Source organism: Zychaea mexicana, assembly GCF_025766255.1.
Source record: "Zychaea mexicana strain RSA 1403 chromosome Unknown BDB00scaffold_140, whole genome shotgun sequence".
In the NCBI taxonomy this organism is placed as follows: Eukaryota; Fungi; Mucoromycota; class Mucoromycetes; order Mucorales; family Lichtheimiaceae; genus Zychaea; species Zychaea mexicana.
In genome coordinates this window covers 1-65836 of record NW_026516803.1, presented here as the reverse complement: position 1 = coordinate 65836, position 65836 = coordinate 1, and the positions used below count along the sequence as shown (strand labels likewise).

Sequence of the window (65836 nt, the reverse complement as noted above, 5' to 3'; positions counted from 1 at the left end):
CACATGCATGGGCTGTGTTCAACTTGATTTTGCTGTTTGAGGCACTGATGCTACTGGAAGAGTGGAAGGTTACGAACATTATCCTGGGTGCTGTGGCCATGATAGCTCTGCAACGCTTTGTGCTGCGCGTGCTGACGGTGCTCTTCCTCACCAGAGAATTCAAGCACGATGAATCCAATCGAGGCTGGTGGACCGGCAAGTGGTACGGTCGTGGTGTAAGTAGTCTAATTTACTTATATAATGTGCTTGAAATGATCATCATGACCTTCATATGCAGAAGCAGAAAGACTCATAATTTTCAATGCTGTTTTTAGTTGGGCTGGCATGCCATCTCACAGCCACTGCGTGAGTATCTATGCAAGATCGTTGAAATGAGCGAATTCGCAGCAGACTTTGTTCTGGGCCACTTGATCCTGTTCACGCTGTCTATCTTTTGCCTGATCCCCTATGTCAACACAGCGCACTCATTGATGCTGTTTTGGTTACGACCTAGCAAGCAAATCCGACCGCCTATCTGGACCTCACGACAGCGTAGAAAACGCAGACGGATTGCTATCACCTATGGCATATTATTTACGGGCATGTTTATATTATTCGTAGCATTGATCGCCGGTCCACTGGTTGTCGGCAAGAGCCTAAAGTTCATCAACCCTCGCAAGCTTCCAATATAAAAAAAGTAGTCTTACTAGTGTTTTAATCTATCCTGACATCTTGTCCTTCCCATCAAAAAAAACAAACCTTCTACTGACCATTCTCCCATTCATACACTATTTTCCTTCGCACTCCTCCTCCTTTCCTCTTTGTGATACTCAGTCTTTCGAGAGGTACACACTTAGTTTATTTTTAACGTTATGATTCCTTTTTTCCGCTTTCTTTTCTATTATTCCACACCATCAAACATATTACATTCGAGCAGCTCCACTTGTACAATTTTGATAAAACACACACAAAAAAATCAGAAAATGCTTTTGCTCTTTTGTTTTTGGATGCAACTACCCTCTTACTAGACTGCATTTCATTTCAGGACTTGCTTCTCCACCAATAACAGATTTGGAGGGGAGGTATAAGCTTGATCTCGGCACACCCTATGTAGCATATGTTTGCTGTAGAATCATGATAGGGTATCTCTGTTAATGTATATACCTGCAAGGTATCTTTCCGTTGACAGGCTGCTAAGCGAATCAGCCAACTTTGCTCTATGGATATATAAGTTCTATGAAACAACATGCCCTTTCAAGATATTGAACGATACTTCTTTGCGGTACATACAGTATCTGATCCAAAAAGTTTCAATGTCATTTGGTATGACGTAACACGTTCATTTAAAAACTGTTAGCATTAGGGTGCTTTTTCAAAGGTTATAAAAAATAGTACATCTCTCGATTTTAGAATTTTTTTTTTTAAATAGCAGTATTGCATATGCGCAAAAAGAAAATATATTTACATTAAACAAAAAAAAAACAATAAAGTAGGGAATAATTACAGATACATTGATAGGTTTTAGAAGGATTTAGTATGAGGAATAGAATGACAATAAAAATAGATAGAATGCGTAATTAGGATGATTTCTCAGCAACATTTTCTACGGGAACTGACTCGCGGGATACTGCATCGTCGTCGCGAACAACCGCAGCAGTGGGTGGAATGTAATCTTCTTCAAAGACAGAGAGATCCAGGCCCTTGGATTCGGGAATCCAGAGGAGGGTGACGATCAGACCCAGGAACATGATTCCTGCAAAGATACCAAGGGTTCCAGGCAAAAAAGCATGCTCACCAGGAGCACCTCCGTAGTCGACAAGCACGTTGAAGGCAAATGAAGCCAGAATAGCACCAGCCTTACCAGAGGCGGCGGAAATACCGTGAGCAGATGCACGCACCTTGGTAGGGAAGACTTCACCAGGAATGATAAAGGTGGTGCAGTTGGCGCCAAAGTTTTGGAACAACTGGGCAAGGGTAAAGATAGTGATGAAAGCGGGCATAGCATTGTCACGCAATGGGTAGTATGCCGCAGCAAGGATGGCAAACAGGATGGTACATGCAGTGAAGCCCATAATCTGAATAGGACGACGGCCCCAGCGTTCGATGAAGATGACAGTCAAGTAATAACCAGGAACAGAGCCAAGACAGGTGATGATGATCTGACCGACGGTGTTGGCCCAAAGCGTCTCGAAAGGCGTAGACTTGTTCGAGAAACCAATTGCTTCGAGAATGTACGAGTTGTTTAAGCCCAAACCGTAAAAAGCAATGTCAAGCAAGAACCAAGAGAGCGAGGTACCGAGCAAGGTCTTGAAGTGCCTCCATTGGCCAAAGTAGGCGGCGAATTCGGCCCAGTGGCTGCGCTGCTTGATGTCGACCTTGGTATGCTGGCGAGCGAGTTCATCGGATACTTGTTGACCCTTGGCGGCGGCGGCGGCTTCGAGGTCATGCTCGACATCCATGGCATACCGGGGAGATTCAGGCATGGTGAAACGCAAGTAGATGGTGGCAACAGCAGGAACGGCGCCGAGACCAATACACAAACGCCAGACGTAGTCGAGATTGAACACATCAGCGTTGACTGCGCCCTTGAAGATGGCGAGGATGATCAGGGTGACAATAGCGGCTGCGAGGTTGCCAATGCCTTGCATAGAGAAAATAAGTGCCATCATCATACCACGGCGACCCGTGGAACTCCACTCAGACGTGATAGTAGCACTCATGGGATAATCACCTAGTAGACATAAGTACACATGTGAGTTAGTTTGTAAGTTTTGCACAGAGTGTATCTAGAAATAGAGAGAAAGACAATGCGTTTGAAATAGATGGTTTACCTCCAACACCAAAGCCGAGAACCAAACGCCATAATCCGAGGAATGCAATACCAGAAACACCACGGACGGTAGATGCAGAGGTCGCACAGTTGATGGTACCGAGGATGATGATCAACAACTCGAAACCATAGATCTTGCGACCCAAGATGTCGCCAAGGAAGCCAAAGAAGAGCTGACCAAAAAGAGTGCCGACGGATGTCATGCCCTTAATCACGCCTTCGATATCCGAGGGCATCTTGTTGTTGTTGTGCGGGTAGTAGACATAGCCAAGCATAGGGCTGACCAGATTGATGATGAAGATGTCGTAGGAATCGGTGAAGAAACCAGCACCGGCAGTGAGGATGGTTCTGACGGTGAACCAGTTGAACTCGGTACCGACGCCACCATCATCGAGCTTCTCAAGGCTCTTGAGGTTGGTTTGTGCGGACTCGATGCGCTCTTGTTCCAGCGCGGTGGGTTCAGCGGTCGAGGACGCCATTTGATTTTCCCTTGTTGGGTAAAAAATAGAAAGGGGAGAAGGAAGGGTTTGTTGAGAAGAAAAAAAGAAACAAATAAGGAACAAAGCGAGCGTTGCCCTTTTATATCATAGCCGTTTCATGTTTCCCTTCTTTCTCTTCCATTTTTTTACGCGGACTGGAAAAGGAGTGTCAAGTGGTGTAGAGTGAGGTAGCCTGGGTAACGTTTCATTGGCTCTGCGTGGGTAGCTTGAAAAGCCTTTGATTGAGCGAAGCCAATCACAGTCAAACATGGACCCCGCGTGTGCCAGTTCTTCGCCTTCCTGATCTTCTACGGCGGCTGCCTTGAGATCTTTTGAACTAAATGGGAATATAAAAAAAAAAACTTTTTTCTTGGACTAAACAGAAAACGTGCCTGAGGAAAGCAAGAATTTTTCCTTTTGCTGCAATATTCTAGCGTGGATGTCGTGGAATTCTCCACTGCTTTTTTACTTTAGCAGGCATTATGCTTACTTGTAGCTCCCCACTACAACAATATGCCTCGATATGCGCATTATTAACCCAACACAGTAATATTACAGCGGCCGAGCGTACTGACCAGCGAGCAAACCCAAGGACCCGCGTAGGACAACGTGGCAATCCGATGCTCTGTGATTGGCGCGTTTTCCCTCCGTTGCACATAATCTTTTTGCTTCCTGATTGTATATCATAGCCAGTCTATTATACTCAAAAGAGCGTGGCAAAAAGTTGCTTTTTTAAAGTTTAACTACATGTCGCTCCATTACTGCAAACGCTGATGTCTCTCGTAATATGCTGAACTTGCACACATACTCTTATTCATTGTTCCTATTGTGCAGTACACACCTCCTGCATTTGTTTTTCTTTGTAAAAATTTCTTTTATGGAAAGCGAGGGCGGCGGGACTAATCGCCTTTCTCTCCGGTTGCTGACATTTTTTTTATTTGCGATCATGTAATACACAGCGCCCAGTCTCCCAACCCGGTAAAAAGAGCGGAGTGTGATTACGCAGTCTCGGGAATTGCCTCACAGTGAAATAGTGAAACAGGCATCGGGCTGTACGGGACAGCGGTACAGCTTTTGGTAGTCGGGTGACGCCGAATGTGGTAGCAACAAAAGCCATACATCGACCCGATCAATTCTACACAGGGCCTCGCTTTGTACGCTTGTGGCAGATATCCCAGTACTTTGAGTGCAGAAGGATCACTATCAGTAGATGATGCACGCTCTCCTTAAAAGACCCAAGTATGCTACTGATAATAGTTTCATCCGGCAATATCAAGTGGCAGATAATTCATGACCATGCTTTTTCTTTACTGTACTGGAACTATAACTGGCCATCGCTCGTACCACCAGAATTTACGGCAAATCAATCACAGCATGTGTACAGTTTATAGTGTGTCAATCACACTCAGTATCTAAATTTTCATTTCAACAAGTGTGCCATAACAATGAGTTTTTTCCAAACAGACTTTGGGAGTGTTCAGCATGGATTCTGACTTAGAGGCATTCAGCCATTATCCAGCAGATGGTAGCTTCGTTCTTTTGGGCGTTATCTAATGTTGAATCCGTCCTTGTTTGCCGAAATATGTAGCTTTGATGTAACGAGATACAAGTCATAGTATCAAGGGCGACTCATATAGTTTTGGGAGCCTTTTGTATCCGAGCAAAATGTTGATGGATCTCTTAAATCATCAAAGAACTCGCACGGAAAATATGATCACTGATTTGTTGGTTTACATATAACCAACCCATAATATCATAGAAACACGCTACTGTAGCACCTCACGGCGTATTTGATCCGCAACTTACACAAGCATTTTCAAGATCAACACCTATTTTACATAATGAGTGTCCATGCATGGTCGTGTGGAGTTTCGCATGTTCTACAATTGATGTCTATATTTGGTGTAGTGATAAATAAATGCCGGTTACAGGAGAATTGGCAAAAGTACAAGAAAAGCAGTGTACAACGAGAGAAAGGGAGAAATTGACAGAAGCATACATGGTCTTCAAGCGATTGACTGTACCAATACACGAAATCAACTGTCACACGTCAACAAAGTACACTTGGATTTGGGCAACCATCATGGGGAAACGCCGTCGCCATAGCATAACAGGTATATTCAATCCAGCACTATTTATACAATGTAACACCGTTAAAAAAAGCATTAGTAAAGGGAGAGAACAATTTCCAGATGAGGCAATGAACAACCGTTACCTTCTTCCTGCTGTTGTTGTTGCTGCGATGTACTGCTAGAAACAGAAAATGGTGATGCATTATCGGAGCCTCGGTCTTCTTGGTATTTTTCAGTCAAACGTCGTAATTTGGCAGGAATGTCTTTGACATGCTCGCGACATAGGACCATAATCTGCATAATTTCGCTTGGCGGGATAACAAACTCTGGAATATCCTGTTCCAACTGTGAATAAACATCATCCAATGTACTTGGATCGCCCTCTTCCAAAACCATCCGATACATCCGCCGCATTTGATAATGTGTCGCAAACGTCAAGTCCAAATGTACATCCATACGACCTAAGAAAAAGATCCTCTTTTACATTAGCCTCATCCATTGTTCTCACTAGCACAACACTATAGCAACCTCTGTCTTGTTTAAATACATTACAAATTTCTTACCAGGACGAATAATTGCTGGATCGAGAACTTTGGGATGATTACTGGTCATGATAAAGATGATTCCTTCTTCTAGAGTATGACCATCCAGAATCGATAAAAACGTGCTCAAATTAAATCGATGCTGTCGTTTGTTATTGTTGTTGTTGTCTTGTTTCTCGGACCCGATGGCATGCATAGCGCGTTCCACACCAGTTCGTCTATGCAATGTCTTGACATTTTTCCCACTTTAGGTTAGCCAAATCATCAGATGAACTTGCTGGCTGTTAACTCACCGTAGTCATCGTATCAATATCCTCAAAAACCACAATGCTATTGGCAGGTACGCTAGCAAATGCTTTAGATAATTCTGAGTCCGAGTCAATATAGCTAAGATTCATAAAATACAGGTGGCGCTTCAAGAACGATCTACAGACGCATAGGAAACTGATGTCAGTAAAAAAGAAAGTATCAAGTCGTAATGCACATTGCTTCAACACTCTTACGCAATAGCAAAAATCAGCGAAGTCTTTCCAGTGCCAGGTTTGCCATGGAGGAGATAGCCACGAACATACGGTGCGCCTATTCGTTTGTAAAAGCCCTTGTTTTGTACAAATGTTTCAAGATCTTTGGCGATTAACGCTTCACTTTTGGGACAGAGTGCAACTGTTTGAAGTCCTTGGTTTTCGTACAGCGAACATATTCTCAGCCATTGACCAGAAGCTGAATAATCATAACGCGATCGGGTTTGTTTGCGTAGTGAATCCATGTGGACGAGGTAATCATGTGCAACTTTGTTGAGGAACGTGGCCAAGCTGGATACTGTTGCGCCATGCTTCCTGCAGCCGATCATGGAAATCCGTATGGAAGGCTCGCCGCTATTAGCTGCAGACTGCTTGTCGCTCACAATGCCAGTTATTGGTGGAGGAGTGGGTGTCTGAAAAGTGATATATAAAGTGCACTCTTCGTGCTTTACAGAATAGGCTGTTGTGTTTTTATGCTAATTAGCAATCAAAGCATTATATGCATAGATTTATCATAGAGTACCTTGGCCAGTTTGTGGGACAATGTTAAAGGCAGGAGGTTCCAAGGGAGAATGGTCTACCGCAAGATTGGGTTTCATGGTATAATATCCGTGCCCTTTTGACTGGACCCCTCTTGAAACGAGGTGGGACAAGGCTTGATGGAAGACATTGGGTGCTGTCATGGCGTCGTGAGGAGGAATAGGAGAGTTATAGTGTGCATGGAGCAGGCCGAGAGTGTTATTTAGATGCACAGTGTCGCTGTTGTTGGACTTGTCTTGTTGAGAGGAGGAGGAGGAGGAGGTAGAGGAGAACAGCAACTTACTCGTGTGGTATTCATCTTGTGAAGTCATGGGTTCTATGACAATAGCAATGTCACCCTTGGTTTCTAACTCTGAATCGTGTCGTCGTTGACTTTTTTTTAGCACCGTGTTGGCCAGCAACAAGGCTATTTTGGCAGCCACCAGAATGAATGTCACGGTTGCGGTGACAACGAACGTATCAACTGCATATATCCCGGTTTTCGGTACGTGTCGCTCGATTCGCGATGGCAGAAATGCGTACAAGACGGATTCCAATTGGGGAAGTGAAAAAGTCGAAAAGAGAGGCGCTAATGCTGCATTGATTCCATCGTCGCTATTCTGTTGTTGTTGCTGCTGCTGTAGTTCACTCGTCATTTTGGTGTTCACTGCAAAATAGTCATTATTGGAGTATGTATTGAAGTATAATGATATTGAATGTCATAGTTTTCTGAGAAGAAAAAAGGAGGAAGGTTGTGCGTGGGTTTTTAATGCAATTAACAAAAATGTGTCTGAATATGTATATCGGCGTATGTGGTTTGGTGTAATAGTAAAAATGTACAGTTTACAGCTTTGCTGGTTCCAAAGCAGAAGCAGATGGAGCAATGCTGTTATGTTTTTCGACATTGAAGAATTCATGGACTGCAGAGACGAGAGAGTCGATTTGCTCTATTGTGTTGTGACCATGAAGACAGATTCTGACCCGTTCTTGACCTTTTGGAACAGTAGGTGAACAGATGGGCTTGACGATAAACCCGCGCTTATTCAAGTATCCTGCAAGGGCACGAACAGGTGCGTTTCCTACAACAAGCACAACTGGTCAGCTCGGTAACACAAATAAGACTTTATTCCACTATGGCCATTGAGGTCATACCATTGAGCACAATGCCTTGGATTGGGCTATCTGATGGTAGTAAGGTTCCAGTGGGCAGGCGGATAGCTTCTCTGAATTGGCGTGTAATGGTGTGCAAATGTCGTTGGATCTAAACAGAGAGTATCCGTGTGAGTGACACAGGCTTACTGTTGCCTTTCAATTAAAGAACACTTACTGCTAGTGTCTCGCCACATTCCAGAAAGTCGTACGAGCATTTGATGCTTGCCAAGCTGCTGAAAGGCAGGAAAGTCGAATAAATAAGCGGTCGAGCATAATTAATCAAATAGTCGCGTAGAGTATTCGAACCAAGGACGGCGGCTATACCGGGTACAGAAAAAGAAAGAGAGCCTCGATGCGTCAGATGGCGTCAAAAATGGCGTGGCAATTATGGAAAATGGACCAGCTGATTTACCTCCACTGCTGGCCAATGACTTGCCAAACGTATGCAACCGCGCAAAGATCTCTTTTTCAAGTCCCAGTTGACAAACGACACCACGCCCACTCTCCCCATAGACGCCTGTAGCGTGTGCCTAATTTGTATGACCAAAAAGCCCCCCCCCCCAAGATGTTAAGAAGACAACAACGAAGACCGATACCCTACCCGCTCACCCAGAGTTTTCCATTTCTTTATACCTCATCCACGATAATGTATCCGTTTTCTCGTTCCGGCCAGTATTTCCTCAACAACTGTACAATCTCCACCAGTGGCGCAACGTCGCCATCCATGGAATACACGGTTTCCACAGCAATAAAGACGTTCTTGTCGGTCGAATACCCGATTTCTATTAGCACGCGATCCAGGTCGGCTACATCCGAATGTTTGAAAGGTATCAAGCGGCCTGCGCGTGAAACTCGCATTCCTTCGTGTACACTAGCATGGACGAGTTCATCGTAGATAACAATGTCTCCTTTTTGCGGCAGTGTACTGAATAGGCCCGTGTTGGCGTCGAAACCCGAGTTGAATAGCAATGCTGAGTCGGCCCCGTGAAACTTGGCGATCTGCTGCTCTAAATCGATCGCGTATTGTGAATTACCGTCTAACAATCGCGATCCTGTGGAGCCGAGCACGGTGTCAAGTGAATTCAGCTCGTCAAGGTACCGTTTACGTAAAACACTGTTTTGTGCCAGTCCGAGAAAGTCATTGGACGAGAAATCAATGGCATTTGCAGAATTAACCACGAGTTGGCGTCGTTTCGCGATCTGTTGTCGTTTGTTGAGTACTGACGCGAGCTGATCCTCCAAACGACCCATTTTTAATAAGGAGAGTAAAGCACAAAAATAAAAAGAGATTAAAACGAGAAGACAGGAATAGTGTACTCGCCTTTTTTCGGACATGATTTTGATTATCAAAATTATATGCTCGCTCACAGCAGCAGCGGCAGTAGTGGGTGAATGAGCAGAGACCCAGTGCCCCAGAAATTGTGTGCTCTATTTCTGGATGTCGGGTCCCATACACTTTGGTCTGTATTTAATACGTACACGATCCGTGTATGCGCCAAGTCCAAAACACTTTCTCCCCACCCAAAAATCGACAAGAAGCGATTTTCGTACGCGCACACTAGCATCACATCTAAATCAGACTTCATCTATTACAAATGAACCTTCCCCACACATTCTCATCCTTCTTCAAGTCCCGCACTGTGTCTGCTTGTGAAATTTAACGTGCTGCCAAGTCATACCCAGCTTGCTGTCAAGTACACGCGAATCAAGTTGGAGTCCCTATGTGTGTCATTGTTATTTAGAACACACAGGTCTCCGTGATTAGTAGTTGGTTACACAACACCAGCTGCATTTGAGCATCTGGGAGAAATAGCCATTCATGCTGTAGACCCTTATTGTGTTGCCAGTACTGAGCTGCACTCATGCATTGTTCGACATACAGAAAGATACATATTGGTTACTCGGTATTATATAAAATAATGCAAAACACGTGCATAATTCAGGGCTCTCAGCCAGTTATCGAACATTTGCATCCCAGACCCTTTATGTCTCACTGATGTCGTGATATGGTAATTTTTCGAAAGGCACGTTTCACGTCCTATGATAACAACACTGACAACGTACTCGGACCATCATCACAGTCTTCTTCTTCTTTGCTGCAGCAGCTGTAGCGAGATTCATCCTGTCTGTGCGTCAAACCAACATGATGAAGTTCCGTTTGCTACAGCGACACTAGCTATACAGATTGAACATTGATATCAGACTCCTGCAGGGAAAATAACAATGCTCGAAATCGGCGAGGTTAATAACCGAGTAAACCCTGTTTCAATCAACTCAAAACATAATAAATAATGGAAAATACAAACGGTAGTGATAACAAACAATTCCCTTTTGAACTCCTCCAATCCACTCGCTCAACTTTCCTACGTTATCTCACTCTCTAACTGTTTGAATTATATAGTAGTAGTGATCGAACTACATACTATAACAAATAATTCGCAGCACAATACACACACATAAAACCAAACAATGTGGCCACCGACAATGAATCAATACCAAGATCCCAAAGCTGCATCATGCCCTTCCTTAAAACCACCCGACCCAATGTATACAAGACAAAAAACCCACGATATATTTCCGCCGGAAGCGCCTCCCGAATACTATTACTATATTTACAGCAATGGAACAAACACGCCCGCGGGCTCAAGTAGAACTGTTGTTACCGACGAATCTCTCAGCTCCGTTGGTACCAAGGTCGGAAAAGGAGGGGGCAGTTATTCACGACCTCTAACAGCGGCAACGGAGCAGTCGGCCTGGCTTCAGCGACGACGGCGGTTTAGTGCCAAGAGCAGAATCATTCTCGGTACCGTTGGCATGATTGTCTTTCTGCTTATTATCACTGGATTGGTGGTTTGGATCGGCAACGCGTTTATCCTTCCACAAGTGCAGTATACGACCCACTACTCACAAAACACAAAAGGCATGAATTCAACAACTCTTAGCTAGACTATCTAATATGTAATTCTGCGCTTTGTAATTCGCATCAGACCCATTCACTGTAAATTTCATATTTCCAAAATACTTTATATATAAACTGTTCCGTACACGAAATCTAGATTTATCACAGTTTTACCCACTGATGGCGTTCCTTTTAAAAAACTAGACTGCACTTGTAAGATGGACCATCCCACTACATGCAGATTTGAACAAAATAGCGAAAATAAATTACTTTAGGAAATATGTACACGACTGCAATGCTGCAAAAAAGAGGATGTTATTCTAGGGACAAAAGAGCCAAAGTACTACCAACGCCGCTACTGAAAACAACAAGCGCAACCTTCCGCTGTCAAAGTCATCTAGAACAAGGTTGAGGCAAGAAATGTTTAGATTTTATACCGATAGCAGTGTATGAAAACGGGCGCGAATTGCGGGCTAAACGAGAGAGTAAAAAGGTGGCAAGATTAAGGTATCAATATTATGATACTTAAAATCGCGCTAAGCACGCCATTTCATTTACCTAATCCCATAATGCTGGATACACCATTGGTGATAAATATAAAAATACGTAATATATCTTTCTGAAAAAGTACGAACGCTCTATTAAGCATTCAATTCTGTAGCTAAAACTGGGAACAGAAGTAGAATGCTAGATATGGAAATTCAATGGGACGGTATACGAACGCGTACCAGCCGGTTAAAGAATGACCTACCCGTTCAGTGGCAAGCTTTGCATCTCGTACAGTACTTCCTCGCTCGCTACAAATCACATGTATGTATTTCAAAGCAAAAGGTGACAGTGTCTAAAATATCATGATATCGTGCTCCATCCTGCCCGAATCAGCAAACATTGCAATCAGCATCTAAATTTTCTTCAGCGACTAACTAGAGATACTTCGCGGATACAAGCTTCATCGTTGTGCAAGCGACAAAAGCATATGGTGTCTTGACGAAAGACGCGTAATTTATTAAAGAACAAAGAATCCTGCCCGTACTGCGCTTGGCGCCTCACCCCCATCCTGGTTTATAAGACACCACTGCTTTCATTAAAGCGAGCACCCTTGACAAGTAGAGAGAGGGCAAGGTTTTCGAACGCACTTCTTCAAGATGAATGTAGGTGCTTCATCAGTGGATAGAGACATTTGTCCCGGCGGTAATGTGGTGCGCCGTTATGCTCATAGTACAAGTGATCATCGTACTACCGTCGCTACTGTTCTGTTCGTTGTCGCTGTAAGTTTGTTCGTTGGGATTGTCTCCTTCGCCGTTGTTGATTGGTGTAGTGAACGTAGCAGTATTAGCAACTATATAAGATGATTTTGTAAAACATTATTGCATCCACTGCTTTTTTTATATTAGCTTCTCATTATCCTGATTATGACTGGCAAGATATTTAAGGTTGTACATTACGATGCTGTTGTCAAGAATGATGACTTTATTTAAATCTGGACTGTTGTCCATTTCTTCTCTTAACTATACTCCTAAACACGGCAACTGGGTTATGCGGGTCGCTGCCCGACGAATTCGTACCTAGTTTAATGTTGTTGTTGTCCTCCTCTCCTCTAACGATAATACTCTCGGTCTTTGATAATAAAGAAAGCAGGTAATTTACTACTTTGTTGCATCGTTTAATTGCTACCACGTCTTTGAATACTGCTGGTAGAGCGAGCCCGGATGCATCTAGCGTATCTCCTACGTACGTTAAGCAGTGTACTGTATTGATGATGTACTACACCCTTCTATGTAGCTCTTGAAAAAATTCAAGTTGGGTGGGATTGTCCCCTTCTGTAAGTTAATGCGGTGGGGTACAGACCATAGTAAGTGTCATTGTTGCAGAAAAGACGCTCTGTGCTATGTCGTGATAGTGTCTACTATAAACGGCTGCTATGGAAAGCATGCTGTCATGGAAACAAAATCATGAAAGTTGCGTTGTTAGGTAACACATTCGTTATTGCTGCTGAAGTTTTCCTAATAATTGGCAGGGCAATTTCTTTTTTTTCATTTAGGCGTCGGAGGACCTTTTCAATTGGCAGGAGTGAAAACAGGCAGAAACCGCAAAGCAATGCATTTCGGCAAGTGGAGAATCTGACATCCGACGTTTTTTTGAAGGGCAACCCTGACCTATTTCGGACTTCGGGCACACACTTTTTCTTTTTTTTTAAGCACACTCTTAACTCATAACAATAATAATATGCTCCGGTCAGGTGTCAAGGTGAGATAAAAGTATCTCTTACAAAAGAGTACCACACAGAAAAAAAAGACTTACAAGGAATGTTAAAAGACATTAGCAGCTGCAGCATTGCGACGGCCATTACAACACCGATCTGCAGTAACAACAACACTCCAGCGACGATTCTTGTCCACTGCACGCGACGAACAAAGAGCCCGAAGCCGTGCTGCAATTGGTGTATGTATAGGACACTATGACAATATTTATACACATGTTTCCATTTCGGCATGCTAACGATTAATGGAATATTATGTTTAGGTGTTTAACTGGAAAGCAGCAGCATTGTTTTTGGGTACCGGTGCCGGATTACTGTTATACTTTCGATCGGAAAAAGAACGTGTTGAAAAGCTTCGTAAGTTTATTTTTTGTTTTGGCGAAAGCCAAATGGAATTGGAAGACGCCGAAAAAAACGGTCGAATACATAAAGTGATATTGTTATGAACTAAAAAAAATACTATTTGTGTAGGTGACGAAAAGGCACGCGAAACCGTGAAAGCATATGGTAAACCCAAGATCGGTGGGCCTTTTGAACTGATCAATGCAGAGAACGGCGAGAAATTTAACAGCGTCAAGGAACTCGCTGGACGGTTTTATATGGTCTACTTTGGCTTTACCCATTGTCCTGATATCTGTCCCGAGGAATTGGACAAGATGGCTGAAGTCGTTGACATGGCCAGTAAGTTATATATATATTAGTCACTATTAAGAACAAATAATCACTAAACACGCAAATGTTCTGGGGGTGGGTTTGTTAGAGGAGAAAAAGCTCGACTTGGTGCCAGTGTTTATTACATGCGATCCACGCCGTGACACAGCCGAGATTGTCAAGGAATACGTCAAAGATTTCCACCCCGACATGATTGGTTTGACAGGCGATCAGACCGAAATCCGCAAGGTAGCGAAATCGTTCCGAGTGTATGTGTCATCCCCGCCAAATGTAGCCGAGGGCGAAGATTACTTGGTCGACCATTCCATCTTTTTCTATCTCATGGATCCGGAGGGCAAATTTGTCGATTGTTATGCCAAGGATACGACGGCCCAAGAAGTCGCTTCGAGTTTTGAGAAATATGTACAAGAATACAAAGACGAGCAAACGAAATAAATTATTAATAAATAAAGGGCTTTTTTTTTTTCTTTGTTGGAACAAAATAACGGTAGAGAGAGAGAGAGATATTTGGGAAGGGTATGCTGTTGTTGTCGATGGTATTGCACGATGAAGAGGAGAGAGTGTGTTCAGAGAGGAGAAGAAGGGGGTGGGGAAAGTGTACTAGGTAACATAACTAAGATTAGAAAGAAAAAAGAGGAGGGGAGACATTACTAATGATGAAAGTAATGAGTACTTAGAGACAGTAACCAGACTGCTCTTTTCCCTCGCCTTGCCATGACTTTTTCTTTATGGGGGTGCTGTAAACTGTGTGCTGATCCATTGGGAATGCATAAGGACAGGTAGTAGTAGTAGTAGAATCAGTAGTCAGAGTTGATCGAATTAGGTGAAGGTGGGAAAAAGACCAAAGAGGGACGATACAACTTGCTGTTGTAGCCTGCAAAGACTGCAGAAGAAGCCTTGACATAACGGGCATTCTTCTTCTCCTTTTGTTGGTCGATCGTCGTCGTAGTCTGTTGTTGGAGGCCACTGCTGTTATTATCCTCCTCCTCCTCCTCCTTGGCGTCTGGCTGTGCACGCAAATACTGTGTATAGGGTCGTCGGTGCATCGTACCCGCAACTACGGCGTCATAGTGTGCCTTGTCCCTGACTATGTCCATAGACTTTGACCCAGTCGGCTCTAGTGCTGCAAAATGGCCTTCTAGTGCTTCCATTGCCTTTTGTCGACTCAGGTCTCGTGCTGTGATTGTCGATCGACTCACAAAGGGCTTAGGTGGACCGTTATTGCTGTTGCTGTCATAGAAATAGTAGTAGCTATTGTTGTTTTCTTGAGTAGTATCCAATGGGTGCTTGCTAACCTCCTTGCTAGCCTCCCTATTCTTCTGTACCTCAACAACAGTAGCAGGAACAGCCACTGTACTGCTGTTATCATCACTATCATCATCATCCTTATCGTTGCTACTACTGCTGCTGATGCTCTGTTGTTTTTTCTCTTGTTGTTGCTGTTGTTTGTTAGGAAGCTTCTCAGAGGGAAGTCGAAACTCGTTAATCAAATCACCATAATCACTGCTTTCATCCTCTTCTTCTTGTTGCTGTCGATCTTTCAGTGTATCTATTTCCGGAATAGTAATGGGGCTGACACGGTGCTGCTGCCGTCGTTGCTGTGGGTCTTTATGAAGATCAAGTGTACTAGTAGAAGAAGGTTCAATCGACGATAATCGTAATTTTGCTTCGGGGGTTGTACTGTTATTATTGTGGAGGATAGCACCAGACGAGGCCCGCTGTTGTTGTTGTTGAGATGAAGAGACACTACTTGCAGTATCGTCTTCCTCGTCATGGTCTCCTCTTTTTAAAAAGTCGCTGCTGGTGCCATTCGAAAATCCAGACGAGCTGTGCGTTATTCCTGAGGATGAGTAATATTGTTGGTCCACGTCAAGTGACAGGCGCAGCGCCAGAGATCGGCTGATCGTCGTTGCTTTGCGCTTGCGAGGCATCGGCAATGGCGGAACCTCCGAAAGCGTATCTTCTTCGGCGGTCAAACTCCTTGATCGCTCTTTCATGGCATGGCGTGGTGGAGGCGATAGCGCAGATAACGGTGACACCGGTAATGATCCCGTGCCTTCTTTCCACTGCAGCAATGTGCTTGCTTCATTCGTGTATATAGTAATTTTTGTTTAGCAATAGTGTTGATAATAAACGGTCGTTTTATTAATTCTGGGGCGTGTGATCCATAGCTTTTTTATTCTGTTTTTGTGTGTGCTTCTTACCAATAGAATCTTGATCTGGATCCATGGAGGTTGGACGCTCCAGATACTGTGAGAAAGGCCGTCGATTGTGGTTATTCATCGTGTGTCGTTGTTGCAGTGGTGAAGATGACAGCGCTAACAACTGTTTTTCGTGTAGTTGCTGCTGCTGTTGGTCTTGTGCTACGTCAACAGCCGCAGGACAACTGCTGCTGCTTCTGTAGTTGTTGGAATTGCTAGAGCGGCGCCGCCCTGGTTCGATTTCCGATATAAAGTCCAGCTTTTCCGACTTTGAGCGTTTGAATTTGGTCACGAATGCAAAGCATGCTGTCCACTTGAGGAATCGTTTGCTTCCTCGTCGGGCGTCATGCTGGTCGTCACTGCTATTGTGCAACAGACAGTTGCTGTTGTTGCTGTCATATTCGGTGGTTCTGCGTAACAATTGTGCTGACCCAGCTCGGTGGCGACGGCGGAATGCCGATGAGGAGGTTAAAACATCTGGCATTCCCTTTTATTCAATGTCGTGTGCGGATTGTATAACCAGGTTAATAAAAATAAAAGAAAAGGCTGGAGAAGAAGACGAGGGGGCAGGGAAAGAGAGAAAGAAAGAACGAAAAGATAAAAGAAAGAGAGAGAGAGAGAGAGAGGAAATATGGGAGGCAAAAGCGTTAAGGAGAACAACTTCAACGTAAAACAGACGCATCTCATATGCACTTGCTCATCCATCCAAGGAACTGGATTCGTCGTCTTTTGCTCTCTTGTGTGCTTGCTCCCCTTTGCTTGGATGGAACTGTCCTTCCTGCGTGTCTCTTTCTTCTTCCTCTCTCGCTCAGCGTGTTCTCCCTTTGTGAATCACTTAGTTCACCCAAACCCATCTGCACACTATAGGCTTGCAGTGTTGCCATAAAGGGAACGCTTCTATCCTTTATCCACCCCCACCCTCCTGGATCGTGCATGATGAAATAGAATCCTCGCAAATGTATTATATCGTGCTGTATAAAAAACTAGATGAATGTTAAAATGGACAATAGCAGACATAAGGGGTTGGGTTCGTCTGTGATGAAGATGTATGTGTGTGAAAGAAATAGAGAGATGAAGAAAGATGGATGTTGCATAATAATGATGTTTATATGTTGGCTTGCTGCTGCTGCTGCTGCTGCTACTGCTGCTACGGCACCCGTTGAAGATACGGTGTCTACTGATCTTCCATGTCAACGTCCCCGGATGCCAATGAACGACCTCCTCGCTTGCCGTTATCAGCCTTGCCCAATCCTGCTGCGGCATCAGCCTACACCAAAAATAAAAGACATGTCAATGAGTTCTCCCCTTTCCATCAAATTGATCCACATATAAGGACAAATGTATTACCTCTGCCTGCGTATAAGGTTCTTCCTTTAGCAACTTGACTCGCTTCTTGTGTGTCTTCCCACGGACATGTTCTTTAAGTGCATCTGGATTGATAAAGTGACGACTATACAACACCCAAATAAATATATATTAAACACACTTTTTTTGATTCTAAGAGTATCACACTTACGCGCACTCGACGCAGTAGTTCTGACCAAGACCTGGCTTATCTGGATCTAACGCCTGGTTTTTGTACTTGTCGACATTCTCCGGCTTGATATCGTCATGGATCTGGTCGAGATCACGAGCATAGTTACGAGTTCGGTATTTGCGGTATATGTCTCGAATGCCGTGATGTGTTCGTGATCGTCGTAAGCTACATTTGTTTTTGATTAGATTCAAATCCTGCTTCACTTTTTTATTTTCTCGCCTAAACGTACCGGCCCATTTTGTGTTGGAATTCAAATAAAAAGGGTGTTACTGAACAAAAAAGTTTTCGGGAACAAAAGGTTGCAGAAACACAGCTCTCAAATTCACCAATCATATTGAAATCTGGCTGTTTTGGGTGGCATAACTTTTTTGATGGTTCGTATCACTTGCAAAGTATTCAACATACTATGGCTATTGCATATACTTTGTATAGTAAATCACAAAAAGTAGCCTTGAAGGATGGATACCATGGAACAATACAATGAAAACTGTATGGCAGGCGTATGGACTATCTTCTTTCGAATACTTATTGCCTGAAAGAAAATTATGCGCGGGGATATAGCACCTTTTTTTCCCCTCCTCTCTTAAAGCACTCTATATGAATCGATCGCGCGATGTCCAGATCAATGAAGACGTTGATTTCGAAGCCCTTGTACAAAACAAACAATTGCTGAAAGGCCTTGAGCAGGCAGGGTACGCCCGCCCGTCACCTATTCAACTACAAGCCATTCCGCTCGGTCGACTCGGTGTTGATCTTATTGCACAAGCGAAATCCGGTACTGGAAAAACGGTCGTGTTTGGTGTCATTAGTCTGGAAGCTATTCAAACGGATATCAAAACTCCTCAAGTAAAAGACACAATGTGTTTCTGTTTGCTTGCGTTCACGGAATGTGGAAAGATCGTGTACATATCTAACTCTCGCTATACATATGCTTAAAAGGTTCTTATGGTGGCGCCAACACGCGAAATAGCCATACAGATACGAGACGTTGTTCGGAACCTGGCCAAATATACACCTGGTGTCCATTGTGAAGCGTTTATAGGAGGCATAGCAACTCACACTGACGTCAAGCGGTTAAAAAACTGTCAAATTGTTGTTGGCACACCAGGTAAAAAGAAAAGATTAATTTATTAGGTGTTCTATATAGCCGTATGTTAAAAAGACTTATTTCTGATCATCCTTGCATGTGCGTATGTATAGGTCGATTGATGGCATTACTGCATAGCAACTCCTTGAACACAAATGATATCAAGCTTTTCGTCATGGATGAGGCAGACAAACTCATGTCAGACGTCTTCGGACAGCAAGTCCAGTATGTCTTTTTTTTTCCATTAATAAGAGCGAGTTAGGGGAAAGAATAACAACAGCAACTGAAATTTCCACCCCATGTTCCCTTTGAACTTTTCAGGTACATCCATGGTAAACTTCCAAAAAAGAAACAGACACTAGCATTTTCTGCAACTTTCACCGAAGAGCTACTCGAAACGTTCCAAAGTCTCATGTATGAACCACAAATTGTACGGCTTACTACAGATGTTCCGGAACTAGAAGGTAAATCTAAACATATCATAAGCACAGATAGGGTTGATTGCTTATTTACCATCCTCCATGCGACGTATAGAAGTACAGCAGTACTATAAAAAGATTACGCTGGACGATGCAAGCATAGAAATGAACGATAGTGAATACAAGAAGCGACTCAAAATGTACAAGGCAAAGTTTGAGACGACGGCTGAACTACTGAGCAAAATCCCATTTTATCAGTGCATGGTTTTCGTCAACAGTGCACCAAGGTAAAAGATTGATCTGATGAAAGAGGAAGCAAAAAAATAGTAACGGGTAACTGAAAAAAGAAACGCGTCGTTATATCTTCATAAGAGCTGTAGAATTGTCCAAATGGTTAACCCAAGAAGGATGGATGTCAGGGCATATTAGCGGTAGTTTGACGCAAGTTCAACGAATTAGTGTGATGGAGAAGATGCGAGAATTCAAATTACGAGTTCTCGTATGCAGTGACCTTGTAAGATGCTGATCCTTTTCGATGTACTGTGTTACGCGAAATTTCTCATAAGAGTCGTGATTCTTTTTTAAGATCGCTCGCGGCATTGATATCGATCGAGTCAATTTGGTAATCAATATTGATTATCCACGCGAAGCTGATACGTACATGCATCGTGTGGGTCGGACTGGTCGATTTGGTAAGTTTTAAGTTAAGGGTTACCGTGATGTGGATAATGCAGATTCCAAGTATGTTGTACAATGAACGCGTGCTTATCCTTTGACATCTTCTACAGGAACATCAGGCATTGCTGTCAACCTGCTTGGCCCAGACGATGAAGGCTTTTTGACTATGCTAGAAGAGAAAGGAGTTCATTTGATGGCGCTACCTGGTAAGAAACATAAAACTGTTTGATGCTATGCACAAGAAAGTTTGCTTAACTGAAGCATCGTCATTATGAACAGACCATGTTTCCTACAGCGAGTTTCGAAAGGCATTATCCGAGAACGAAGAAAAGCTGCTTAGAAAGCACGAGTCTCGACTGGAGACCCAGGGAGACAAATTGAAAACGTTTACTGGACTCGACAAGAAATTGCGTCAAAAGGAGATCAGTCCGCAGCTGCGCAACGAAGCAGAGGCCACCATAACTACCTCCACCAATGATAACGAAATTGAAGACGAACTACATAAGCCTCGAAAAAAACGGAAAGCTACAATAGCGTCAGATCATTATAACAGCTCATATCACAATCATCACCAGTACCCACAACATAGCAGCTACTTTTATCACGCATATCCTCATCCTCTGCCACAGTTAACTCCATTTTCTGTACCTCCACGTACTACGAGCGCTCCCCGCACTCCTTCATCCTCTTCTTCTTCTCGCCCAGACAACAGCGCCAATCATTTTATTCCTCCAGACCTGTGGTTTTGAAAACCAGCACAAGCATACATTTCTTTCTTCCAAAACACAATACATATATACCTTTATACAATGAGCGCATACGGTGCTGGCAAAGCAGTAAGCACTTTTAACATTGATACAATTTTGTTGTTTTAATCACATTGATCTCAAATAGAATTTAATCAAACTCATTTCTTCATGTAAAACAGGGCGATACTGATTTCCGACGTAAATGGGATCGATCCGAATATGCAGAGCGCGCACGCGCTCGAGAAGAACGAGATCGTTTGAATGAAAAGAACGAAGACCGAAAACGACGAGGATTACCAGCAATAAAGCCTAAAAATGAACAGGACGATCAACAACCCAAGGAACTGATGAAGATGCGTGAAAACAAGATACAGTTGGATGCCAATCTGGGCAAAATTCAAGTGGTTCAAGGAGGTGCCACGGGTGAAGCGTCAAGGCAGCCAGGCTTTTATTGTAAAGCATGTAATATTGTGGTGAAAGACAGCGTTAATTATTTAGATCATATCAATGGCCGGAAGCGTAAGTTTTTATTCTTTTGATTGCGCGACGACAGATTCTTGTTGTTGACATTTTTATATCTATTTCAGATCAACAGGCCGTGGGCGTGCAGTTAAAGGTTGAGCGAGCATCTGTTGACTCTGTGAAGGACCGTTTGGCCTTGCTGAAACGGAAAAAGGAAGCGCCTGAAGAAGAGGAATATGGTAAGAGAGAGACTGTGTGTTATCTGTTTATTACGTAGGAAAATAGGTGATGTGAACTAATGGAACATGATTTTGTATGTAGATTTGGATTCTCGAGTGGCTGCATTAAAACAAAAGGAGGAAGAAGAACGACAACAACGAAAAGAACGGAAACGGCAAAAGAAGGAAGCCAAAAAGAAAAAGCATGCAAAAGAACCATCATCATCGTCACGACAGGGAGAAGGAGAAGAAGACGATGCAGAAAAGGAAGATGAAATGGCTAAACTGATGGGATTTTCTGGATTTGGATCATCCAAGGCTGAATAAAACAAATGTGATGGGCTTTTTCTTATTTTTTTTGCGGATAACATATAACCATGCACCTCTACTACTACTACTATGCTAATTGTCTTCTTGAGAGGATGTTTCCATTTTCCATCAGCAATCTGGCAGTAAATCAATGGAACATCGAAGCTTCAGATACTCATGCTCCTAGAAAGACGATGCTTCTCGCCGCATCTTGTGAGCACCATTACCACTGTTCCAATTATATGTACGTACTACTATTCGGTATCAATAAGATCTTGCTGGCTACTACGGATACTGTATCATACCCCAAATATTAATGAACATGAATTACTTGCATTTTCTGCATAGTACTGTTGCCTATATTCACGGCTGTTTCATGTAGCATGCTACCACATTAATATGATATACAGAGCTTATACATTCTACAAGAAGTAATCTTGGTTTGCCACTCTTATGGTACCAACAATAGGAAGAACGAAATTCTGATGGTACATAATATGTGCTGTTACTCTAATGTGTCATAGCTTCTGTTGTGCTGTATAATCATGATCAATACAAGAAATGAATAGCCAAGTATACTTTTACTTCCATTTATTCTGTGGTATGTATGATGCGATGCTGCATCAAACAAACAGCAAGAATGGGAGAGACGAAAAATAGAATCATATACTGTATTGGTTGATGTCACTTTTTGTGATATATCGCACGAATACTTGATAAAATGTGAAGGGTATCATATGCAATTTTTCTGATAAAAATTAATCGGATGAGACACATTTTTACCAACAGGAGCGCTTTGACGATATTAGCATGATGAAGTACATACTGCAAACTATTATTATGGCGGCAGCAGCATAAAGAACTGCTATCAGAGACATCTGTGATATTAATCGACCTTTGATATTGATAAGTTGCATCCCAGTTTCCGTCAATTGGTTCTATCAATTGTCTCATCAAGTTTTAACCAATGAACAACGCCTCTTATTCAACGTACAAAACCAACGCCGCCCAGCGCGTTTTTAACTAAAGTAGCGACAGTTGCCATGGGAAGACTTCAAGACAATCAGTATGGATCATCTGCGCGATCAAGATATAAAACGCAAAAATCGCCCAATGGCAAAGATGAGCTGATGGTATGCTTCATCAAACGACTTGCTCTGCCTCTCACATGTATAAGACCTGTCAATTAATAAACAAATGAATCTAAAAAAAGCAACGCTTTTGTCCACCGCTCGATCCGACGTTAATCGAAGCAATTTGGAACGACGGTCAACAGTACGATACCTGTGTACCAATATTGACAGAGCTTGCACGTGAAGCAGATAAAGCTCTTGAAATCGAACAAGTTCAAGCAGTAGCAGCAGCAGCTTGCACTGACGAACGAGAAGACTCCAAATCGACGTCCATTGACAATAGCAACTGTAGTAGCGATGATGGGGATGTGCAGCAGAACCTCGACTTTTTGATGGTGTGCTTCCCTGCAGTGAGTCGTGCAGCGCTTCTCCAAACGCTAGAAGAACAAGATAATAATGTCGGAAGTGCGACGGATATACTACTAAACGACGCTTATCTCGAATCGGATGTTGCATTAATGTCGGAAAACAGCACCAACAGTTCCAACGGAGAGGACGACGAACTATCGTATCAAACGGCTCTTCGACTCGATCGAATGGAAAAGAGAAGGGCAAAGAAAAAGGCCGAGAAGAAGGATAAGGGTGTCATTTGGTCTACTGGAAAACTTCCACTTGCGTCGTCCTCGTCGATGTTGAATGACCAAGAGAACGGGTTGACGGCGCTACCTACAACGAATGCTTGGAGCCAATATGATGGACAAGTGGATGACATACACAAGGCATTCCCAGCTGCCTCCCGAATAATAATTCTCGGCTGTGTGAAACAATGTCATGGAAATGTGATAGCATCTGTAAGACAGCTTATGCGAAAAAATCCAAGATTAAAGCCAGTGCTTCCTTGGGCCGTTATGAGCGAAATGGATCAAGTGAAAGATGCTGTCAAGGCTATCATCATGGACCGATCGCCAGAAGAGATCCATCGGATCGTTACCGGTGTTATTGTTGCTTCTGCAAACAGCTCGGATGATGGTGCTGCGGCAAAACCTACTGTCGAAAAAATGACACAGACGGCGTGCGATTTTGCCCTCACTTTTGATCGACATCAACAAGAGCTGGCGGAAAGAATGGCCTTGCTTCGCATACAAAAGTCTGACACCACGGCCACCACTGATTTGCCTGCTGTTCCAGAGTATCTCTTGATCGACAATGTCGAAACTTACAAAGAGGACGATCCGGAAACGTGTCGCGATAATGCAATAGAGCTGATCACGCATCGCAATGCTCTTTTCCGTAAAGCAGCAGAAGCTTATCGAAGAACGAAAAACAAAGGGCCTGGAGAAGGAGGAATAGCTTTCTATTATTCTAATGAGGTAAAGAAAAAAATTGGACATAGAATGATCTTTTGTAAGTTGGAAGAAAATGCAATGCTGATTCAAATCTCAAACTTGATCCTAGGCTCGGCAATTGGATGATCGGGCGAAGAACTGGAATTTGAGGGCTGCACGGGCTCTTGTACGAGACCAGAGGTAAAAAAGATATTGAAGTATGATGTAGGTGAGTAGATTCTAAAAAAAATTGTTTCTTCACAGGATACGGGAACAGGATGATCACCTGGTGGATTTACACGGTCTTACCGTTGCCGAAGCCCAAGTTCTTCTCAAAGAAGCTGTAAATCAGTGGTGGTCACGAAGCCAGATGCAAATAGGTACCAATCACTACTTCCAGCAGCCAAAGCAAAAAAAAAAAAAACAAATCTTGAAACTTATGAAATTTTTAAACTAGGTCGACGTGGTATAAAACCACTCAAAATCGTAACGGGTGTCGGTAAACACTCTCAATATGGAGAGTCGAAGCTGTTACCGAGTGCACTCAAGCTACTAAAACGCGATGGTTGGCGTACCGAGGTGCCTTATCCAGGACGCATCTTAGTCAAGGGACCAACAAGCGCAAATCAGTAGTAAAGACTTTAGTGTAAGCTTGTAAGTATGATTGTTTTATGTATGTGACCATATGCATTCAGCAAGAACGATTAGAAGGATCTCAACAACATTCTTGTATACAAATTTTGAAAGTACATTTATGGAATTTTTTTAGATACGCGCAGCGTGGATCCCATATCGTCGGGTGGACCTGTAGGGACGCAGTAACCTCTGCTCCTGTTTCTCCCGGTTAATGTGTACAGTAGTACATGAATTAGAACTGCAAAGGCTACTTTTATTATTACATATGATACCCTGCTAATAGTTTTAATAAGCTAGTTATTACTAGATAGACTCAAAAATAGACTATGTATATAAAATGGTTCACCATCAGGCATCATTACAGGACAAAAAGAGGTTAGATTGTTTTGTTCTTGAGTGTTTGAGTAGAGCTTACGCATATAAAAATGGTATGTAATTATGAATTTAATGTAGCTATCATAGCAAGACTACAGTGGACGAGGTACATTGTCAATAATTCCTACATACCATGTATATCAATGCGGACTAGTATAAAGGTTCTTCGGCCGCCATATGACAATGTGGGATATCTTGAAAGAGGATGAAGGATTGAAGTGGGTCTCACGATACAGCACCAACCGGAGAGTGCATAACTGTGAGAGATACATCGTTAGCTTTTAAGCAATCGATACCATAAGCTTAATCATTGCCCTTGATTTGATGCATCTAACCAAGTTCAGGCAGAGTATGTCATTTTCCAGATGGCTCCCCCTTCTTGATAGCTTGTTAATCGGGCTAAGAGAGAAGAAGAATAACGTCCATGTGTATGATAATGTATGATATATTACATTTTTTTGATTAATATCTAGTAGTATTATGTACGCATTTAGAGATGAATCTCCCTCTGAAGTTGAGAAAGAGGAGGGAGAGGGAGGGAAGGGGAATACATAATACTTGTGAAGAATGTATTGTTTACAGTGACGATTTACGATCTTTTACACAAATCTATGGTGACATGCGTTAAAGACTAACATGCAACCGGTAATTTTTCAGAGGGAGTATACAGTAGTTATATAGCATAGACGATGATCGTCGCATGTCATGTCTTTGGCTCGTTTTGCTCCTTTACAAATATCTTTCTTATCATAAGAGAAAAGCAGACAATAAAAAAAGTTACTTGAAAAGAATTTTGTATAATACTGTACCGACAATCTGTGAAAAGCACAGTATATCATTATCAACAGTATATACCAAGAAGTGACGGTAGCAGTAAGTTTTTTATACACGATGTAAATTTAGGTAAAATGATACCAAGTAATACTGTGTATGTGGGCTTTCCTTCTCATAAACACATAAACAGTTCCTAACATTATACACAACTTTCTAGTCGCTTTTAGAAATGATTGACATTAGACGTGTGTTATTATTATTTAAGGGAAAACAAAAGATATGTAGCATACATTAGACGTTTGTTAGCAATGGCGACAACAAGGAGGGTTCCCATTTGTTGTTTTTTTTTTGCATTTACCTTTTGTGACGCCATGTTTATGTTCGCATTAATATATGTGGAGACAGATCCTCCTATACATTTTGTTCTCCTCTTCTCCTCCATCCATTTTCATGCAAAAGGTCTGATTTGTAGAGGGCGGTGGCTTTGTTTGTACAATCCCAAATTGTAAAGCAGTGTAGTACTGTATTATGACTTACCCTCCCTAGGATGGCATCATTGTACAGTATGATATTACTACGAATATACACCAAATATGTGGTACACTTATAGTGTTGAAAAATGATAAACGAGGAGAAAATAAGGAGATTGATGAAGGGAACCAGGAGGTGACCCGATGTATGTATTACCTACATTCTACAGTTTCCTTTGCCTGTGTATATAGTATGAAAGTATATTGTTAACCTGTTTGACAGCAACTTTTATTGTTACATTTTCTTTGTGTGACACACACGTCTTGCTACTAAATGGTTACAGTTGCTGTCATGATAAAACCAACTTTTTGTTGTTAATAAGAAAAGCAGTTTGTTGATCTACAAAAAGTAGGCTACCTCATAAATATACTGTACAACCAGTAAGAAAGTATAGCAGAAAGTTGTGCACATCCCTCGACGGTGCAACTCTTTGTATAATAACAGACTACAATGTAGTTGAAACAAAACTGCTCAGCCAAGAGACATGAAAAGGAGGAAATGATAGTATTTAGGTAGTAAGGAAATAGAGCGTTAGAGTGACATGGAATGTAAAAGGTGGTGCAGTGTTTAAGAAAACAGAGATACTCGTGTTTTTTTATTGTTATCAAACCATCCCAATAAGAAAAGGGGATTTTTGTTTACAAAATGACGTTCTTCTTTGCTGTGTATGTCGATAAGAAGAAGGTGGGTAGTTAAGGGAACGGGAAGTGGGAGAGAGAGGGCGGGATGAGGAGGTAGTGCTCTCTCTTTATACTCTCTCTCTGCGTGTGTGTATCATGGGTGGTGTAAGTGGTGAGTCAGGTAAGCTGAGGAAATAGTATCGAAAAAAAAAACCAGATAGGATAGAATAAAAGTCAGCAAGTAAGATTATACTTTATAACTACTGCCACTACTGCTATCACAAGCACGCAAAGTCTTTTCTAACGCTTGTCTGGATGCTTGTTCTTGAACAAGCTGATGCTGTAGCTTTTCAATCATCTGCAATAATGTTTGCGCTTCTTGACTTGTCAAACCGCCACCCGTTCGTTGGTCGCTTGTCGAATTATCTGTAGTAGAGCTAGCAGTAGCAGTTGTACGAGGTGTATAATGAATGGCAGGCGGACAGGATATTCTTCGTGGCTTCTTTGATGGAACGCGACGACAGCAGTGTGGACATTCGTCTCCTGCTGATTTTGTGATAGATGGAGGAGAACATGACCGTTGTTGCTGTTGAGGAGTAGATGCTGGTAGCTCTTCTGAGACGGGTGTGGGCAACGCAATAGATGACGGTGGTTTGGGAAACGTAGGAATGGATGAGGTTGAAGGACTTGTCGAAAAGGGTGCTGTTGTCTCAACTGTCGTAGGTGCTGGCGATGATAAGGGCTTGGGCTGGGGTGGGACGTAAACAGGTAACGGAATATGCTTTTTATGTTGCTGATATTGATAGTTGTTATGGTGACTGTTGTTGTGATGGTGATAGTGGTGTTGCTGTTTGTGCTGACGACGGTAGGAAGAACGTGCCGATGAAGAAGAAATGTTCGAAGAAGGAGCAGTCGTGACAATTGGAACAGGCTCTGCCGTATGCTTTTTGTTCTTTTTGCTCTTGGTCGAAGAGCGCAGACGAAAGAACGGCGCTGTAGATTTGATGGCGGTATGACTGTTGCTGCTGCTGTTGTTGTTATTCGGTAAGACAAACTGCTCAGGTCCAGTAGTAGACAGAAAACGGGCCAATTCGGTTGTCGTGTTTGTGTGTGGTGGCATGTTGTGAACTATTCTAGAGGGAAAAGAAGAGAAGCTACTCGAACAAAAGATTGTGGGATTGTGTGGCTATTATATAAGGACAGCACCCCAACCCCAACCCCCCCGTTATATTCGTTAGAAAGAGAGAAAAGCAAAAGTGTCTGTGAGCTCTCTCTTATTGTATGTGCCCGGTATGCATGCATGTATGAGAAGAGAACAAACAAATGGTTTAAAGTTTGCGTGTACCTCACTCTCTATATCCTTCTCCTGCTTAGAGTCATTCAGGCAACAAGTGATGATTACACACCCGCTTCTTACTCCTTAGAAAGTATATGTGCGATGACAAATAAAATGAAAGTAAAAAGAAAAAAGGGTTAAGCGCGATACAGAATGACAGGTCAGAAAAGATAGAGAGTAAGAAAGAAAGAAAGAAAAGAGGGATGACAGAAAGAGAGAGAGACTGTGCTGCTTGCATATTTATACGTATAGTTATACTTATATATACAAAGATGATAACGATAGGCCTTTTTTTTAGGATTTTTGCAGGAAAAACTCGTGAATTCTCCCTTTTACTTTCTTTGTTAAAGGAAGACTGATTTACTCCCAGAACGCCTCTCTCCCTGTTTCTCTTTCCGTTGTTATTATCCCAATAATGTGGTTCCGCGTGTTTGTGGTGTGGTATGATGTGTTGTGTTGTGTTGTGTTGTGTTGTGTGTATGTGAATATGATTTGTTTGTAGTGCGCTATTTGTGGGTAGTGGGTCGTTGTTGTTGTTGGATGTTGTTGTTCCGTCGATCCTTATCACCGTGGGGGCGTCCCGGTAAAAGGTCTGAATCAGATCCACTCTTGGACATGAGCAATATGCTCTTGCCACGCGACGATTGCTTTTCGTCAAACGTCGAGAAACGCCTTTTGGAAAATCCAGCTGCGCCAGGAAGAACGATGCCCTTGTTCCTGGTCGTTGCCGAGGGGGATTGTTGTGGTTCTGCCTTTGTATCGTTGTTAGTGCTGCCAGTGGCCTCCTCCTCTTCCACCGTGGGTGGTATCGATACTGCTTTTGTCGCCTCCTCATCATTCCTGTTCTTCGTCGCTTGGTTTCCACTGCTATTAGGCGTCGTTGATGCTGGCTCTTTTTGCTGAGACGTAGTAGTAGTACTAGTAGTACCAGATTTGAGTGCTGGTTTGTCGGTTGCCGATCGCTTCCACCGTCTCCAGCCCTCAAAATCAATAAGTGCCTGCATACAGCCCCACTCGATAATTTTCTTTTCCAACCACTCCAAACTGACAGGTTTCGTCAGGAAATCATTGCATCCTGCCGCCAGCGCAGCGTGTCGATCTGATTCCAACGAAGAAGCCGTCAATGCCACAATGATCACAGGCGAACGGAAGGTTGACGGTGGTGGTTCTTCTTGTGTAGCAGCAGCGGCTGCAGATGCTGCTGCTGTCAATGATTCAGTGGTCGTGGACGTATTATCCATCATGGCTGCTGCTACTGCTGCAGCTGAGGAGGTGGATCCCGAGGGTGTGGGCGAGGTTGTGGGCAACACACCAATGCGTTGCTCCTTTTCAATGGCACGGATCGTCTTGGTTGCATCAATACCATTCATGACTGGCAGCTGGATATCCATCTAGAGAGAGAGAGACACACACACACACAGAAAACGATGATCAGCTCCTACTTTTTCTCTCTTCCCACAGACTCTGTCTCACTATTATCCTACTACTCCCTGTTTCTCAATGACAATTTACCAGCACAAGGTGAAAGCCGCCTCCTTTCCATCGCTCCACAGCTTCTTGGCCGTTACTGGCAACAGAGCACTTGATCTTGTGTTTTTTCATCCAAGTTGACAGAATGGCTTGATTGATCGTGTTGTCTAAAATGTGTGTAATGTTAGGAGATAACGGAAAAAAAAGTTGGCCAAAACCAGATCAAAGGCAATTTTGCAATAGAGAGACAAGTGTTACTACGTCGTTTATACAAAGGAGGATACTTGCCTTCAACAATAAGCACGTTGATGGGTGGACTGACAACATTTGCAAAGGCAGAGGCCCTTTTCTTTTTGTTGAACTTGAAGTTCATCTTTCGCCATACCAATGGTTTCTTTTCTGGCGTAGTGCTGTTATTTGTAGTATCGTTCGGCGCGGTCGATGGTGACGTGGCCGAGACAGTCGTCGACGCGCCTCCCTTGCTTGCATCACCACCGATAGGAGAAGTCATTGACGACGACGAAGGCTGTTGCTGCTGCTCGCCAACACCGCCATTGGTCATTTCAGGTAAAGCGGCCGTTGAGAGTGCCGATGCTGCCACAGTATCAGCCGCAGTTGTTGGTACGACACCATCAGCATTTATAGCCTCTCCTCCTCCTCCTGCTGTTGCTGCTGGTGATGATTGCTGTTGCTGGTGTGTGTGTTTATCCTCAGCTTGTTGCTGCAAAGCAAGTTCAGTGTGTGAACGACGTCTCGTGGCTGCTGCTGCTGCTATTGAGGAAGCACTGGACGAGCTACCACCATTGCCAACCATGGAAAAGTAGTTGCCACCATCCATTCCATCTGCAGCAGAAGAAGAGACTTGGGGTGGACTGTAGACCCCACTGTTAGGACGCCGCCTTCCTGGTTGTTCAACACCAGCGATGGGCGAACCACGATGATGATAATGATGATGATGACGCTTGTCTACCTCGTGTCCTGCGGCACCAGCAACAACACCCGGGGTACCGATGTATGCACTACCAGGTGTAGGTGGCGTGAACGAGTCACGTTGCTGTTGCATGACAGACCCAAACGACACGGTTTGTGGTAAAGGACTTAGGGGTGAGGTAGCAATAGGGATGAAGTGAGGTTCAACCACAGCATTGTTCCATGCCGTATGCAAAGCTGTCAAGAACCGACGCGGACCTGCAGGTTTGGGCACAACAACTAAACGTGGCATTGAAAATGGCATATTGGACATGGTTGAAAACATCTGCAATGTATCGCGCACCCGCTTAAACTTGTTGAGCGACGTAAAGTGGATGATGGCTGTCGTGCCCTGATGGAAGAAGTTGGGCTGCGGACTATTGCTGCCGCTGTTGTTATTGTTGACACTTGATTTGGTGTGCTTGTGTCGTCGCATATGCTGATGATGTTGGAGGGTATTGGCCGACACGGGCGGCTGTGAACGGAACTCTCTGATCTTGCGTTCGAGTGTCTCGACGTCGTCGTCAATCAGTACAAAGGCAGGTGGGATCGAATGGATTTGTTCTTCTGCAATCGCCGGTGAAGGTACTTTTTTGTTGGTTGTCGAGCGTGACGATGGTGACGATGTTGCTGCTGCTGCTAATTCGGGCGTTGTGATCGGATTCATTTCTTGCTGTGGTGTTGCTGCTACACTGCCAGTTCCGGCGGTCGCTATCGACGATCCTTCGCCGCTCGTGCTTGAAGCATCGTCACTGTCCATCGTACCAAGTGCAGCCTGCCGCACTACTGGCACATGGCTAATATCCGCATTCCAACCAGCCAAGCAACTTGTAAGATGTTTTGCAAACACACTTCGCTCGCGAGCATGTAGCACCATCTTTAATCCCTTGAGACTTTCAATAAACTTGAATAGATCCTTTAGTGTTGGCTCGTGGGAGAACTTGATGCTCGCAAGCTGCTTGTTGTTGATCAGATTCAACGACGAGTCTTCCAGCAACAGTAAACGACGACTACCGTCGCTGCCCGCGTCCATCTCGATCGTCACCTCAAACCGCGTCTTGTTCTTTCCTGCATCGCTCACTGCCAATTTGCCGCCAATAAACTGCAGCAACTGCATCGTGAGATTTGCGTTCGGCAGCATGGCAGGGCTCAGGCCATCGGGGATCGCGGGCGAGACAGAGTGGATGATCTCAAATGACACAAGTAGCTTGTTGCCCTGAGTTTCTGCTGGCACTATATTCAACCCTAGTTCGATGCAAGCGCCAGGCGTGCATCCTTCGAGAATGTTTCGCAAAAGCTATAAACAGTGTATAGGTCATGTGTGTTAAGTTTTCTTCTTTCTCTATTGTTCCGCCAAAGCTCCACCAACCCCATGATTTCTCCTTCCCCCGCCCTATAAAATAGATAAATACTTTACATTAAGTAATCCATGTCGGATAGCTCCTTCGTCACCGAGCACATTGGTATAATGCATTCCATTCTCTGAATGATAAATCACCAAATTGACATCCAATCGAGCCGCCATAGCCGCTAACGCATCACCAATATTCTGCACAAGGTCACCAACATCAAACTCGATCCGTATATCACTTTGGACTGTTTCGTCATTGGGTGCTTGACGTAATAACCGACCCATGAGTTGCAAATGCGAGCTGACATAGCACACTTGTTTGATGGTAGTGTTGATGGCCGAAATGCTGGCAATAGGAACTGCAATCGAACAGGCACTCAGCAGCTCGTGCGTATCTGTCAATATGCTGGACGGAGAAAACTGCTCCAAGGTGGTGATGACCATCAGGGCTGCATCCTGAACTTCTTGTGACACCGTAGACAAGAACGATAACCGTTGGTCCTTGAGTCCTTGTACTGATTCATTGACAAATGCCTGTGCTCGTTTCCGCTCGTCCTTGAGATGCTGTTTGCTGACAAGATCGATACGGCCCGCGACAATGGAAAGACACGTGGCTGTCGATACGAGTACAAACGCCATCAGATTGTGGAGTTCGCTGTTTTGCCCGAGATAGATATTGAGCGACACGCCTGCTAATGTGAAGACCGTCAAAATTTGGACACAGGTGACGTCAAAGACAGAAGAGTCCATGAAAAGCATCAGTGTCCACGCGGCAATCATGACCAATGGGAGTGCTGAGGAAGAAGAAGAGGATTCTTGATAGTGATAGTAAAATTGCCCTCCAAGTGCTATAAGACATGCAACTTTGGTAGCGAGTAACAGTCGTTGCACTTCACTTTGTAATGGATCAATGCCGCTTAATGTTGCTGATGATTCGGGCAGCTCAATGGGTGGTACTCCAAGGTCTTCGGCATGAGCGTCCAGTGTTTTTGACCCGGTCTTGAGTTCACGAGATGACCATGCTGTCCGCAAGTAGGCGAGGTGCGGTCGTCGTTGTTGATGTTGATGTTGTTGTTGTGGTATTGAATCCTCGGTCGATGATAATCTCGATAGAGATGGACTAGGCTTTTCCGGCGGTTTTAACGCGCTGTTATTGTCGCTGCTGCTTTGTTGGGCCTGCGGCTTCGAAAAAGTGGTGGATGAATCGCCTACGGCTGGCATGATTCCTCGGGAACAAAAAAAAAGGACTCTCGGGAGGGTTGAATCCGTTAAGCACACACACAAATTAAAGGTGGTGGCGGAAACGGGGTTGAGGGTTTTTAAATGGGAAAGAAAGAAAGAGTAAACAAGAAGAAGAAGAAAAAATATACACAATCAAGTAAAAGAAAAAGAGGAAAGGGAAACTGTAAAAAGAGGAGAGTAGAAGGAGAGAAGCACACACACACACACTTTACGCGGAACCGGCACACACAGTTTGCGGCATTTAAACTCTTTCTTCCCTCTTTGAAACGCTGACTGAAATAAAGCTATTGTACGCCCCTCCTTCTTGTTCAAGCCAAGCGGTAATTACTTTGCCATCCATTATTTCAAGCTATTACAGCACTAAACCAGTAATCAATCTTTTGGTTGCTTCACTTAATTGAGTTGAAAAATTGCCCCTTCCTTCAACCAGCCTCATACGCCAGTAGTCTATGAAGAATAACAATGCAATGCCTTTTCTGGTGCAATTTTCGGCATTAACCGTTGATCTTTCATCGTTGAAGAACCGAAATGTTAGCGATGGCGATTGCTATGGTACTCCACTTTCAGTTTTTTTTTGATTGACGTCGTCATTCACAGCTGGAACGTGAGTAAAGCTATAGCTCTACTCTGTACGGGTGTGTGTAGTTTGGTTTAAAACGCGGACGTGCTTGGAGAAAACGCGAACCCATCATTTACTCCTTATATATGCCAACTAGAAGGTGATGCAAAGAAACAGACAAGCACGCGCGCGCGTGCTCTCGTTTGCGTTACCTGGAGCTCAACAGTATTGTTGATTCGTTCAACAATGTCGATCTTGCCGTTCTTTTTTGCGTCACATTTTTGTCAACCAACAAAAGGCGAGAGTGTTTTAAAAAAGGTGGAGAGAGATATACGTGTAATGGGAGGATGATGGGAACGAAAGGGATATACAAGGTCGTCCAGTACCGTACGATGGTTACAGAGCATTGGATTTACTCTTACTGTTGAAAGAAACCTCCCACCCCTCTAGAACGCATGGCTATGAACCGTTATATAGTGTTGTGTGTATTTATCAAAGTAGTCTATTTCGTACACTGAAACGTCTTTTTGGAGAATAGGGAGTCTCTTGTTTAAAAAGACCTACCCAACCAAATTGTCTAGTTGATGGCCATCGTAAATTTGGGTTATCCCCCAAAGAAAAGCAGGTGGGCACTTTTCTTCTATTCTTCGTCATGGCAATAAATGAACACAGTAACTGATTAGTCTGGTAATTATTTCGCTTTGTGCGGCGTGGGTCCGCTAGACACAGGAAAAAACGATGCATAATAGCTACAAGTTAGCAGTGTTGATTTTTCGCCAGGGCGAAAATAGCCGAAAATAGGCGAAAAAAGGCGAAAATTAGAGGCGAAAAATCAATTACTTTACTTGAAAATACATATGAAAACCTAAATCTGTTGAAGGGAGGGGGTGAAAAGTGTTGACAATTTGTATTTATAAGATTTGTTTTCTGCTGGGTGCACTTGTATGTCAGGAGTTTTAGGTTCGACGTCAACTTCACCAAGAATCCCCAATTTTCGCTAGGCGAAAATTATGAAGCACTAAAATTTGGTCTACGCAAGGCTTTGTTCTTTATATCTCAACTCAACTTTAGACTGTATACCAAATTCAGAACCATAATATGGCCGACAAGTACAAATCATTAAAAGTGAAAGAATTGCAAGGTAATAAATTCAGAAACAAGGTCATACAGTTTCTCATTGTCATGGCTGATGCTAACTGGTTTAACTTTTAGAAATCTTGCAAAAGAATGGTTTACCCCACACTGGTAAAAAAGAAGATCTGATTGATCGTCTTGTCAAGCATGATGAAAAGAAGGCACTTGAGCTTACTTCGCTTGACGATCTTGCCGGATTGGAAGAGTTTGAAGAATCCACCAAAGTTGATGATTTAGAGTACCGTATATTCCCTTTCTTTTTTCTCTTTTAAATTTTAGAATTATTGAATTTGGAGCATGGACACGCGAGTGCAAAGGAACTGACAATGGGATATTGTAGCTCGCTTCCACTTTCGACCATTGATCAGAAACAAGACGATACTATTCAATCTGTAACTCCTGCTGCTGCTACTTCAACAACAACGACTGAAGCAGCAACACCAGCTGAAAACTTCACGGACACGACAACGACGTCAGCTACGCAAGAGACAGCTACTACCTCCACGAAACAACAAGGAGAACAAAAGAAGGAAGAACCACCTAAAGAGATCATAAAACCTGGATCCAGCTTCAAGTATACACCTATTACGTTTGGCTCCTCTTCTTCTTCGTCGTCGTCGTCGTCGTCGCTGCCAAAGACAACAACACAACCACCCACATCCTCGCCCGCCAAACAACAGCCCGTGGCAGCCACAAATGATACTGCAGCACTTGACCTTCAAAGAAAGATCGAACGCGCAAAGCGATTCAATGTGGACTTGGATGAAAAGAGCAAACAACAGCTACGCGCTCAACGTTTTGGCGCGGCGGCTCCAAAGCAAGTAAAGAACCCCTCTTCGCCCTCCCCTTCTTCTTCATCACCAAAGGTAAATTGAAAGCTAATGCTGGTATACAAGTAACAAGTTGCTGGTCCACTCTACTAACTAACTAACTCACATTGGACATATGCACGAATATAATACAGGGTATCGATCCTGAAGTATTAAAAAAACGCGCGGAACGATTCGGAATACCCAGTAAAGAGGTCGAGGACGAAAAGAAGCGAAAGCGAGCAGAACGATTTGGTGTTCCTACCAAAGAAGCTGAGGCGGAAAAGAAGAAAAGACGTGCTGAACGTTTTGGCACAGTAAGTTTACTGTTTTCTTCATGAAGAAAAAAGTGTGATCTGTGATTTAGAGTATATATGTTTATTTTTTGCTAACTGAGAGACGCACAGAATTAATAGTAAAATATGCAGGGCAAGTTGATATGCAGGAAAATAAATTTGATTTATACAAAAAAAGAGAGGTGGAAGGCAATTTCCCCAGCTCTTTTCTTCATTGTTTTGGAAATATAGAGAGAGAGAGAAAATAAAAAAAGGACTGACTTTACGCTGTAAGAAGAAGAAGAAGAGTAACGGGATAAAGACAAAAAAAGACACATTTAAAAGTACATCAAGGAGAGAGAGAGGGAGAGAGATAAGTATATATGACCGGTAGTACGTGAGGGGAAAAACTGATAAAAAAAAATAAAAGGGATACAGAAAATGACGGCTGGAGTGGGTTAGGGTTGTTTTGGGGTTTAGCTGATAGTGCAATCTTCAGAAGAGACACTGGCAGCAGAGCTGATACTCTTCTTGCGGTCTTTACGTTTCTTGATCAACTTTTCGACGGCTTCAGGATTCATGTGCTGCAACGCCAATGTATGCGACAGCAAGGCTTGGTTTTGGATCAAGGCACGTTGTTCCTGAGGTGTCAGGCCAAGGGCTTTGGAGTACTTGCGAATGCTTTCTGCCTCCGGATGGTTCTCGAGTGAGGTGTTGCCGAAAATGTCCTTGTTTTGATGATTCCATGTGATTTCTTGTACAGCGTTATTGTTGGCGCTGTGGGTGCTTCGAACCGAATCTTGGGATCCAGTGCGGTCTTGTCGAGAGCGGTTGTAGATCTTGGCTGAAAAAACCCACTATTTGGCCCCCTTTGAGTACGGCGGTTTGTTCATACTCTCATCTATCATTATACACTTACGTCGTAAGAAGGTTGCTGGTCCTTGACTTTGGGTGGGCATGAAAATGCCTGCTTTTTACAATCTTCATGGCAAATCAAAGCACATACTGCAGAGAGAGTAGATAGTGAGCGTTATGTACTCGAGAGCGTGACATGTTATATTTTACCTTCACAGAAAATGGCTTGCGATTTTGTGAGATCACCGCATACTTTGCATTCAACAACTACATGCAATGAGAAGGAAATGCTTGTTAGACCAAATAATTACATAAAGTTTTACCCGGCATCGATTATTTACCTTTGCCGAACGATGTTTGGATAAATCGATGGGTGGTATAGTCCTCATTGATATCACTGGACAAACCACTGTCATGCGAAATTCTAGAAGAATAGCCCAAATCAGGTGCCTGGCCAGAACTCGTCGTGCTAGGTGGTGTAGTATCAATACGAGGAAGTAAAGAAGCATCATCCCGAGCAACAACCGGTGAACGCGGTTGAGGCGTTGCTGGTCTTTGCTGCTGTGTCTGTTGTTGTTGTTGTTGTTGTTGCTGCTCCAATGGATGACAATAGTCGCTAGCAGATGAAGTCGGACGCAGACTGCTTCGTTTATGAGATCGCTGCTGCTGCTGCTGCTGTTGTTGTTGTTGTTTGTGTTGTTCAAGATACGACGAAATACCATGCGTCGAGGACTGATGATTCTTTTTCATGCGTCGCTGATTTGCACGAATCCACGAATGGTCTTTAAGTTGGGCTGCTGTTGGCCGCTCCTCTGGATTCTTTTGGAAACAGCATAGCAGAAAGCTATGCATGTCTTGAGAGATATTGGCCGGCAGAGGTGGATAGTTGTCTTCGACGATACGGAACATGGCAGACATGGCAATCATGTCTGCATAGGGCGGTTTACCCGTGACGAGTTCGACCAATGTACAGCCCAAAGACCAGATATCGGATTTGGTGGATGCACCCTTGAGCTCAATGACTTCGGGGGCCATCCAGTTAGGCGTGCCCGAGACTGAACCCGGGTCGGATCCTTTGATCTTGAGGTTGAGCGATACACCGAAATCGGATAACTTGACATCTCCCGTTTTGGTAGTAAGGATGTTGGCGGCTTTCAAGTCACAATGCACCACTTGGTTGGCGTGCAAGTATTCAAGGCCGTTCAGAATCTTGATACAGAAGGATGCAACGAGTTTTTCTGGGAATGCGCCAAAGGCTTTCAAGGTCGACATAAGCGAGCCGTTCTCAGCGTATTCCAAGACAATATTCATATGGTGCTTGCTCCGGATGAACCCCATGTATTGGATGACGTTTGAATGGCTGAGTGTTTTTAGAAGGCCGACTTCTTTCTGTGTATTGGTATGCGATAGTTAGTACGGCACAGCTATACAAGCGTAGTTCAGGAGCATTTCACTTGCCATTATCTCTTTGTCGAGTTCTGCATCGTCAAGCCGAATTCTCTTTACTGCCACAGTTTCACCAGTAGTCAGATCCAATGCGCGGTAAACAGATCCAAATTGTCCTTTACCGATACAGTTGCCAAGTTGCTGATCAAAAATTCACAAGTTCTGTTAATGAATGGACTCGATATATAGAGATACGCTGTAGCCTATTTGATTGAAAGCCATGAAAAGCAGAACTCACATATTGGGCGCGCGTTAAACCGTCCTTGTTCTTGAGATATAATTTCTCTCGGCCTTTGATAGTACCGCTACTATTCTCATGCTTGATTGCCTCCATGGACTTTAATAACTTCCGATCTAACTTTCGGCCCAGACTCTCGGTTTGTTGGAGGTCGCTGATATGCTGTTGATGCGGATGATGATGATGATGGTGTGCTGCAAATGTAGCGCTCTTGCGACGATCGCGTCGTTGTTGTTGTTGTTGTTGTTGCTCATCCGTAGCTGCTCCACTCGCAGTTGCGGATGAGGGTGTCAATGGAGTTTCTGAAGAGCTAGAGGATGAGGCAGACGATAAGAATGAATTACACGATGAAGCAGAAGATGTACGTGACAAGGCAACACCGCCACTTGCTGCACCACTGCTGCCGTCCTCAATGTCATAGCTCGTTTTGTTTCCACTGTGTGTCGAGAATGCTGGTGCGGAGGGTCGACGTGATTTCAGATCCTCGGCAGATTTACGACGGAGACAGTGTTGTTGATGGCTTTGTCGTCGTTTGGATGCTGGACGTAAGGGTGATTTAGGCGGTCGTACAAAGGATGGGTCAGTCTCAGCAGTAAGATGAGTGTCATCGCCAGGATGATGTGGATGCTGGAAGCCAAAGATGTCTCGTACATCACGATAGTTGCCGCCCGACGAAGCATTGTCGCACGAGGCAGGGTCTTGTGTTACTGCTGCATTGTTATTGTGGTAGTTGCTGCTGTCGTAATCGCTGAGTATCGGAGGAGCACCTGGATCGTAGGGTAAATTTGCATTAGTGTCCTTTCCCCTTTTTTTTTCCCGTCTTCTTCTTTGGAAAGGGCCCATCGTCATTTCTCCTCACTCTCTCTATCTTACACTAACCCCTATTCCCTTTACGGCTTATTGTACGTATATATACTACAATCAGCTGAAGAAGAGAAAGAAAGAGAATATATATGTTTCTTGTTTTACTTACCTATCTCCTTGCTTATTGGCTGCGGATGTTGATTCTCCTTTACTTCATCTTGCTCCTCCTCATCACCATCCTCCTCTTGATCAGTTTCTTCGCCATCTTCATCCTCCTCCTGCCGCTGGTCATCTGTCTTTTTCTTCTTGTTTGTGACCTTCTCCTTGCTCTTATAGGGCGGTAGTCTGGGCAATTGCTCCTTTTCATTTCCCACTGACTTTGTGTACATCTGGGCAATCACCAAAATAGTGTGAACGACCTAAACACACAAAATTATCATCGTACAGAAGTTAGCGTTTTGTTTTTGTCTAGCAGCAAGAGAAGATATCTCTTTTTCTTCTTTCTTGCTTAGGGTGGTTTGTTGGAAAAAAGTAAAACACAGAGGGAGTTAAATGGGCTTGGTACATCATGCAGGAGGATTGGTAGTAGGTTTTTTGTCGCATCGATCCAAGCAGCCTGCCATTTCTGATATTGCATTTACTTTTTCCAAACAAGCAAAGCCCCATCAGCTGGTAACAAGGACCCTCTTTTCTAAAGGCCACCTAAGAGAGAAAACCGCATAAAAAGAAGACTTACTGCTGGCATATCTTTGGCTTCAAACAAATCGATTGTCTCGAATAACTGAGCATCATTTAACCCGAGCTATTGGAAACAACAAAATGCAAACAAGAATGAGCAAGTCAGGACATGTATCTATCAATCCCTTCTAATTGACACCCCCTCTCTTGCTATCCATTCCTAATGCTATAATCCGCCAACACAACGCACACACTCGCGCATATAAAAACACGTTAAAACACGAAACCAGAATCGTTTACCTGTCTTGCTCCTTGTAAGAATCGGGTGATATTGTCCATCTACAATATCAAAAAAAAAAAAAAAGTTCTCATTTAAAAGACCTATTGTGTGTGTAATGTATTTTGGTTTGGGACGTAAAAGTTTATCAGTCACCAGAGACTGACCTTGATAAAAGACAGATCCCGTTGTCCAACATGTTTGATCGTGCCCGGGCGTAGCTTGTTCACCAAGCTAGATTTGTGTGTTTGTGTGTGTGCACGTTAGTCTTTCCGTTATTCCCCTTTCAAACGAGTAACCCTTTTCCTCTTTTTCATTTGGAAGAAATTTGTTCAAGACACAGAATCTCCTGCCCGGGCGCCAAAAAGGTAGTTTTCCCTTTCAGCCTTTTCTCCCTTCTTTTTCTTTATCAAACACATGTATAACGGGTACCAGGACAAGAAGAAAGAAAAGAGAAAGCGCATAGGACATAACGCACACATATATCCGCAGATAAACAGGGCGATATGATTTTTTTCTTCTGGGGTCCCTGCGAATATGTGGTATATTTAAAAAAAGAAAAAGAGAATGGTTTGTACGTACTTGCATAGTAAAACTCCGTCTTTCAACTCTTGATGCAAATGTCCAATTTCGATAGGCGCATGGTCAACGAGTGTTGCATTCAGGAAATCGATTGCTGCTTGTTCTTCGTGATCGAACTGGTCTCTTTTCATTCTGTCGAATAACATGTCAGCACCGCTTTTCGATCGAGCGATGCGTGTCTGTGCTGTTGCTGTCGTTAGGCCGGAAGCGTGTGTAGCTGAAGCGATCACTGTCATGGTCGTCTTTGTTGGTGTTGTAAGCTGTTTTAATAATTAAAGGGTAGTGGTAGTAGTAGTAAACAATGATAAAAATGACAATTAAGAATGTGTGTGTAAGCGTACTAACTAACTACTTGGTGTAGTAGAGTAGTAGGTAGTACTATAAAAGAATGGGGCAGGTGGTAGTAGCACGAGCAGTAGCCACGATATATTTTTTTTGTTACAACTATACAAGTAAAAAAAAAAAAAGGAAGAATGGAGAAAGAAAGAGAGGAAAGAGGAAAAGAAAAGCGTTTGTACAATAAATTATGAACTCTCGGATTTGATACAAGATAGTTCACTTGGCTACTGCCACCTCAAAGGGAGATGGTGAAAAGCAGGGCCATAAGTTTTAGTGCTGAAGGTGGTGATGATGATGATCATCAGCACCTCCTTGAAGCGCAAAAAGAAAGTTCACCAAAAAAAGATCAAGTACCCACACTCACCACGTAAAATAGCAATTTAAAGCGTTTTATGCCTGTTGCATTAATATTTTGCAGACGTATTCACTGTCCGAGTCAAGTCGAGGCTACCCAAACAATTTACTCTGTAGCAGCGCATGTACTTTTGAAGAAATGTACATAATGTGATTTTTTGCGTCCCCGATATGTACTAGCTTTTGCAAGTAAAGTAACTCGCTGCCCTTGCATGGCACGCATGATTTTTTTAGGTTGTACATAGAGATAGCAAAGTGTAGGTATTAGGCTTTTGGAACATGTCGAGGTTTAGATTACAGACAACAAACGGCATCATCTATAATAATATCCACTCGTGCCCCCCATAACGCGGGCCATGGAAGTAGTAATGTGTACAGGTAAGGTTACCAACCAGAACGAGGTAAGCAAAAAAGTGCCACGCTTACTCGACAGTAAAGACCGGTCAAAAAGAAAGAGAGGGCTGGTGTGTGTGTGTGTGTGTGTGTCGCTCTCTCTCTCGCCTCAATGCACATATTAGGTCCCACCCCTAAAGTGAAAGCCCCTTTTAGGAGCAAGACACAGCACACAGTCAGAAGTGGTAGCAGCAGCAGCAGCCTAAGTAGTAGTAGTAGGTATAGTAACGGTACTAGTGTATACGAGTACGCATATATTGTGTCGGGTAAAAGGTTCAAATCATTAGCCCCTAAAGAATATGAGCGGAAAGGGAAAAGAAGGTGGAAAGGGAGGTGATTCTGTTTAATGTGCGCGGGCGGACACCCATCATCCATTCTCCCCCACCCCCGAAATCCACGAATTTCTTTGATGTTCTCTAGGATATCAAGACAATACGCAGACATATACGTATTTCTTCCACATAGCAGTAGTAGTAGGAGAGGATCAGATTACGTAAAAGGAATATATCTTGCGAACCGTTCACACACACATGCATGAATGCAAAGAGCATAAAATCCATGATAGGTAGGAATGTCGTACAGCAGAACAATGGTTTGCATATCACAGCAACAATGAAAAAAAAGCCTGAAAACGAGGAGTAAGCCTATTTTACTGCTTACTACATACCATCTGTTGTTGTAATAATGGCGATCTATTTATCATCGTACATCCAACTTGATGATGAACAAAAAGAGGATCAAGTGACTCGCCAAGTCTTTTTTTTGCCACATTTTCACAGACGACGTGTAATAGATTGCTTTTTCCATTACTGTAGTAGCTAGTATAGAGAATCACACGTGTAGCAGAAGTTTCATTCTATCAAGTAGTGCCTTCTTCTTGTTCACTTTGACACTTGTGTTTTTCCATTCTTGGTCGCTGAGCACAGGCACAGCAAGTGGAAGAAAACCCGAAGTTAAGGAGTCAATAATTACACTCCATATCTATCTACAGTTCAAAATACGCTTTTCTTAAAAGCTTTTTAGGACACGCAAGTTGATCCTCACTTTTTTAGTATCTCATAATAATGTGGTGTATTATGTATATAAATGCACCGACCAGCACATAACTCCACCATCCCAGTGCCCCCTTTTATATAGATCCGCGCAAAAATGTTATATTGGGATGCTCCCTTCTTCTTTTTCAGAGAGACAGGGGGAGCAGTACCTAGTAATCAGTCATACTTATATATAGAACAGTACGAGAGAAGAACAAAAGTGACATGCTCGTATTTTATTAGGATAAAATTCTGAATGACAGTCTATATATCTGGCTTCAATAAGAGCATTACCCACTGCCATTATATCCTACAGATTACATTTGATTAATATTACAAGGACTGCTGATAAAGCTAGACAAGGGGACGTTAAAATAAACAGTGACAGGAGTTAGCAGTAGGAACATGTAAATACCTGTAAAATTACGACTAACGGCTTTGAAAGAAGAAGAGAAAACTATGCTGCATACTACCGCACCTTAGCCTTATAGCATTTAAAAGTAATTTTGAAAGCCATCGCCGGTCAAAGTAATTTTGCCAGGTTTTCCAAGATATTTCAAAGTAACGGTTATTTTAAGCATCACCTTTGATCTGTGCCGATGCAGCCGCATAATTACTGTATAGGTACGTATACATGCATAGTAGTTTATCTTATTTCTAACACTTATTGCTGAATATATGTATATATATTTCATAGCAATTTAGATTGAAAAGTTTGTCTTCAGTTATACCATTGAATGGGGCATGTATACAGTATGTACTCGGTTACTGAATCGAATGTTGGGGTAAGAAGAAGAAAAAAAGAGGATGAGTGGCTTACCAAATTTGTAAAACTGGTGGATTTGCGTTGTACCTGTGTACAGTACATACATTTGTAGCTTTGACTCTAATCAAACATCAATAACATGCCAGCAAAAGATACAATTCTCCTCGCCAAATGTTCTTTTGTAGCATCCTTTCAGAGCCACAAAAGATATCGCAAGTGCCAATATACAATCGTTACTGCAACGATGTTTGAATGTGTGAGCCATTCTAAAAAAAAGCCAAGTAGAGGAAAACGTTTTGACGTTGTACATGTCATGCATGTCTAATATTTTGCTTGTGTGACGAACCGGACATGCCAACAAAGGAAAAGTGTTTGTGCTTGAAATATGTACCATCTCAAGGGAGTGGCTGATCATCATGCTCTGCAAAACCGTCACTCACATCCCTCTTTCAGTAATTATTCTGTAAGGCGCAATTATATGTCTTTCTCCTGATCGTCATTGAACCCAAAGCCTGTAATTTTTTCCCCAAAAAAAGGGAACTATAAATATCAAAATGCATCAACCATCCATCCATCCTTTAGGGCGGCTGTTCAAGAGAGCTACATATAATCTTTGTGTTTTAAAGCAAGTCGATCTATATTTCACATGTCGAAGAATTACGTTTGCTTGATGTGTGCCATCCTACCAACTTCAATCGGGCTGATTGAGTCATAGTCGTCAAGCTCACCTTGTCACTTCTCTTGAGCTGTCTATCTCGTTATGGCCCTTTACTATGTGCGGTAATTGTGGCGTTCATGCATGACCAAGTTTTCTTTTTAGTATCATGTCGCCGTACAGCTGTATATGTGCTCTCTTTCCCGTCTTCCATCCTTCTTATTAAGAATCCCATTACTGTGACTTTATATCTCTATCCATTCTATTTATATTTTTGTACAATTCATTTGCCTTCTCTTTCTATTCACCTTGGTGTACCAAAAGGTAGATATTCTCATATTATCGTATAATGATTCCTTTTTCGTTCTGACTCTTGTGGGCGAGTCTTCCGACCTACTATACTTTCTTAATAATAGATGCTATGCACTACCTTTTACTTTTACCCAATTTTGCAGACCCAAGGAGTCGGCCTTTCGCTTCGCTCGTAGTTTTTGCTTTGCTAGCTTAAACATACACATGTGTTTGTTCTCAAAGCCAATTAAGAACCCCATGACATACTCGCAGGTGCTGTGGGACAGCACCGTCGATGGGGCATGTAGATACAGGGCCCTGTGCAAGCTCGATTCTCGGGCTGACTGTATTGTGTAATACCCGCTTTTGCTTTGCCGGTAAAATAAAGAGAAGGCTGTAGTTGTACTTAATATCTTACAGTATATACAAAATGCAGAATGAATGCCGAGGAAAAGTCTACAAACGATCATTGCCCTCATCCACCTCTCCTTGTTTTTTTTTTTTTTTCAAAGAAAGATTACTATACAGAATGTTGGTTATATTGCATACGACCGTTAGTCTGGAAATATGGCTTTCAATGAAAAACAATAATGCGCATATCACGCGGTACACTATCTGTAAGCACTGTAAGAACACTGTATGGCTTCTTTCTTGCTTGTTATGTTGCAATAATTTTGCTGCAAGGTTACTCGTCTCTAGCATACTGCTGCACTGTAGTGCAGCATTTTCTAAAGAGACGGAATACATTGTAAGTATGTGAAAGCAGAACCATATACTAGGATACTGCTAAAATAGAATTGAAATTTTTCCAGTAGGGGCCTATATCACAAAAAGACCGAATAGAACATATTGAACTACTTAGGTAAGTTTTGTTTTCGTCTATCCAATCTGCCGTTCTGTCTGCAACAGAAGCAGCAGCAACATGGTGCCACATGTTTGAAACTGTTTACCTATAACAGCATCATATGATGTGAATACTGTCTCTCCCATCCTGCATAATGACAGATGTCATCTGCCATCTGCCCTGGGAACTTGCAGTATTGAGGCTTTCAATGGAATATTATGATTCCATTCTTTGCTACCCCATCCCTCCCTCCCTTATTCCTCCTTTTTCTATCTATGTCAGGGGCTCAGTTGGGTTTAGTGATAATAATAATAGAAAAAAGGATAATCGATAGATAAACCCATCACTATTTGCTTAAACGACAAGGAATGTTGGTAGTAGATAGCAAGGGAGAATGATTTCTGAATTATAGATCCATCTTTTCTCGCTTGGTAGCTAAATGATATCTATATTGTATAACTCTGAGCTTACATGGTGACACTTTTGCGCATTTGATCTTGGTAAACTTTACGTGCATAATGTATAGTAGAAGTGCTGCACAACAAACAGTAGTGTCACACATAACACTAAAATCACACTCCAAGTGGCACACGCGCATATACATCGCGTCTAGTAGTACAACGTAGCTTCACTTAAAGAAATTGCATCAGCCTTCTAGACAGAGTGTCATTCTTCTTCTCCCTTTGCTCTTATCGAGGTTCACAACCACTTATACGTACATAACACAGGTGAGCATCTAACTTACTGCTGCACCCAAACGCACATCATGCATGTTACAGAACATCTCTCTTTTTTCTCAATCTTAAGCTGGCCTATGCGCCTTTTTGCTGTACATCAAGATAGAAGGTTCACATTGCCCCCCAAAAACTGAAAATGGACATCTGTTTGAGATGTAATGTAGGGTCCCGCTTTTGTCGTGATTCAAGTGCCCACTGTACTTGCCACCCACTGCGTCAGCAATCACTCTTGCTAATGACAATGCATGCTATGAATCCTGTTCCTTCTACTAATTACTATTAAGCCACCACGTACATGACTGTCATGGAAAAACAAACATCACTTTTGCTTCTTATTGCAGATGGACTCTCTAGTGCACACTCTATTGCCTCGATCGTTTATCAGCAAAGTGACAAATTAATTAAAAAAAATAGTGATGCTCCAACTACTATTGGTGTCTACGACACGGGTAGTAAAGAATAGTTACAGTAAGTGATGACCCAGTGAGAAGGAGGGTAGCACACATCGATTGTTTATCCTACCTGTCAGATTTTATGCACATGATTGGCTGAGACTTTTTTTTTTCTTTTTTGGTATAAATGCAATCCAAAGTAGTGGTCTCGCGCCGAGCTTTTTTCTGTTCTGTGCCTTGTACTATACTTTTACCCGTTCTTGTGAACTTAAAAAATTAACCTAGAATCGGATGGCATCATCTTTTCACTGTAAATGCATAACCCCAGTAACGGCAAGCAGCCGATCATTATGGAAAAGAGGACTAGTGAAACGCATGGATATGCACATGCGATTTTTTTTTCGGCGGGCAGCCCGCGTGGCGAAGCAATGAAAAAACGGCTGAAAACTTGCTTATCCTTTTATCCATCGGGTTGTCCATACATAGCAGCGATCAACAAAGAGGAGACTTCACTAGACAATAGCTTGGGATCGTTAAAGAAAAAGAGAGAGACTATTGCACTAAACCGCCCTAGTCCAGCAACCGCGTTTTTTAAAGAGCCTTTTCATGCTGCTGCTCACCCTTAGTTCACCAAACCCCCCCCCCCTCTCTCCGCATGCTTCTTGCTCTTGCTCTTCTTTCCTCATACCGCCATAAAGAGCATATGATGGTGTATTGTCCATTTTCTCCGCCCCGTTTCCTACAACTCCGTTCCTGTTTAGTTTTTACTGTCACCGGTGTCTGATAACTCCCCATACGATGGCGCTTTGTCGTCATCAGCAGCAGCCGAAAGAGCAACCTGCTCCTCCCACAATTGTAAAAGTGGACATCTTCAGCTACTCCTTGAATAACTCGAATGCATATGATCAGAACGCGTGAGGTTTAACCCCTGCTCTCTCTTTACAGCCCCCACAAGTGACAGAAAAACCCATACGCACGCACGACATGGACACCCCTCACATTCCTCTCTCGACTTATTCTACGCCAGAGAATACACGACACAGCAACAGCAATCACCACCTACTACTACTAATACTACTACTACTACTACCACTACTGCCACTGTGCAAACGAGCTCCAATACTACACGCGAAAGAAAGTCAGCTAAATATAGACAAATACGGCCATCTTTCTTCTCTCTTTCTCTTTATCGGCCGCGATCTGCATTTTTTTCCTCTTCTTCTTTTTCTTCTTCTTTTCCTTCTCAACCATATTTTTTTTCTCTTTTATTTTATTTATTTTTTCTTTGGTTTGTGTACAAATATTTCCCCTTACGCCTTTTTGTTATTTTCCTGCTACGACACGACGAACAAAAAGAAAAACACGCCTTTTTTTATGAACAACAACCCATCGCGCACATAATTAAATATGCTCTCGACAACCAGTAACAATAACATCAGCAGCAATGGATGTGTCGTCATCGACGATACTAGCCTGGTAGCACCACCGCCGCCACCACCGCCCCCAGCTCCACTCGCTTACAAACGTCCTTTTTGCGGCGACGAGCGACAGTTACAGCAATACACCCCACCATTACCCTCCGCGTGCTATTGCGTCGACTGCTGCTCTCCACCGTCATCGACTTCATCCGTTCAAGGTGACTCGACGACAGCTTGTATGATGGACGGGGGTGAAGGAGGAGCAGGAGACGGGGGCTGGTTCTTGGCTCCCAACAACCCCCTATCTTCAGGGCCCATCATGATGGACCCTGCCTACACCATGGCCAACGCAAAGGCCGGCTCTAGCAGCCCAATCACTTGTGATTGCTGTTGCTACCCGCCTCCTGGTATTGTTGCCATGCCATCAGAAGAGTTCAGACCCGCCTTTTACAATCCATTTGAGGTCAAGCATCGACGACGGACATCACGCGCCCAGTTCAAAGTGTTGGAAAAGACGTTCCTGGAAAATCCAAAGCCGAACGCTCACAAACGGCGTTCACTCGCGCAAAAACTTGGTATGACTCCCAGAGGCGTCCAGGTCTGGTTTCAAAATCGACGCGCCAAGGCCAAGGCTCAGCAGCGTCGGGAACAACAACAACAACAAGAAATGACGCCACCAAGGGTCGATGTATCAGCAGCAGAGGTAGCAGCCTTGGCAGCAACATCATCATCATCCGCAACTACTACTGCCTGTAGCAGCTCTGCAGCAGCTCCGCCTATGCAACGACAGCATAGCAATGCATCGTCATCATATACCGAACAATTGACGCCAATCACACCTATCGATGTGTTTTCGTTTCTTGATCAACAACAGCATTCGCATGAGTTCCAGCAGCTCCAGCAGGACACTGCCGGAAAATGGGATCTCGTGCCTGGGCTGATGTATTCTCGAGAAGCAGCAGCAGATGAGCTCAAAGAACAACCGCTGGTTACATTAGATCGCGTGACGGAAACTGACACGACAACCGCTGCAGCTTTTGCCGCGCTGTTTGATCCATACTTTGGCGACATAAGGCGGACCTCGTATCCCCTTGCACAGCAGCAGGAGCAACAGCAGATGACGATGATCGCTGCATCTTCGGGCCATCAACACCAGCAACAACAAACAGATTTTAGTGAGGTAAACTAACAAAAAAAATAGCCTGCTGAGTTTGTTGTTGAACGACGTGTACATGTGGCACTTTTGAAACTGACAGATTGGTTACATTTTATTCAGGCCACGCGGAGACTCTCGGAGCCCATCTACAACAATGCCGACTTATCGTGGATGACCGCTCCAAACTCCACAGCAACAGCAGTAGCAGCAGCAGCAGCCAGTGTCACCACTGCAGCTTACCATGATTTTGCATAAACAAACAAACAATTCAAAGGCATATGCCGCTTATTCCATACTTATTATGCCACTTTATTCTCCAACTCATACTACAAGCGCACCTTATACATACAATCATCATTCTTCTTCTTCTTGCCCACCATACACCGTATATATTGCACACTTAATGCTATGCCACCAATTACTGATTTCTCTCTTCGCGCCTCAAATCACAACTGATTATGTTTTTCTTTTCACTTGCTATTATGCTTCTTCCATATATTATCATCCCTCATATCACATTGGTCGACCAGAACGGCACACACACACACACACACTTTATTTATAATATGCTGCTTATATACTCCTCACATATTTTCCTTCTTACTCCCGCCATTATTACTACTACTGCATTACACACTACACCTTTGTGTATGTTTTTCCTATTTCTTTCTTGTAAATTTTCTCTTATGTGTACATATCTTTTCTCTCTCTTTCTTTTCTTATTGCACATCGCCTCCTCCTCCTGATTCTCATCCTTTACATTACCCCCGCTATATATCCAATTTTTCTCTCCACCCGTCCCTCACCACTGACACAAAGTTAATTATATATGTAATGCCCCAAAATTTTTGATATGTGAGACAAAAACCACCTAGTAGACAAATTAACATCACAACATATATATACAATATACTAGCGGTCCTTCCTCGCTTCGCTCGGATGAATGAGCCCCTCCGCTTCGCTCCGTGTCATTCAACGGAAACGCGTCGCAAGGGGGTTCCCCCCTTGAACCCCAAACGCCCCTGTGGAGCGAGGTTGGTTCAATGTTTTGGTATTAAATGCTTATTGTCTGTTTTCAAAAAACAAAAGCAAGATCATTGTGCAGTGAGAAGTAATCTATCATAGAAAGTCGTCAAAGTTGGATACTTAACTATCTCCAGCTTAAATGCAACGCGAAACTAAGTGTAGAAAAAGATAATGTATGTAGTGATATTTATTAGAAGGTAAAAAAGAATAGGCGATAAAAAGAATTAGAGAAGGACTTCATGGAAAACAACATTTCGCGTGTTTTGGCCTTGCTGACCCGCGATACTTGAGTTCTCAGGATCTAGCATGATTCTGATGGAAGAAGGGGTGTGGACGCGCGACATGGCTACATAAAGTAGACCGTGGTGGGTGAAAGGAGGTTCAGGTAAGTAGAGGCCAACAGTGTTAAAAGTTTGTCTCTGTGCCTTATTGATGTTCATTGCAAATGCCAGGCGAACAGGGAATTGATTGCGTTTGAAGAAAATGGGAGAGCGTCTTTGTGATGGTGTTAAAGTTATGCGAGGGATCAAGACGATGTTGCCAGCATGAGTTCCAGTGGCTATCTCAGCTTCAAGTCCATATCGTTGGAGAGAGCGTACAATCAGCCGTGTCTTATTTCAGAGTCCACTATGGGTGTGCAAGTTCCGCTTGGCACCAACAGCTCAGCACCATCAACAATGCAGAGTAAATATTGCATAGACTGGCCAAGCTCGTTTGCATCATCGGAATTGGCAGCCTGTTGGACGCGCATGTTGGTATCAAGGTGGTGGATGATGACGCTGGGCCAAATGGATGAACGATTTAGACACTGCTGTACGATTTGCGAGCGCGATGCATTTGGTATCACAGGAAGGACCTATCACCAGTTTTGATGTAGATACTTTAACGTAAGTATTACCGCTCAATAACAAAAGAATGCAAAGTAGAGGAGAGTATTCAATGTTGAGTACCTGGCAAAAGTCAACACCAAGGACCATAGTTTTTCCACCAAATGGAACATCGGCAAGCGCGGGATCGTCGTGTCTCATGAGATCTTGGGTACTCCTGTATACATAGTGTAGTAAATACGTTGATATTTGTATCGGTACTTGTATTCAGCGTGTTTAAAGCGATGGCACTTCTCGGATGATGAAGGATTTGAAGTGAGCTTCACATCGTGCTAATGACGGTTATTCCCTTGAGTCTTTCCTCGATGCGATACCCGTCTACTCACACAGTCATACATTCATGTAGAATAAATTCTCTGATCTGGAAGAGCCACACACCTCGGCGCGTCATAAACGTCAGAGAGTAATCTGATTGGATAGAATGAACTGGCTCAAATGCCGCGTAGCATGTGTGTTCATCATTACTATATAACCGCGCGGCCACAGCAATCATGCCACTCTTCTTCCTCTTCGTCAACTTTTCTAAACCAAAGCTTTTCAATATGATTGTCATTGGAACGGATTAGAGGATCGGAGAGTGTATGTTTATGGTGGTGAGTGAGAAGAGTGTATGCAACCGGTTGTGAGTATCTCAAAATCCGTTTATCTCACTTTCTTTCTTTTTGACACAAACCTTCTTCTCGTCTTAACCTGGTCCATCTCCCCCTCACGTTGGCTCTCAAAGCGCAGATGCAAGAGTAAGTACAATATGGAAAGTGTGAAGTGTACTTTGAGGTTTTGCATGTGGATGTGATATACGAAAGAAGATATGAATTTCGACGTGTCTAAAGAAGTGTGTGTACAGCATACAGTCGCTAATGTTATCCTCCTTTCTTCTCTGCTACTACTATAGGATTTTGACTTTTTGAAATGGTTGGTTCGGTTTGGTGTTTGCACCCCACCCTTAAGCACAAGCAACAACTGTAAGTACGGTAGGGAATGAAATGTGAGGATGAGCTGGAGAGAAGTCGAGTGTCTGTTGGAGGTGCTGATGCCATGACGTGTCAGGAATAGTTGCATATTAAGAACAGCCTGCTCATGCTCTTTCTTCTTTTCATTCTACTTCAGGTTTTGCTTTATGCTGGTTGGGTTAATTGTGTCCTGCGGACAAGTAACAGATAGTAAGTATAAGCAAAAGGGGACTTGAACATTGGTATGATAGGTGAGTAGGATGGCATGGGTGTTGGGGATGACGCGTCAAAGGTGTGCAGTGTGTACAGCAGCGTGACGGGAAAGGGCTCCTGACCATGACGTATGCAATATGGCAGTCTCTCAAAAAAGTTTTCTTTCTCTCCTCCCTTTCTTCTCTTATTCTTTTTTCAGAATTGGTCATCCCCTTCTTGCTTTTCCTCTCTCTAACTCAAGGCTCTCTTCCTCCAACTCAAGGATGTCATAATCGTAAGTATAGCTGTGCTTGTGTTTGTCTTTGCGGGTTTGAAGAACCAGGAAGATGTCTGCCGTGACATGTCAAAAGGTGTATGCAGCTGCTCATAGATGTCTTCTTTTTTCTATTAGAGGATGGCTCTGCGGTGATCTGTTTGGACTTGGATTGGCTTAGACCCCATCTCTCTCTGTCTATAACTTTGCTGTAAAACGACAAAACAAATGTAAGTGTAGCTGGATCCAGCTTGGTATGGAGGAGGATGGTAATGCCGTGTCAAAAAATAAAGATAGCACAGGCTCTAATGAACCTTTTTTATTTTCAGTTAGAAGAAGTGTTTTTGTCTTGGCTGCGTTTCTCTGCTCTGCTCTGCTCTGGCCGTGTGCTCGGCTCTCCTGTGTCTCATCGTAAAAGTATGGGTAAGCATAGCACGATAAAATCTTGTATGTGTGTGGTTTAACAGTTTCCCATTAACTGTTTATCTCTTTTGTTTCTTGGAATGGCGATAGCGCACAGACACCTCCATGCTAGTCAAGATTGATGCTCCACTGTCATCCCGCTTCTAGAAGCCGACCTGTCAAGTAGTCCATCGGCTGTGGTTAAGATCTATCCATCCATCTGGACGGTGGCGTGTGCTTTTTGCTTTCACTTGGACCTGAGGAAGTCGTTAAAAGCCTCATCTTCTTTTTTGCATCATATATTATATCTTTATTGCTTCTTTGTATAATTTATCCCCCCCTCCCCTTCCCCTTGCTCTGACCCAGGAAGTCGTTAAAAGCGTCTATTGCGTTCTTTATATAGATTATCCTTCTCCCCTCCCCTCCCCCTTTGCTTTTCTCTCGCAGTTCCTAGTAGCCTCTGTCTCGACCCATCTTCGGATGTTGCATCGTTTCACGCGAACGGCTGTTTTTTTACTCAGGCAGCCTCCGGGCGTAAGTCCTGCTTCATCTACAATTTCCCCGAGCCCACGGATAAAAATTGCGGCCGAGGTCCCCATGAATTTGGGAATGCTTTGCGTAAGTATCTACTTTCTCTTTTACATGGATGAACTGAGTTTCTTTTTTGAATTTTTCAGCTAACTTTTAAAGATTTGAATAATATAGATACACACACTAATATATCTTTTTCTCTCAAACCTTTTTCTGTTTGCTGGTCAGGACAAACCAATTTTTACATTTGTAATGGTAAGAGGGGAGTTGCAGTATAAGAGAGCAGCGGTTCCGTTCCATGTTCCTTTGGGAGGGGAGAGTATCCCATCTTCTCTGCGCGCTAATGCCCAGCAGGGCTTATCCATTTTAGCTGCAGATTTTGGTTCGCCACATTCTAGCCTCCAAAGGTATATCGCTTCCTCAATATCCTACTACGCAAAAAATATATAAGCTTCTGCAAATACTTCATATATTGATATCAACACTACAGTGGTAGTATTATTAGGTTTGAATTGGATCATAACTTACAGACTCTTTTCCTTTTTCCTCGCCCTTTTGAAATCTTGTTTGTAGACTGTTTGTCCATTGAGTATGGGTTGATACGTTTCTTACGCAAAAGACGAGAAAGAGTGGAGCATGTTGATGGTGCTTTCAACCTCAGGTATACTGACTCTGGTAAAGGTTTTTCGGCTCTCGAATACTAATAAGGCACCACTCGTACGGCAATAGCTCTTGAAAGAGGATTTTATCATAGGAGAAGAAAAAAGAGAATACAAAATCAAAGCTACGTAGTGAGTAGCTTATATAAACACGTTCCAGCCATGTATATGAGTTAACTATACGCCTTTATCAGTCGCGATCATCCTATGATAGTATCATTGTGCATGCAAAGAGAGATAGAAAATATCCCGTACAAGCACTAAGGTGCTATGTATGCTGCTCCTTCAAACTGATCATCATCAAATGCCCGCTTTTTTCCGCGACATGTGAACAGTTAGGTCCAGAAGCACAAATGATAACCATACATCTTCAGATACAAGGTGATGAGTAAAATCAAGTTGGCTGTGAAAGTTTGCAAGGAATTGCTTCTTTCAAAACCCGATATGAATTGCATGCCAAGCGGGAGGCTGCGGATCAAAAAGCTACGCTGAATTCACACATTCAAATTATCGAGAAAGTTGATCGAATGATTTAGTTTATAAAAACAAATTGCAACGCTGATTTTTGATATACCATACTATTATCTCTGACTATTTTTTTTGACAGCAAGAAATATAATACACTATCTGTAATTCTCTTTCAGCTAAAAATTAGAAAGCTATTACGTGGTTAAATCAACTTGTACGGCATCCGAAGTGTCACTATTGAATTCGCGTTTTCTTTTGCCAACACCAATATATCTCCTAGATATTCGCATATCAACGTATAAGGCTTTGCTTCGGCAGCCACTCAAAGGTATACTCAAATCAGTCTACCCATAAATAACTATGTTATATAGCAAATTATAAGTGAACATTTTGCATCGTCATGAAAAAGTACGATTTGCTAGGTAAGTTCAATATACCCGGCTATACAATATGCGCTGTTACTCGTATACTAACGTACCTCCACACGCAAAACAAATTGAGTTTATGCTGCCATCATTGAAACTTTTTAATCAAACAGTCTGACGGCTCTCTTTTTCTTTCATTTTGTCAGCCCCTACAGTCATCATTGATGGGATGTGTTTGAGCAACATTTTTGTTTACAAAAGCAGTAGTACTTAGCATTGACTCAAAGATGTTGCTGCTGATGATGATGGGAAGCATGTTGATTTGAAAATTTGTACCAATAACTTACCTGACAAGGCTCCATTAACCGGCATCTTTGGCTATTGTTTACACGACCAGCGTTCGGAAATGATCGTTATCGTTGCTGTTCTGCTAATCGGTATCGTAAGATACTATAATACAAGAGATGATACTTTTTGAAAACTGCCCAAAAGAAGGAGGGTAAACTATTACATACATTTGTTGGCTCATAAATGGATGCCCGACCGTTTCTATTGGCAGCTGTCAGATTTGCATTCTCTACCACGATGACGATATGTCTTCCCCTTCTTTTTCCTTAAAGAGTATGATGTCTGCAGCTAAGCAACAGGGGTTATCGAAATTAAAAGAGAGTTGCATGGACAGGGTTTCAGATGTTAAACCTATTAGCACAAAACGGTCTGCTTTTGTGGTAATGGGTGCAATATGCCAACTGATTTTTAATCATTCTTTTTCACTCTTTTTACTGAACGAACCATGTCCAACACTGTAGCAGTATTCACCTTTCTTTTGTCCTTGCTGAATGCAATTGCTTATGGCATTGTGTGGAACGCTCCCATGTATGTTGTTTCTTATATTTTCCGAAGTGGTTTTTTCTGTGAAATGACAAAGCATGCTCATGATTTTTTTTCCATTGCACGTTTATATCTAGCATCGTTCCAAATGAAACTACCGTTTGGCAAGCAGGACAAAACTATACCGTGGAATGGTAAGTATGTTAGAAGAAAGAGGTGATAAGTACAAAAGCGGGTGGGATCGATCAATGTACGACCGTCGGGTTTGTTTGTTTGCTTTTGGAACGAAAGCTGATACATGCGTATAATCAGGAATACTACGACCTCTTGGGGTCAGCCTATTCCAGAAAATGTTACGTGAGTAATTTTTCACTCTAATTATCAAATTATTTAATTGTCCATCAACTGTTTCTTGGACTGACCATTGTCGTGTGTTGAACAGTGGAATTATCAAGCTTGGCTATCTCGAAGATGGATACGCAGACGAACATTTGTGTAAGTACATGTTTTATGACGGCAACTTGACGATATTGCAGAATTACGATGCTAAGAGCAGAATACCTTCACTATAACATATCAACACAGACTGGGACCTCGCTAGTGGCTTCCCACTCAACAGCGGTGGACACAACATCAGCCTTCCATCCGATTTAAAAACCATGTCTAATTACATTATCGTATTGATGGGGGACTCTGGCAATGCATCACCCAAATTTACCATTAACGGAGTATCCTCTCAATAAATACATTTTTTATTCATTACAAGCAACATTTCACTCTCCTCGCACTTGACGACCGTGTTTTCGAAGCAATGACATGGATCCAACACCAAAAACAAACGTGCTTAACGTCCACTTGATGGTGTTGAATGAGCTATACCATCCACGCCGCAAACATGTAATGAAAGCAATGCTAGCTTCCAGACTGTGAACGGCGACCAATCCACGGAAGATTTGTTGACAAATGCCTCGCAAAGCGTATTTCTCGCGCAGTTCGAGCAGAATCGAGATCCGCGCAAGCGAAGCATCTGTTGCATAGCCGAGAATTGCAGGCAACCCAATAACAACGCCTACAGCAACAACATCCTTCATAGAAACAGGATAAAATATATCAAGTGGAACTGCGGGTTCAGCGGGCGTGTAGATGTCGGTGGCACTGGCATAAGCGGCTTTAGCAATCGCAGCCAATGGTGGTGGTCCAGAAAGCGAGCTTGGCTATATATGTTCATTGTAAGCAGTTAGCACGAGTCTGACGTGCAGTTACTGGAGAAAAAGACATAAGAAAAACAAGCTTACAAGACCAAGTGCTTTTTCGGCTTCCTGAGCCATTGCTTCCAGTACGGGCCGAATTTCTTCCCGCTTGGTCAAAGGTGTCTTGAACCCAATAAACGTCTCTTGCTTCGAACCACCAGGCAATATGTATGACATTGTGAATCCACGAGAGTTTAAGCTTTCGAAATTAGCAGATTCAGCCGAGTCCTGGTTTGCAAAGTATCTTACATACGCCAAGTTCGTGGCTATATATTTTATGCAGAAACTCTAGTTTTTAATAAGCCGTATCAGCTGGTCTCTCCCCCTCCCCTTCCGCCGTTTCGTCATTCCGTCATAAGATGGTGGTGAATCGCTTACCTGTATGAACGCTCATGTACGCGGCAATCGGAGCGCTGTGTGGAGCAATTGGGTCTGGTGCCATGTTGATTCTTTTTTTGAAAGGGATGAGAAAAGTATAGAAAGAGTAAGTGGAAGAAGTGCAGCCTTCTTTTAATTAAAAAATTACGCAGGCACAAGTAAAGCGAATTTAAGCTGACATAACAAGTGAAAGTTCCCGCCAAACGCGCCTGATGGCAAAGAGGTGTAATCCATTTTTGGGCAATTTATGCTGAATTAATGATAGCTTCAATTATACTTTGTAAAGGGATGGAAGCTTTTCTACGTGATGTAGTGTGGGAAGTAGGGGAGAGATGTGTGTGTGTGTGTGTGTGTGTAATAGCATGGAGTATAAAGTCTGAAATGAAGGCGCAAAAGAAGTTCAATATACAAGCATAGAAATACTATGAGATAAGGTTATCTATCATTGGTCAAAACGTAATAATGCCTCTGTATCAGAGCTGCTAGCCGGTGATGGATTCTTTTGTGGTACTCTTCTAGCACCACCATGTTGTTGTTGCTTCATCCCTTCTAGCAAAGTATCCACTTCAAGTGCAAACTGCTTCAGAGCACGCTGCTCGGTATGGCCAAACACGAAGCCCACAATGAAACAGATAGTTGCAAACGCGGCCATAGCAACAACGCATAATCCGCCCAATGTGTTTACCACTGCAGTAATCAAACTTCCTTGCTCATTTATCCGTAACGACACAGGCAATGCAATGACCGTGGCATATACTGCAATAACAGCTATGACTAGAAACACAAACAACGCCAACAACAAATTAGCTGTTCTGCGTGTCGCAATCTCATCCCGCCTGAAAAGCTCCAAAATTTGCTCCAACATGGATGGTTCGATCCATGTGTACGTTGGGCGACCCAATTGTGCTGTATCCGGCATATCCGCAGCCGTAGTCGTTGTCATGGCCGGCACGTCACTATAAACAGCAAATGTCGAAAGCACGCCAAAATGGTCCGAATAGCTCATTTGTGTACCGGGTATATGTTCTGTCATGACCACACTTGAACGCAAACATTCCAGCTGTGTGGATTTGCGATAAAAAATGTAATCGAGTCGATCACCCAAGGTTTTGGAATAGGGTTGCTGTTTTAATTTTTCGCGCTTGGTCCAAGTGTTCATTGGTGAGTCGCAGGTGATGCCCAGTTGTTGCACCATGTCATGTGTCGGCCCGTCGCCTTCGTTTTGTGTCAAAGCGTCTTGGTGAATTTCGAGCCAAGAGTCAGTCATGAAGGCATGGGCTTTTAGTAGCTGGTAGTTGTAACTAGTGGGTATACTGTTAAAGTCACCCGTCTTATACAAAAACGCATATAGTGGTAAGATAATGTGTTACAACCGCGTATTTTTTGTGTATCGAACTTTACCGCAATGACATGACGTCCTTGTGCAGCGGATGCCCGAAGCAAGTGAGCAAGTTCCCAGGACTCGGATACTCGATGGCCTTCGTATTCATCCGAGTTACCGTAACCTGCATGAAGCTTATTTTCATATAGTTTAGTAAAATGCAGCAGCCAAAAAAATAATCTTTTAAAACGCTCGATTTTCCTCTTACATGTGTGGTGAAAACTTCAAGCACGCCAAGGTCAGGATGTTCAATGCATGCTGAACCACATCCTTTTCCAACATAGAAATCACCATGGAGCACCTTCAGTGGTCGCCCTGCCAAAGAATATCGGAAATACGACGTCGAGACGATTGGAAAGCGCGATAAGATTGCGAGTCCACTACCTAAAGCGCCACTATGCATGTGTGTTATGCAAAGGCGACTATAGCACTGCTTTTTCTCTTCTAAAAACAACCCACTTGCACTTCCACGTGTAAAATTACCTATAGAAACATTTGGCATAGGGAAGGGTAGACTGGGTCTGCTGTTTCAGGTAATCGAAATCTTCCCACATCCAAATCTCTTGTAAAGTGACAATATCATATTCGGCTGTACTGATTGCATCGGCAATGGCTTTGAGGCGGAATCGTCGTTTCTTGGATACAATTTTAAGACCCCTGAAATAATTGTATTAGTGCTGATGCGAGCATGTAAGATTATAGACTAACGTCCATATAAATGACCTACCAGCAATTGAGCGTCAACACAGACAATTCGTTGGAGTTCATGTCAAACGAGGCGATATTCGGCAGAGCAATATTTTAGCCGAGTTCACTTTCCTGTCGGAGAAAAAAAGACAGGTCTGTGCATGGTTCGTCCCCCAAGTTTGTCCGAGCCTTTCTTTTTCAAGGATGAAGGTGACACCATGCATCTACAGCAAATGAGTTATAAATCAGTAATTAGCCACGTAGAATTCTTAATAAAACAGCGTATTGGCGATAGTGCGGGTCTTTGGGCGATGTAATTATATATAAAAGACGAGTGACTCCGGTTTTGGTCTACTAATCATCCTACCCCTTTTCTCGCTCTTTTACAGCTTCATTTCCACTCAGTAATTATGTGGTGGAGAAATAATAGGCTGTTTGGTGCAAAGAACGAAGATCAAGATGGCACAGCAGTGGCTCCATACACTACAACTATTCCTACTGTTTCTGCAGAGCGTTATCATCATCACCAAGAAACAGTGCCTCAGCCCGATGATGTCTATGAAACAGCATACAGCAGCAGCAGCAGGTACCCAGCATCGCCACGCGATAATAACGTTAATGACGACTATTATGTCGATCAGCAACAGCACCAGGAGCTGTACAGTAGACGTAGTCGAATGAATCGCCTTACTCAAAATTTTCAGTCATATGGCCGCAAACGTGTCGATCGGTTAACGACTACCTTTCAAACCTACGGTCGAACCCCTTCACTCTTTTATCCGAGTTACTACATTCCTCAAAACACCATGAACGACTCGCTCTACAACTTGGACTCAGACAGCAGATCACACCAGTACTTTACGTCTCCTTCAACAAGGTGCAAGCACGAAGGATATCTGGATGATTGCGAATGTTTTGGCAATCGTCGTCGGGCTACTAGTAAAACAGAGCAAAACAGTCAAGTCGTAATTGCGCCGCCAGCACCTGTCGCCTGTTGTCCTCATCACAATTGCGGTGCAAAGGACCAAACAGGAATGATTCCAGTAGACGAAAAGCAACTCCCGCAACAGCAACAGAAGCAAGACCAAAGGCAACAACAAGATGAAGAGGAGCAACAACGAAACGATACCCATAACGTTAAAAATAACAATAACAATAACGATGGTGCAGATCCATCTGTTGCAACGGACGATTCAACAGTCGTGCCTATGTTTGATACCAAAGCCGAAGCAGAGGAACGGGCAGCGATGCATCGTGGACGACTTTATGAAATGCTACGACGACAGCCACATAACTGGTTCCCACTTTTCTCTTATCTCAGCGCACTTGGGATGGCCGTAGCACTCGTCGTCAGCTTTATCCACAATAGACAGCTGACAGGTACCTTAAGAATTTCTTTTTTTCCAGCGATGAAAAGATCAAGGGGCGATGAGATGCGATCCAGCATATAATATGTGTAAATGGGTAACACTAACCTTGTTTGATGCATTACACCAAAAAAAAAAAACTTTCCTTTTAATTAATATAGGCAGTGTCATTGAAATTTCGCCATTCAATGTCATGCTCGGTCCATCGACTCAAGTTTTAGTCTATGAAGGAGCACGTTATTCACCATGTATGCGCAGTACGGACCTGACCAATTTTGCTTGTCCCGATACCAAAAGCGATGGTGGCCTTTCGCCACCTTCCATGATTCTCAGTTTGGAAACGTCGGCAAATGCCAACTGTGATATCCAAGATGTATGTGGCATGGCGTCGTTTGGTGATGGTGATCCAAACCAGTGGTACCGTGTCATTACCGCAACTTTTGTCCATTCGGGTATCTTGCATTATTTCTGTAATATGCTTGTACATTTGGGACTAGGCCGAAGAGTCGAACGTAGATTGAATCCTTTACGGTATGGTCTCGTGTGGTTGATTTCCGGTATATTTGGATTTGTTGCTAGCACTACATTTTCTCCGGTATCAAGTGGTAAGTTGTATCTGTTGCTGTGTTATGAGCGTGATTATAATCAATATTAGTTTAACGATTCGTGATGGTGGAACAAGAGAAGAAAGCGCAGTTCTAACTCATACAACACGTAATAATATATAGCGTCCATGGGTTGTTCGGGCTCTCTTTTTGGGATCGCAGCATTATTATTAATTGATCTAATGCGAAGCTGGAGACTTATTGCTGATCCCGGCTGGCAACTAACCAAATTAATCACATTAATGGGTATGATTATAAATGTGCTCTAATCTATTGGCATGCGTTTATAACAACTGTTTTTCTAATCTCCTTTTTCCACTCATCCTTACAGCACTCGCTCTTGTTTACGGATACTTGCCTGGGTAAAAATTAATATCAAATACATACCACCTTAAAAGGTTTATGCTAATAGGGAACTTTTAATGACTTTTTCCTTCGTCTTTAGGCCAGACAATTTTGCTCATATTGGTGGATTTATTTCAGGGCTGCTGGTCGGCCTTGTTGTAATGCCCGCCACTAAGCCCAACTATAGTAAAGCTCGTATTATCTTTAAATGGATCATGCGAGTTGTCATTGTGGTTCTATTGGGCGTAGCATCTTTTTTGTTGTTGAACACATTTTACAAGGGCGAAAAACCAGAAGTGGTAAGTGACATGCCAATTTATACTCTAAAAATGGTTAGCAGCAGTAATAATAGAAGTAAACAAAAAAAACACAACCGACTCATCTCGTTCCGTGATCTCTTTTCGCTTTCTTTGTGGTATATAGCTTTTTTCATGGTGCAAGTATCTAGCCTGTTTACCAATAGGCGACATGTGTAATGTTTACAATGTATAAATGCATAAGCAATATTTTTATATATGTACAATAGCAATTCTGTATAGAGAGAAAGCATACAATAACAAGTTCATTTTTACAAAAAAAGTTAAACCTTTGCATAAAGATTTATAAAATCTGGATCAGAGTACTATGCAGAATAAATGTCGTTTCCAGTTGGAGCTTGATATCTATTTTGCATAAAGGTCATGTCAGCTCTCTTTCTCGTTCCCGCTTGTATCGAACGTACTGGCCATATGGGATAGTGTATACATTACCCTGAAGTTGCCTCCAAGTCTGGTATTGCTAGTTTTGATAAGTGTATTAAAATAACGGGTGTATGTTGTGTGACAACCATCCTGTAAGAGATATAGGACGATAAATATCTGATCTAAACCATGATTTGCTTTTCCATTCCAAACGCAATATTAATCTCTTACCGATCCATGTCCTTTCCTTCTACAGGATCCCACTGATCTGTCGAGGACACACTGCCGAGTTGGGTATATTGATGTAAAGATCCTTCCATTCTACGCTTAATGATCTCGACCACCGTCACTGCTTTGGTGATACTTGCTCCTTTTCCTACTACTACAATATCCGACATTTTTTGTTCCTATATAGCAGATCAAAACCATTGTTATCGTTTAGACAAAACACACATCCTATGATTTATATATATAAAAAACCTACCTGAAGTAGATTTAGACCAACTTCTACGTAGCGTGTAATTTTTCCGTTTTGAGAACATCGAACCTCGTTCTTTGCTGGTGGTGAAACTTGTTCTTGCTCGCTTTTTTCGCTTCGTCGATAATCTTCCATGCTTTAGTAATATTAGCAATCTTAATAGAGTTGCAATGAGTAACCGAACATTCATGTAATAACGATTCTCGAGAATTCATAACTGATAAAACTTACATAGTGTCTTGTGTGTAAATGAGCGACTGGTGAGTATATTTCTAGAGATAAACCAACAAGAATAGCAGCCCAGTTAGATTTCCCATTACATACACTTGTTCGACAAACACACACAAGCCCTTCGCGTCAGAATTGAAGAATATTCAGTAAGCAAAGTGTCTGGTATCATACGAATTGCCCTTAACATAAAACAATGAATCGATCCCAATCTCCCCGTTTCTCAACATGAGCAGCAAGGGTAGAAAAAAGTGGAGAAACCATCAGATTTCTTATCCAAACGACCCATGGGTGGTATCTTCCCTTCATTATCCACCAACAGAATCCCGTATAATATCTTGCCGGACATGTTGGCTCTTGAGAAAAGGGTTTTATAAGAAGAATGTCGTGTCACCCTTTATCGCTTAAATAGCCGGCAATGCTTTCCGGTAAACGATCTAACAATGACTCTTTTTTTTTAATCTTTGTTTGGCCTTACGGTACCAGCAGCCATATTCTTGAGGAAAGGGTACCAAGATTTCAAACATTATGTTTCCTTTTTTTCACGGTTTCCGAAAGAAACGCGTAAAAAAAAGAAAACTTGATCGGTGTATAGTAGAATTTAGAGAGCAAAGGAGCGGGTTCGATTCATTCGTTATGGGCAATCTCAAACCTTTTACGGACTCATCATGTAGTATTCTTCAATTTTGTTCCTCTGTTTTTTTTATACTCTGCTTCACGGCCTAATTATACAGAAACAAAACTTGTTACCTTAAGTTATGATTTACAGCGCAGTTTTAGCAGTGAAGGAAGAGGTCCAAGTAAAAGTTTGCTCGAACAACTATTACGTGTTTTTTTTGAAAGAGCGAAAAGGTTAGCTCGCAGCCTCGTTGGATGCCTCGGTGCCTCAAATAGCTGGATCGGGGGCATTGCGCTTATGGCCTCCACATTAAGGCGCTCCCCAACGTTTGACTTGTCAAGGATCTGTTTAAAGTACAATGGCAAAGTAATCGTTATAATTGCAGTCATTACCAGTGTCAGAATTGAAAAAGCAGTATAAAAAGTAAGCTTTAATTTTATAATGTTGAAGAACAGCATTGGAAAAAGTTTTAGGCATCTGGGAACACTGAATTGTTTTGGCTTACGGATCTTTGTTAACTCATTTAGACGCTAAAGCAAAGTTGGAAGGCGAAATGCACAAACGGAGGTAGCTATAACTACTGTATTACTATCGAAGAAGGCGCTGGTAAAGCGTGCATGTTGTTTTTTTTTTCAAACAGATTGGGATTGGCGGATCATTTTGTACTTCGATTCTCTTGGTAGTTACACGGCATTTTGAAAGGAATTCGCTCAAACGATCGACTACGAATTCAACGGCTCACCTCCTCTAAACAACAACAAAAAAAATCATACAGGTCGACAGGATGCACGAACACGGTGAAGGAACACAGGCAGTCTTTTTTCGTAAACTTGTCGCCATTCTGAGAGCGAATCGCTTCAAACTGCCATCCTGAATTCCACAAACACTTTGCTGATGCCAGTCATTAGCAACAGATGCAACACCCGCACAGAAAAAAACGACAGAAAAAACGCGCAACACAGTAGCAAAAGTCACTCTTACTTCTGATAGTTAGGTATCCTCTATATATCTGTTTCATACACGTACAACACAACACCAAATTACACAGCACAATAATATAATGGTCGCTTTTCAGCAATAACAGAAAAAGTAGAAACAGGATACTAGTAGCGCGCACTCGTGGGAGTATTACCATCTCTTCTTTGCTGTAAATAATGGGATGAACGGGTATAGAAAGGAAAGTCTTGCTTTGTTATATAATAAAGCATTATGTTGTACCTGATACTTATTTGTGCCAACTTGTCGGGAAGGATCTAATATAGAATATCAATGTATGAGCTCAACACATTGTTTCTCACTGTAGCAACAGAGGATAGGAATATGATATATTGGATAATTATATAGAAAGAAGAAGATGAGAAGGAAGGGAAAACAAAGGATATTAATGGCGATGGCGTTGTGTTTGGAGGCGACGGTTTGTGGGGACACTACCAATGCAATTGAGGTTTTGTTGGATTGGAATAAGCTGCTGAATGATATTACCTAGTGATTCATCATCAGCCGTATCCACAGAAACGTCATTCAAATGCCGTTGCATCTGCAAAAGCATTGCCTTGAGACGTTCTTTATTTGTCTCAGAAGGAACGAGAGTTTGTTGCGATTGTCGGAGAGGAGAAAGCATGCGTGTGCGTTGTGTTTGTTGACTGATGGCTGCTGCTGCTGGTGTATTGGTTTCAGGTGGATTACCATCAAACATCGAGGCAGATTGGGCGACAAGGACTTTGAGATCATTTTGATCATAGAATTCGAGTGCAAACATATGCTTACAAGCAAGTTTGTGTCGTGCAAAAGCAGGGCAAGAACAACGGTTTAATCTGCGGTGACGGTGATCTATGATAAAGAAGTTATAAAGTGTATGTGTAGATATGAATATATTATAAAGCTCTGTACCTGATATTTCACGTCAGGAT

At 42.8% G+C, this 65836-nt stretch overlaps 22 protein-coding genes across 22 annotated transcripts in view; 10 read left to right on the top strand and 12 right to left on the bottom strand.

The window, feature by feature from the left end:
- BDB00DRAFT_885198 (1,3-beta-glucan synthase component-domain-containing protein) overlaps positions 1–671 on the top strand; it is a gene marked incomplete at both ends in the record, with an annotated part of 5406 nt that extends 4735 nt beyond the window's left edge. Inside the window, 2 exons of the mRNA XM_053128396.1 lie at positions 1–215; positions 315–671. The exon at positions 1–215 is cut by the window's left edge and continues 2413 nt beyond it. Of these exons, the coding sequence (XP_052973687.1) occupies positions 1–215; positions 315–671 (572 nt within the window). The remainder of the gene's footprint in view (positions 216–314) is intronic.
- Positions 672–1373: 702 nt separating this feature from the next.
- Positions 1374–3444, bottom strand: BDB00DRAFT_983832 (major facilitator superfamily domain-containing protein). Its single transcript, XM_053130004.1, has 2 exons — positions 2811–3444; positions 1374–2710 (listed from the first exon to the last, which is right to left on the bottom strand). The coding sequence occupies exons 1-2, from the start codon at positions 3286–3288 to the stop codon at positions 1557–1559; spliced, it is 1632 nt and encodes a 543-aa protein (XP_052973686.1). The 5' UTR covers positions 3289–3444; the 3' UTR covers positions 1374–1556.
- A 1964-nt stretch (positions 3445–5408) lies between these two features.
- On the bottom strand, positions 5409–7598 carry BDB00DRAFT_878573 (P-loop containing nucleoside triphosphate hydrolase protein; the record flags this gene model as incomplete). Its single annotated transcript, XM_053127751.1, has 6 exons — positions 5409–5419; positions 5504–5821; positions 5924–6131; positions 6196–6328; positions 6406–6883; positions 6947–7598. The coding sequence occupies 6 exons, from the start codon at positions 7596–7598 to the stop codon at positions 5409–5411; spliced, it is 1800 nt and encodes a 599-aa protein (XP_052973685.1).
- Positions 7599–7785: 187 nt separating this feature from the next.
- BDB00DRAFT_878572 (pyridoxal phosphate-dependent transferase) lies at positions 7786–9345 on the bottom strand (the record flags this gene model as incomplete). Its single annotated transcript, XM_053127750.1, has 5 exons — positions 7786–8021; positions 8095–8203; positions 8270–8412; positions 8507–8624; positions 8728–9345. The coding sequence occupies 5 exons, from the start codon at positions 9343–9345 to the stop codon at positions 7786–7788; spliced, it is 1224 nt and encodes a 407-aa protein (XP_052973684.1).
- A 1218-nt stretch (positions 9346–10563) lies between these two features.
- Positions 10564–11040, top strand: BDB00DRAFT_878571 (uncharacterized protein; the record flags this gene model as incomplete). The annotated part of the gene is made up of 1 exon (XM_053127749.1): positions 10564–11040. One exon carries the CDS (start codon positions 10564–10566, stop codon positions 11038–11040), a length of 477 nt encoding a protein of 158 aa, XP_052973683.1.
- Positions 11041–13168: 2128 nt separating this feature from the next.
- BDB00DRAFT_854037 (SCO1/SenC-domain-containing protein) lies at positions 13169–14378 on the top strand. The gene is made up of 5 exons (XM_053125664.1): positions 13169–13240; positions 13310–13435; positions 13517–13610; positions 13725–13934; positions 14014–14378. Exons 1-5 carry the CDS (start codon positions 13220–13222, stop codon positions 14358–14360), a joined length of 798 nt encoding a protein of 265 aa, XP_052973682.1. The 5' UTR covers positions 13169–13219; the 3' UTR covers positions 14361–14378.
- A 344-nt stretch (positions 14379–14722) lies between these two features.
- BDB00DRAFT_792689 (uncharacterized protein) lies at positions 14723–16610 on the bottom strand (the record flags this gene model as incomplete). Its single annotated transcript, XM_053121146.1, has 2 exons — positions 14723–16008; positions 16130–16610. 2 exons carry the CDS (start codon positions 16608–16610, stop codon positions 14723–14725), a joined length of 1767 nt encoding a protein of 588 aa, XP_052973681.1.
- Positions 16611–17180: 570 nt separating this feature from the next.
- On the bottom strand, positions 17181–17960 carry BDB00DRAFT_125225 (uncharacterized protein). Its single transcript, XM_053116165.1, has 4 exons — positions 17893–17960; positions 17649–17828; positions 17474–17576; positions 17181–17393 (listed from the first exon to the last, which is right to left on the bottom strand). The coding sequence occupies exons 1-4, from the start codon at positions 17898–17900 to the stop codon at positions 17301–17303; spliced, it is 384 nt and encodes a 127-aa protein (XP_052973680.1). The 5' UTR covers positions 17901–17960; the 3' UTR covers positions 17181–17300.
- Positions 17961–18260: 300 nt separating this feature from the next.
- Positions 18261–19872, top strand: BDB00DRAFT_774458 (P-loop containing nucleoside triphosphate hydrolase protein; the record flags this gene model as incomplete). The annotated part of the gene is made up of 7 exons (XM_053120162.1): positions 18261–18509; positions 18603–18771; positions 18864–18975; positions 19072–19246; positions 19356–19456; positions 19542–19683; positions 19756–19872. The coding sequence occupies 7 exons, from the start codon at positions 18261–18263 to the stop codon at positions 19870–19872; spliced, it is 1065 nt and encodes a 354-aa protein (XP_052973679.1).
- Positions 19873–20656: 784 nt separating this feature from the next.
- Positions 20657–21335, top strand: BDB00DRAFT_774471 (uncharacterized protein; the record flags this gene model as incomplete). Its single annotated transcript, XM_053120163.1, has 3 exons — positions 20657–20683; positions 20776–21115; positions 21184–21335. 3 exons carry the CDS (start codon positions 20657–20659, stop codon positions 21333–21335), a joined length of 519 nt encoding a protein of 172 aa, XP_052973678.1.
- Positions 21336–22628: 1293 nt separating this feature from the next.
- BDB00DRAFT_885193 (uncharacterized protein) lies at positions 22629–24616 on the top strand (the record flags this gene model as incomplete). Its single annotated transcript, XM_053128395.1, has 5 exons — positions 22629–22718; positions 22799–24028; positions 24114–24184; positions 24248–24363; positions 24441–24616. 5 exons carry the CDS (start codon positions 22629–22631, stop codon positions 24614–24616), a joined length of 1683 nt encoding a protein of 560 aa, XP_052973677.1.
- Positions 24617–27166: 2550 nt separating this feature from the next.
- Positions 27167–28039, bottom strand: BDB00DRAFT_878564 (uncharacterized protein; the record flags this gene model as incomplete). Its single annotated transcript, XM_053127748.1, has 1 exon — positions 27167–28039. The coding sequence occupies one exon, from the start codon at positions 28037–28039 to the stop codon at positions 27167–27169; it is 873 nt and encodes a 290-aa protein (XP_052973676.1).
- A 722-nt stretch (positions 28040–28761) lies between these two features.
- On the bottom strand, positions 28762–33266 carry BDB00DRAFT_792684 (uncharacterized protein; the record flags this gene model as incomplete). The annotated part of the gene is made up of 4 exons (XM_053121145.1): positions 28762–29634; positions 29768–29892; positions 29984–31991; positions 32112–33266. The coding sequence occupies 4 exons, from the start codon at positions 33264–33266 to the stop codon at positions 28762–28764; spliced, it is 4161 nt and encodes a 1386-aa protein (XP_052973675.1).
- A 1678-nt stretch (positions 33267–34944) lies between these two features.
- On the top strand, positions 34945–36130 carry BDB00DRAFT_878562 (uncharacterized protein; the record flags this gene model as incomplete). The annotated part of the gene is made up of 4 exons (XM_053127747.1): positions 34945–34987; positions 35059–35218; positions 35321–35846; positions 35945–36130. The coding sequence occupies 4 exons, from the start codon at positions 34945–34947 to the stop codon at positions 36128–36130; spliced, it is 915 nt and encodes a 304-aa protein (XP_052973674.1).
- A 761-nt stretch (positions 36131–36891) lies between these two features.
- On the bottom strand, positions 36892–40148 carry BDB00DRAFT_124941 (kinase-like domain-containing protein). The gene is made up of 7 exons (XM_053116164.1): positions 40144–40148; positions 39577–40032; positions 38604–39370; positions 38378–38506; positions 37261–38308; positions 37130–37186; positions 36892–37069 (listed from the first exon to the last, which is right to left on the bottom strand). The coding sequence occupies exons 2-7, from the start codon at positions 39794–39796 to the stop codon at positions 36972–36974; spliced, it is 2319 nt and encodes a 772-aa protein (XP_052973673.1). The 5' UTR covers positions 39797–40032; positions 40144–40148; the 3' UTR covers positions 36892–36971.
- BDB00DRAFT_124926 (calponin domain-containing protein) lies at positions 39921–41354 on the bottom strand. The gene is made up of 5 exons (XM_053116163.1): positions 40945–41354; positions 40530–40596; positions 40386–40424; positions 40144–40209; positions 39921–40047 (listed from the first exon to the last, which is right to left on the bottom strand). Exons 1-5 carry the CDS (start codon positions 41178–41180, stop codon positions 40045–40047), a joined length of 411 nt encoding a protein of 136 aa, XP_052973672.1. The 5' UTR covers positions 41181–41354; the 3' UTR covers positions 39921–40044.
- Positions 41355–48156: 6802 nt separating this feature from the next.
- On the top strand, positions 48157–49578 carry BDB00DRAFT_878560 (uncharacterized protein; the record flags this gene model as incomplete). The annotated part of the gene is made up of 2 exons (XM_053127746.1): positions 48157–49347; positions 49444–49578. 2 exons carry the CDS (start codon positions 48157–48159, stop codon positions 49576–49578), a joined length of 1326 nt encoding a protein of 441 aa, XP_052973671.1.
- Positions 49579–55870: 6292 nt separating this feature from the next.
- Positions 55871–56651, top strand: BDB00DRAFT_878558 (uncharacterized protein; the record flags this gene model as incomplete). The annotated part of the gene is made up of 5 exons (XM_053127745.1): positions 55871–55953; positions 56046–56102; positions 56221–56265; positions 56351–56403; positions 56494–56651. The coding sequence occupies 5 exons, from the start codon at positions 55871–55873 to the stop codon at positions 56649–56651; spliced, it is 396 nt and encodes a 131-aa protein (XP_052973670.1).
- BDB00DRAFT_965053 (uncharacterized protein) lies at positions 56522–57711 on the bottom strand. The gene is made up of 3 exons (XM_053129778.1): positions 57537–57711; positions 57204–57424; positions 56522–57122 (listed from the first exon to the last, which is right to left on the bottom strand). The coding sequence occupies exons 1-3, from the start codon at positions 57598–57600 to the stop codon at positions 56682–56684; spliced, it is 726 nt and encodes a 241-aa protein (XP_052973669.1). The 5' UTR covers positions 57601–57711; the 3' UTR covers positions 56522–56681.
- Positions 57712–57766: 55 nt separating this feature from the next.
- On the bottom strand, positions 57767–59800 carry BDB00DRAFT_853971 (Endonuclease/exonuclease/phosphatase). The gene is made up of 5 exons (XM_053125663.1): positions 59645–59800; positions 59401–59574; positions 59126–59312; positions 58938–59051; positions 57767–58866 (listed from the first exon to the last, which is right to left on the bottom strand). Exons 1-5 carry the CDS (start codon positions 59683–59685, stop codon positions 57979–57981), a joined length of 1404 nt encoding a protein of 467 aa, XP_052973668.1. The 5' UTR covers positions 59686–59800; the 3' UTR covers positions 57767–57978.
- An 838-nt stretch (positions 59801–60638) lies between these two features.
- On the top strand, positions 60639–62413 carry BDB00DRAFT_774474 (rhomboid family-domain-containing protein; the record flags this gene model as incomplete). Its single annotated transcript, XM_053120164.1, has 6 exons — positions 60639–60984; positions 61133–61576; positions 61700–61822; positions 61908–61938; positions 62022–62220; positions 62345–62413. 6 exons carry the CDS (start codon positions 60639–60641, stop codon positions 62411–62413), a joined length of 1212 nt encoding a protein of 403 aa, XP_052973667.1.
- A 415-nt stretch (positions 62414–62828) lies between these two features.
- Positions 62829–63214, bottom strand: BDB00DRAFT_878554 (uncharacterized protein; the record flags this gene model as incomplete). The annotated part of the gene is made up of 2 exons (XM_053127744.1): positions 62829–63008; positions 63086–63214. 2 exons carry the CDS (start codon positions 63212–63214, stop codon positions 62829–62831), a joined length of 309 nt encoding a protein of 102 aa, XP_052973666.1.
- Between the last annotated feature and the right edge of the window lie 2622 nt (positions 63215–65836).

Excerpts from the sequence above, each read along its gene's own strand:
- BDB00DRAFT_854037 (XM_053125664.1), top strand. The coding sequence starts at position 13,220 with ATGCTCCGGTCAGGTGTCAAG. Across the intron at positions 13,436-13,516 it reads GAAGCCGTGCTGCAATTGGT|GTGTTTAACTGGAAAGCAGC; the intron begins GTATGTATAGGA and ends TATTATGTTTAG. Across the intron at positions 13,935-14,013 it reads TGAAGTCGTTGACATGGCCA|AGGAGAAAAAGCTCGACTTG; the intron begins GTAAGTTATATA and ends TGGGTTTGTTAG.
- BDB00DRAFT_124926 (XM_053116163.1), bottom strand. The coding sequence starts at position 41,180 with ATGACAGTGATCGCTTCAGCTACACACGCTTCCGGCCTAACGACAGCA. Across the intron at positions 40,425-40,529 it reads GGGATCTGTCTTTTATCAAG|ATGGACAATATCACCCGATT; the intron begins GTCAGTCTCTGG and ends TTGATATTGTAG. Across the intron at positions 40,210-40,385 it reads TCTTACAAGGAGCAAGACAG|CTCGGGTTAAATGATGCTCA; the intron begins GTAAACGATTCT and ends TGTTTCCAATAG.
- BDB00DRAFT_125225 (XM_053116165.1), bottom strand. Across the intron at positions 17,577-17,648 it reads GGTCAGAACTACTGCGTCGA|TCGTCACTTTATCAATCCAG; the intron begins GTGCGCGTAAGT and ends GGTGTTGTATAG. Across the intron at positions 17,394-17,473 it reads AACCTTATACGCAGGCAGAG|GCTGATGCCGCAGCAGGATT; the intron begins GTAATACATTTG and ends TTTTTGGTGTAG.
- BDB00DRAFT_124941 (XM_053116164.1), bottom strand. The coding sequence starts at position 39,796 with ATGTACACAAAGTCAGTGGGAAATGAAAAGGAGCAATTGCCCAGACTA. Across the intron at positions 39,371-39,576 it reads GCCAATAAGCAAGGAGATAG|GTGCTCCTCCGATACTCAGC; the intron begins GTAAGTAAAACA and ends CCTACGATCCAG. Across the intron at positions 38,309-38,377 it reads AACTCGACAAAGAGATAATG|AAAGAAGTCGGCCTTCTAAA; the intron begins GCAAGTGAAATG and ends ACCAATACACAG.
- BDB00DRAFT_965053 (XM_053129778.1), bottom strand. The coding sequence starts at position 57,600 with ATGGCACCAGACCCAATTGCTCCACACAGCGCTCCGATTGCCGCGTAC. Across the intron at positions 57,425-57,536 it reads GTACATGAGCGTTCATACAG|CCACGAACTTGGCGTATGTA; the intron begins GTAAGCGATTCA and ends TAAAATATATAG. Across the intron at positions 57,123-57,203 it reads CCGAAAAAGCACTTGGTCTT|CCAAGCTCGCTTTCTGGACC; the intron begins GTAAGCTTGTTT and ends GAACATATATAG.
- BDB00DRAFT_853971 (XM_053125663.1), bottom strand. The coding sequence starts at position 59,685 with ATGAACTCCAACGAATTGTCTGTGTTGACGCTCAATTGCTG. Across the intron at positions 59,313-59,400 it reads TATGCCAAATGTTTCTATAG|TGGCGCTTTAGGTAGTGGAC; the intron begins GTAATTTTACAC and ends ACACATGCATAG. Across the intron at positions 59,052-59,125 it reads TTGAAGTTTTCACCACACAT|CTTCATGCAGGTTACGGTAA; the intron begins GTAAGAGGAAAA and ends TATGAAAATAAG.
- BDB00DRAFT_983832 (XM_053130004.1), bottom strand. The coding sequence starts at position 3,288 with ATGGCGTCCTCGACCGCTGAACCCACCGCGCTGGAACAAGAGCGCATC. Across the intron at positions 2,711-2,810 it reads TCTCGGCTTTGGTGTTGGAG|GTGATTATCCCATGAGTGCT; the intron begins GTAAACCATCTA and ends TATGTCTACTAG.